We start from the raw sequence: 72,089 nt of genomic DNA on the forward strand, positions 1-72,089 counted from the left end.
TTTTCACAAAACTCCAAGACTTAAAGAAATTATTCAAGTGTCCAAAACAGCGTTTTTGTTTGACCCTCTAGACCCATGTATTAGCATAACTAATTACTTTAGTGGCCAAATAAGATTTAATGGCCTTCCAAATAAATTAAATATATCATCAGATAGATTAATTAACCACATATCAATTTAACCCAATTCATAAGTTGAGTTTCTAGCCTATAGGTTATCAAGCTACACCTCATACTCTACAAGATACGAAGGAGTATACTGATTTATTCATGCAGCTTTTCTGTCATCGCTATCTTTTAAATAGAGTCACTCATCCAATTTTTTCTCCTTGGACTCTTAGGGTATGTTGAATTTTAAAATCCTAATTGATTATTGGACTCAATACTGAGAAATCTTTTTCAATATTTTACTAACTTGGCCAATGACTTTATCATATCATCTTCCTTGAGGTCTCTCCCCTTATACTGAGGGCAGACAATCCTATTTTGACGACTGACCTATATTCGTGAACTTCTTGCTGAACACATCCTTTCTCTTCCTGCAATTAACTGCGTTGCCCCTACAGTGCAACTATTTGCGATGCGGGAAATCGACATTGGCGTCGCACTGTTGGGTCGCAACACCTCGATTCCTGATTGGGGGACAATCCACCCGCCGTACTAGAGGACGAGATCGCGGCCGCATCACACATGCTCTCAGCGTCTGAGAGGACCATAGGGCCTTGATCAGTCAGTTCAACCGCACTGGTCTTTGGCTGGGAATTCACCAACGGAAACTCTACCTCCCGCAGTCAATCTCTTGTGACGCGGACCATGGGGGTGGGGAGGGGGTCGACCAAACTATCTGGACAACTAGTGCTGATCAGTTCGCCACCTTGCTGCTGACCTGGGAAGATCACACTCTACTCGATCCGGAAGCCTTCGGGTGCACCCTTACCAGAACGAATTGCCGTTGTCGAACGGGAACTGCTCCCACCTCTGTGTGCACGCCCGACCAAAGACACGTTGTCTATTGCGTGTCGCTGCTATCTCGAGTCTGGTGCGACGACCTAGTGTTCGTCGTTGATCGTCTTCTACTCAAACGACCATGCTTGCCACCGACACTTGTGCCTCGATCAGCTGACTGCCTCGGTTGATCAGCGTCAGTTGCACGTGGAGTGGTGGTGCCCGCCAAGTTGCTATCGCTCTCGGCACCACCCCGCTGACGCGCCGTATTGACGCTTGCTCTCTCTCCAGCCCATCTTCCGAACACCCGCTCCAGCAGATGGACTGTAGAGCCTCGCCATTTCTCCTCTGGCTCCTCTCCATTGAACCCGCTTCGGCCGCCGCATTGAGGAACGGCCTGCACGACGAGCCGCCCGACGACGAGGTAAACCCTCTCTCTGCCGCTTGTAAGTTACCTTCTGCAGTATACTTTCATCTTGATTCCATCGCGTTCGGGCTAGGTAGGTGAGCGAGCAAAGAATTGAGAGAACACTACGACACAATTGAGCTTCTTACTGGTACAGACGAGTCTGTCCGTTACGTGCGAGCCCTACCGATTGATTCCGTTCGACCGTTGACGAGGTTTGAGAGGCCAACGTCACCGTCACCCGGCAGCCCCGTCCAAGCTTAGAGCTCGGTGCCTCCCTCGAGTCGGAGTCTGCACGTACGACACGTAGATGCATTGCATCGTAGTTACATCAACCCATTAGGGTTTAGTGTATCCGTCGGACGACAACCTCGTCGACGTCTGACCATCACTATCTAGGTATCAAGCCATCATACTCGGTACTGACCGGACGATGTCCTCAACAGCGTTTGGCATCAATCAGTCTTTTTTGTTACAGCTGCTTTCTACTCGGATTATCTGTTGACAATTATTGGTTTCTGTTGGCTTGGTTGAGCATAATGTTTTCTTTGTCTAATTCATCTCACCAATAAACCAGCTAATTGCTTTACTTGTTGAAGTATGTCAACAATGTTGCCAACCTATCAGAACACCTTAGGTTAAGTAACACAAAATACATGTCAAAATTATTTTCACCTTGCATGGCGAAATTATTTTTCTATAGTCTCTAACAATTGGAATCTTAACCTAGTGCCAACGACCAAGAAAAATACTTAAAGTTTGTGAGAATGCTCAAACCTAAACCAGATAATTTAAAATTCTATAAAATTTCTTCAATAATTGCATCTGACTATATTCTTTAAGACTTGTACAGTCTTTTTTTATTGTTCCCGTTGGTGTAAAAGAAACAAAATATATTTTTTTGTTGCAGTTTCCTTTTACAGAATTGTTGATGACATTTCTGTCGCTTGTCCCATTTAATTGAGATAATGCTCTTAAATCATATTTTTGTTTCACAATAAAATCTAGATGAGTATCCCAACCTTCAGTAGCTTACAAGTGTACGTCCATCCCCAGACAGTTCTCCGAACAAGCATGGCTTTAGAGATAAGGCACAAAAGCGGGATGGGTTGAAAGTTATATGGATGGACTGAGGCGGTTCTGACGATGATCGGTATGTTGCATAACCTTCCGGTGGGCAGTGCGTGTTGAAAACGTTTGATAGCTAAATAATTCTTTCTACAATCACTAAAAATGGGAACCTCAAACTATCGCCAAAGACTAAGCCATGGATCCTTCCACTAAAGATAAATACCGACAATCATCCAATTAGGAATCATTAAAAGTGTACAGGATTTTAAAATTTTTCCCACAGGGACTCATCAGAGAGTCCCGTGCAACTGAGAGGAGAACCTAGTAATTCAAATGCCAAGTTATAAGACAGTAATCTTCAAGGTTTACATACTTCCCAGCACATGAAATTTATTTTCACAGTATTTATAATTCAGAACATAAAATAAATGAAGCACATCAAAATAGTTCCCTCCCATGTTTCAAATAATCATACATTTAGTTCCATGTCCGGCTCAAGAGGATCAAACATGGAACTCAACTCCTGCACGTCAACGTCCTCTAACATTGCAGGCTTCCATCGCGGGTTCTGAAAATAGTTAAAATTGTCATAAGAATAAACAAATTTTTATTTTAGACCACGAGAGGAAAAGTATTGAACAAGTATACAAAGCATACATAAAAGAAAATCGTTGGGCATAGTAGCAAGGTTGTCAACAATATTAAGAAAAATACGCCCATAAGCATCAACCATTGCTCTAGAAAAAATGGAAAGAGTTCTTTCCAATCTTAAGATGTCCAAAGATGTTGTGGCGCCAATTCAACTTCATCTTCATGTTACACAGTCAATGAAGTGAAGACTCAACTTTGGAAGAAGAATGTTATGTCATTCGAAACGTACTAATATAAATATCACTCAATATTGCAGCAGACAATTGGCCATAATTTTACAAATCTTTCTCACCGAACGGTGTCTGAGAAATCGTTCTAAGAATAAAGGTACACCAAATTTCCAACTATGAGTTCATCCTACATTCTATCGGAAGCATACAACAAATGAAAAAGGAAATTAAGCCACAAACTTAAGATACAGTAATATGAAAATATATAATTTCTAAAGGTATCGGACCTGATCTTTATCCACAAGAATAGCCCTGACACCTTCAACAAAGTCGCTTCGCATTGATGACCTGAGGGCTATCCGGTACTCAGTCTTCATTACTCCATTCAACTGAATCAGATCAATGGGAATGCTAAATTTTACTGCCTCAAATTGCAAGTACGCGAACAGGACGGAAAGTCGAAATTCCATCTGACTTACAGTGGATAGGTGGTTCTCATTATTCCCATAGGCAGACGAAATTTGAGAGAAATGTTTCTCAGTTAAGCATAGAGAGAAAGGAGCACCTTTCCCCAGTCCCCTTAAGGCGTCACTAGCCCACTCTGACACTGCAACATGGGTTGGATTTAAAATTGTAAATAGCAAGAAATGTGTTTTTTCCCAGAAGTACAAACCGACAATGAATATGAATTGAACTTTTAAACTATTTTCTTTATTTTGCAAAAACTAACTCGATTATGTGAAATGAGAAAACCCCATCCAAAAACTAACTCGTTATGGCGTCACTCACATACACTAAGACTGTACCATGAGTTGGATCATGAGGTTATAAGAAACACGAAAAATACTTCATGGATAAACTGGCAATGGATATTATTGAGTTTTACACTCTTCCTTGAATCTGATAAACTAACTCAATTGTGTGAAATGAGAAGACCCCATACCGATAGTGTTAGAACTATTCTGCAGTTCTTTCAAGTCTTCAATAATATATTTCACTGGTTTATGCATCTTGAATGATGAAGAAATTTCTGGCAAAAGCAATCTTAATTGGGACTCTGTTTCGGGTTGCTTGCTGTATGCTGACAATGTCGCCCCCACATCATTGTGGGGATCTTCCGAGCTAAAGACAATAAAAAGGAATCATGTTAGAGATTTGAAATTCCAATTGATTCCTAAGAACTGCAGTGTAAATAAGGAACTAAGCACAACTGTTATAGTGCACGGAAGAATCCAACTTGTTCACAGAAATTAAGGAAAAGTCTAAAAACTAGAGAGGATCTAGACTATTAATAAAGTGCAGAGCAATCCATTCGAATGGTTACAATCATCTCACGGAGACTCTGAAAACTGAGTTCAACTGTTTGATTTCGCATATTTGGATATATCAAGGGAAGAAATGGAGCGCAGAAAAAGTCATCGGATGGCACAGTGATCCTGAACTCGCAAGATAGGCAACAAAGATGTGCCATCGAGCTAAGCCTAGAAAAAGAAATTTTTTCTTGATGGGATAAGAGAAGTACAAGTCAACTCTAAGAAGAGCTTCTTTCAGAGAACCCAAATCTCCCGATGGCACATAATTTGTCCCAAGGCCAACAAATAAAGCATCGGAAGGAGAAGATATCCTTTTCCCAGTTAACCCCAGATAAAGACCTGTAATGATTTTCAAAAGAAATTTCACAAAAAACAGGATAGACGATATGAATTTTGAATACATATCTATGAAAAGCAATACATGCAGCAGTGAATCCAATTCCAGAGAATATGAACAATACAACAATATAGTGAATGTTCATTCTGATATCATAAAAACAACTGTACCAGCGTGAGAGACCTAAGTAACAGGTCGTTTTTAGCGTAAAGTTATTCGAAATGAAGGCAGCTTTAATGTGATCTATCTAACTCTGTTTCAGCACCGCAAATTAGTTTTTCAGTGACAGAAGATTGTAGCGTCTTTTGTCTCAGAAAACACTGAGCAATAGTAACCTAATATATGAATAAAATGTAAAGAAAGAGTTCAAAAAGGCAAAAAGCCTAGGGAAAAAAGTGAGGTAAAAAAATACAGGTAAAGTAATAAAACAATAATGAATGGATCCCCTACGACCGTGGAAATCCTCTCTTTTATTTTTCCTTCTTTATTTTTTGATAATCTTCTAGACCCGAGATTCTAGAGTTTTTGGGCCCACTTGTAACCCTATAAATATGGTGGAGGCTATGCGAGCAGGAATATAAATTTATCCTTTCCTCAAAATCTTGGCATGAGTAACTTTGGCATAAGTGCTGCCAGGGAGGTTGCAGCTGACAAGGAGATCTGTCACTAGCTAATAGTCTCCGACGAGGCATTTTAGGCATCAGTCATGGACAGGAGATTTAGGAGCAGGCTGGAATGGGGGAGGCTACTCGCGGTGTTGTGGGCATTATGGTGGCATCGAAACGAGGTAGTGTTCAAGGGGAGGACGGCTTTGGCGGAGAACGTCACCCGCGACATTGAGCGTTAGTATCTTTTTGGGTCTGAGGGAGATGAAAGGCAAACCCATTTTGGTCATGAATGTATATTGACTGTACATAATTTTCGTTTTTAATGGTAGCAGGTAGGCCACTGGTCTCGGGTGGTCTGCCCTATTTTCTTCAAAAAAATAAAAATAAATGTGAAGAAAGAGCTCAAAAATGCTAATAGCCTTGGAAAAGAGGTGAGGTTAAAAGAAACATAGTGAAAATAGAACGGAACTTCAGAATCTAATTGGTAATTGTCAATAATGAAGAGAAAAGAGAGGGGAGAGAGTGACACAGCCAGGAAATTGGGGCAAAAAACATCATCAATTATTTTCTTCAACAGGCCCCTTTATACACCTTTAAACTAGAGAGAGAGAATCCCCTTAACGGTCATATTTTTGAAAAATATGACCGTTGAAGGAGATAGCTGTCCAACGGTCAGAATTTCTGACCGTTGGAGCCTGGGCCTGAGATATCTCAGACCCAGTAAATATTAGGCTCATAAAGAGCCTAATATTGGCCTTACTCGGACCTCCCACTAATGGGCCCTTAGTGGATAATTAGTGGGCCCTTAATGGGCCCTTCATTTTAGGTTAGTCTTTTATTCATAATCCTAGAGTTAATCTATTACATTTTACACAAAGGCCTCGGGCCCATTGGTTAGCTTAAATCCTAACACATATCTTCCATGATCTAACAGAAATTATTCAAGATGAAATAAGAACCCTGGCACACCACAAGGCATCGTCAGTGAGTTGGGTTTTTAGGGAATCCAGCCCCAGAGGAAAAAGTTCTAGAAGAAAGAAATTTCGAAGGATAAACCTAGAATAAACCCTACACATAAGGAGTCAATATACGAGGGGATAGAGGAAAGAATACCTACGTGAGAAAGATCCCACGATAACTGATCTTGAGGTCCCTCTCTTTACTACTCTTCAACTAGAAAAATAAGATCTAGATGAAAATTTCCACTAGAACTGTAAGGCATGTCCAATTCCATACAAAAAATGCAATATGGAGCAGGAAGGTCACCGAGATACCATGATATAATGTTCCTTTGGTACTGTTGAAGCTCCACCAAACTGAATATTACAGAGATAATTTTTCTTTAGGACTACAGAGCAAATTAAGAGGCATACGATGATACGAACCTTGAGTCAACAGAGAGCGTTATCGTCACCTTTGTGTTTCTATTTCTTTTACTTGGATTTCTTTCCTTTAATTTCTTACTTGTATTTCCACTTATGTACACCGCCCATTTTTTCTGGGCCCACTATGTAACCCCATAAGACTATGGGGCTGATGGTAATAGATTGATTGATTCGTTTTTCAACAAATCCTAGCAGACGGAGACCGACCGAAAGAGATTCAACTGACCAGGGAAGGTGTTAAAGACCTATCATGGACTTACCAAAGCAAAAGACGGAGGAGGGACGCCGAGTCACGTGCCGGACTGGACCGTGGCCGCCCAAAAGCATGGAGGCGGGAGACACAAAGGAGATATAAAAAGGGAATCTCGATAGAAGGCAAGGGGGCTTTTTCAGAGTTAGTTACAAGGTAGATTCTCTCAACAGAGGAGGGAGTCGATCCAGCTCTCATCGTCACGGCAAGGGGTAGGTTTCCGATCCGGACTCTCCTGCGCAGAGTTATCACCTTCTTTCAGTTTTTTTTTCATTGTATTACAGTGCACTATCTCTCTCTCTCTCATTCGATCTCGACTCTTGCCGTTACACAGCATTCACCCTATGAATCTGGTTGATTTCTATACTGCGACCCTTCGGGTGGAGTTCGCTTATTAATTTGATCTTGAGACCTTGTTACGCTCGAGGAATAGTAACAGAAGGGAGTAGAGAAGGTTAGATGTTCCTGGCTTGGAGAGTTGATTGGAGGAGAGGTCCAACAGAGGAGCCAGGGATCGACCAGGGATGAGCCACCTGGAGATGTGGTGAAGAAGAGATGATCACAAGGGATGGGGATTGCAGAGAAAGAGAGAGAGACAAGAATACATCAAGGGGAGGAGAGTGTTATCTATCATTTAATATTTGTACTATTTTCTGTGAACATCATAACATGGAAGATATGGTGAGAAGGGTTAAAGGGAAGTAAGAGGTCAGCTTTGATCTAGGTTTGTATTGGAAGGAGGTGGGAGACGAGGTAGGGTAGAAGTTCTCGGGGTAGAGAGGAGAACAGGAATGGTCGGGGAAGGCCGAGCTGAGGGGTTAGGGATCAGCCGGGGAGAAGCCGCCTGAAGATGCGGTGAGGTAGAGACGATCTTGAGAATGGGGATCGTAGAGGGGAGAAGGGAGGCCAGACCAGGACTTGGAGAGGGGGAGACAAGGCACTACTTCATTCTTCTTCTTCTTCTTTCTTGGCTGCCCTCCTAAAGGGAGGGCATCCCTATTTAAAGGGAAATACATAACAGCAAAAGACTAGAACTCCCCTGTGGGCTAACATGACAAAATTACCACTAGGATCCTATCATTTGACATCAAGGGGAGGAGAGTGTTATCTATCATTTAATATTTGTACTATTTTCTGTGAACATCATAACATGGAAGATATGGTGAGAAGGGTTAAAGGGAAGTAAGAGGTCAAGAGTTATGGTAGGAGATCCTGGAGATGGGGAAAACGTTGCAATGGGAGTGCTGCCGTGAAGTATACCTAAGTATCAATAACCCGTGATGTGTTCGTCCAAAAAATCAAGTGCACCCTCCCCTGGATGGACTACATTTATTTAACTAAGAATAAACAGTAAAAAAAGATTAGAATACCCTTGAGGTATGGGTATCATATTAGAGAGACAACGGACTTCAACTCCCCAAGTCAGTCTTTCCTTTTTTAAGAAGTCGGGGATCATATTATAAGTCTACCATTAATTCTAGTCAAATAAGTGCTATCATTTTACTCATTGTGAAATGTTTGCTCCAAATTTATTCATTCCAACGAGCACGGAATCTGCACACATCAGATATAAAATCAAATCCATGAAACATGACTTCTGCACACTCCAAAAACTGTTAATCAAATACCTCCAAAACATAGAGAATTATGCAAGAAAATAAGCGCGCAATGGTGTTTTTCTAATGAAAAAATGCATGTCTTCAAAAAATAGAAAAAAAATGCCGTATAAAAGGAAAAAGATAAATATTTCTTTTGAAGAAATCTACTTAATGCTTCTTCTACATAATGCCGGATAAAGGCTTCTGTTCCCGGAGATAGACCATATGCGGTGAACTCATAAGCAATAACACTGTCATGCCTCAAAACAAAGCGTGAGTTGAAACGAAACCAAGATAAAACACATGCTGAAACCAATTAACGAGGGACCATTTTCTAATCAATATAGTGTCAAAAGATTATTTTTTGGCCAAAATAGCATACCTACGGCCCCATTTCCCGGGCTCTGTGCACCTAAATAACCAAAGCCAACATCAGGGAATAAACCAATTCCATTTTCAGGCATTGCAAGAACAGTTTTCTGTCATTAAAGAGAGAAATGCAAGTCAGGAAAAAACCCTTGGGTATAACCAATTTGGATTTTGATGAACGGAGATACCTCGGTGATAATTCGATAACGCCCATGACCAGACATGCCAATTCCAAAACCCATGGTTACCCCGTCCATCAAGCAAATATAAGGTTTCTTATATGCGGCTATTTTACATATAAGAGAATATTCTGCGGAAAAAACCTGCAAGAGCGAAAGATTGAAGCTATGTGAAAACACAGTAAAACAGAAGCATGATTTAATGGCTACGCCACATTTTCATTCAGATGAACTAGAATTTGATACTTCTGCATCGTTGAATGCATTCCTGTCAGATTCAATCTCTAGGATAAAGATATCGGAACTTTTTGGTGCCCCTTAAGTCTGCATCGAAGTGGATGCAAGACGACAATATGAGATGCACGGAATGCAGTAACATAAAAGATTCAGAACTTTTAACGGGAAGAAGTTTTTTCCATTTTAAAGGAAAAGGGGGAAAACTTATAAAGTCAAAGAACCATCAAAATTGAACTAGTCTAGTCTCTCCTGCCATCCTCATCTCAATATCCCTTCACATTTTTCGGTCTGATGGATTTGCATTTTGATTTTTTTAAAAAACATTTAAGGCGGCAACCCGAATAAAATGGTAACCACACGAGAAGCACATGGCTCAAGCCCTAAGGTTCTATTACATGTATGCCCAACCTCTTCCCTCTCCATCCCCGTCTCGAGGGAACCATGTCACCAGGAGGCCCTCAATCTCATGGGCTCGCCCGTCTGTTGAAGCCTTCGTCTGTTACGATCCACTAATCCCACTATGGGCATTACCGTCTTTTGCATTCCCCTGGTGTTTCCCTTTAAATATGCAGCCCTCCTTGTTGGAGGGCAGGACATTAGTTATTAGTCGGTATTTACCTTCCAGTGGCCTCTCCTCTCCTGATGCTGTCCACCACGTCGAGCCCTGTTCCTCCGGCAACGTTCACTCCGCCACTCTCTACCTCTCTTGTTCCGCGTGGCGTCGTCCATTCTGCCAGGACCAACCTCACTCGATACGATCCTGGTTGGGATCTTATCATCATCCCCTGAAGATCTTATCATTATCTATGAAGCCCCCACTTCTCTTCATCTGTGTCCGATTCTCTGCATGGACTCCCAGAAGGCCTCCTCTGATGTTGCATTCGCCGCCAGCTGTGCTCGGGAGGCCCAAATTGTGTGTGCGAAGGGGGACCCGAAAAACTGTGATTACAATCCTCGTCGCCTCCTGTGCACAATACACATGAAGTGGATGCATCTGGATACATCCTCTTGTGGAAGATGCGGGGCACCAATCTTTTTTGGAACAAGAGCCATCCAAAAAGCTTTACTTTAAGTGGGACCTTTAGGCACCAAATTGCTCGGCACGCCAGGGTTGGTCTTCCATGTTTCCCTGGCAGATCTGTGCGCAGGCTTTCGGCACTGAAAAGGGAGCACTCGTCCAATCCCAACAATATTTTTCACTAGGTTGAGTGGGGATCTGGTTCAGCGCTAGTTGCATGCCCAAGAAATCGGCTAGTCTTTGGTCTGACAGCACGCCGTTGACCCTCGGGTTCAACGTGCTGTCCCAGCACTCACCCATTGTAGCCTTGGGGCTTTGGGCGAGCACAAAAAGCCTAGGGAATGCTTCTCGCAAGGGCCGCGTGGCCACAAGTGTTCTGCCCAAATTGAAAAAGAGAACCGTCCGCTGTTGGGGCATAATAGAACTACAGACTTTGGGGAAGATTTGTCAGAGGCCTTGCCAGAATGGTGATGCCCCCCTGATTTGCATTTTGATGATGTCTGATGAAGCTCGATTCTACTGATTTTTTTTTGAATGAAAGGGGGAGAAGATCACCCGAGATGGGTGATCAACTCGAATTAAATAATTTATGTCAGCAAGGGACCTCGTCAAGCCGATATATTTTCTTTATGTTTGTTTTATTTTATCTTATTTGTATTTCTTTTTAAGTACTTTCTATGTATGTGTCTCAGGCCCAGTAAGTGGGGCCCACTGTGTACCCATAAGACTATGGGAACGAATTAAGGAAGAAGGCCTTTTTCCTCTCCAAAACCCTAGCTGACGAATCTCTGCTGAGGAAGCTCCACCGTGAGCGATCTGGGCATTGTTTCTCACATGGCATCAGAGCTCCAAGCGTAGGACGCCCAGAGGAGAAATCTCTCTTCTGCTTCTCTCCTAGTTCCTGCAACAGTCAGGGAGCTCTTCAGCGGGATCGTCTTCATCTGTGGTTGATCTTCCAACGCAGGAGAAGAGTCAAACTATGACAGAAGCCAAAAACGAAGCACTATGGTGGAAATATTCCACGGCTGAGTGGCAGAAAGCCATTCAAGGCTCCACTGGCAATACGTGCTTCCGATTTAGGAGGCTAACCACATAAATTCGACTTGGCTCAAGAAGATCCTATCAACACAGGCGACTGGGTCTCAAATATGGCTGAGGAAGCAAACCAGGAGGCTATCGTTCAGACTACTGAAGCTGGACGAGAGATCTTGAACCAGGTAATCTTTCCTATTGTGCCAGAGACAGTCAAATTCAACGGCTTCAATCTACTTGATTGGAGCGAATCTGTTGAGATGATCCTTGAGAGCAGGGGACTCGATGATCACCTTACGCATGAGGTCGACTCGAGTAACCCGAGATATAAAGCCTGGAAACGTGAAGATGCAAATGTATGTCAGTGGTTGCTGAGCAGTATGGCTGGAGATCGATTCCGAAAATATCTATATCTGAAGACGACGAAGAAAATTTGGGATCATTTTCAGAAGTGTAATGTTAGAAAGAGCCACACCTGGAGAATATTTGAGCTGGTTACTACGGCAACTACGCTGGTGCAGGGTGAGATGTCAGTTGCAGAATAAGCAGAAGAACTTCAAACTCTGTGGTTAGCAATTGACCATTTCAGACCAATCAAAAATCCTGAGAGTGGCAGTCAACCCTACAAGATCGTATGTTCAGATTTCTGATGGGACTGAACAAAGAATACGAGAGTTTACGGAGTCAGATTCTCAACTGTGAATATGTACCCAACTTGCAAGAAACAATTCAGATTGTACTTAATGAAGAAAGCAGCATCAAGTTAATTCCAGGTGGTGGGAAAGATGAAGCTGGAGCAGGATTCTTGGTAAAGACGAAGCAAGCAAAGGGAGCATCGTCTGGACGTGAAGGTGCAAGTGACAAATATGACAAGAAACCAGGGGAAGATAGTCAAAGTCAGAAGGGTCAAGGTGGCAAATATAAGTCCAACCTTCACTGCTCATATTGTAAGAGGAGAAATCATACAAGGGAACAGAGTTGGATTTTAAATCCACACCTCAGGCCTCTCCAAGCTCATGCTACAGATGCTAAAGAAACAGATTCAAGTGCTGGGGAAGGACAAGCAGATGGTGTCAGAACTGTTCAGATTGAAGAATATGATAAATTGAAGGAGGAATTCGACAAGCTGAAGACTATGATCAGCTCTACATCTATGGCCCGTGTGGGTGAGACAACTTCTTACTCTAATATTTATTCCTACTGGATTATTGATACAGGTGCCACAGATCATATGACTCCCTGCTATAGGAAGTTTCATAATTATGCTCCCTATGAAGAAGTAGACGGGTGTTTACTGCAGGAGGAGAGATGTTGCCGGTTACTGGGATAGGCGATGTCAAAATTACTAATCTGGGTATTATTAAGCAAGTCTTGCATGTCCCAGGACTTCGAGCACAGCTCATATCTCCTCAGAAACTTGTTAAAGATTTACATATTACTTTTATAATGACGGCTGATGGATGTTTTGTTTATAACAAGGTCAAGAACCGGAGGACTTCACCTTTTAAGGAGAAGAATGGGCTGGTGTACCTGAACGACCGTGTTGAGGAAGCCTATACATCCAACTATGATGCTTGGGAGCTGGAGTGTAGCAGTCAGTTGGAGCATATTAAGCTGATGCACTATCGTCTTGGACATCCGTCATTTGAACTTTTGAAACTCATGTTTCTGGTGGTCTTTAAGAAAATAAATTCTTCTCATGTCTTGTGCGATACGTGTCAATATGCTAAACATAAGCGTGTGCCCTTTCCTGGGAAAGGAGAACGAAGTACAGAACCTTTTTATCTCGTTTTGTGATGTTTGGGGGCCATCCTCAACTACAACTTTGACGGGAGCAAGGTGGTATCTTATATTTGTAGAAGATTGTACCAGGCTAACATGGGTTTATTTATTGAAATCCAAATCTGAGGTTGCTGAAGTAATTGGCAATTTCTTTCGTATGGTGAAGAATCAATTTGGTATCTCTATCAAGCGACTAAGGTTGGATAATGCCAAAAACTTTTTCAACAAGACCCTGTCATTTCTATTTGCTCAGGAGGGTGTAGTACATGAATCGTCCTGTGTGTATATTCCACAGCAGAATGGGGTAGCAGAAAGGAGGATAGGTCATGTAACTACATTATGAAGTGCCCAAGAGTTTCTGGGGGGAAGCTGTCCTGACAGCTGTGCATATAATTAATAGATTACCATCAAAATCTTTGGACTACGAAAGTCCCGTAAATCTGATGATAAAATTGTATCCACATGCTCGGTTGAAGACTGATCTGACTCCAAGGATATTTGGCTGTACAGCGTTTGTACATATTCATAATCCGAGAGATAAATTCAGTCCTCGAGCTGTGAAATGTGTGTTTCTGGGTTATTCTCATACTCAAAAGGGTTATAAATGTTATGATCCGTCTTCAAGGAGAATGCTGATATCGGCGGATGTTACATTTCATGAAAGTGTGAGTTTCTTCAAAACACAGGAGAAGCTGAATGAAGAAATTCGTGAGCCACCTCTGTCTGGTATTCAAGAGATGGTCATGAGTCGTGGTCCTCCTAGTGCCCTGGACAAGCCTCAAATCATATATGTCATTCGAAATGAAAGACTCCCAAGGACAGAATATGATCAGGAAGAATCATCAAGTGAAGTTGATGAGAATGGAAAGGGTGAAGTTGAAGAACCTTCAGAGAGGGAAGCAATCAACACTCTTGATAGATCAGCTGAGGTGGAAGAAGATGATAGTGGATGGCCTATTGCTCTGAGGAAAGGAAAAAGGCAGTGTACTCAGAAGAACCAATATCCACTTTCCAATGTGGTAAGCTATCAACATTTGGGATGTGTGTATAAATCTTTTATTACAGCTCTTAATTCCGTGTCTATTCCAAGAACATATGATGAATCACTTAAAGAGATGAACTGGAAGAAGGCTATGGATATTGAGATGGAAGCACTTATAAGAAATAACACCTGGGATACTGTTGATGCTCCACTTGGTAAACGTCCTGTGGGTTGTAGATTGGTATTCACTGAGAAATATGAAGCTGATGGGACTCTAGAGAGATATAAAGCAAGACTTGTCGCCAAAGGATACACACAAGCCTATGGAATAGACTACGGAGAGACCTTTGCAACAGTTGCCAAACTCAATACGGTACGTATTCTTATTGCATTGGCAGCTAATTTTAATTGGGGGTTATGGCAGTATGATGTAAAGAACGCATTCCTCCATGGTGATTTGAATGAGGAGATTTATATGGAGCTACCACCTGGATATTATAAGACAGAATCAGGAAAAAAGGTATGCAAGTTGAAGAAAGCCCTGTATGGTCTTAAACAGTCCCCAAGAGCTTGGTTTGGCAAATTCTCATGCAGCTTGATCAATATGGGATACAAACAGAGCAACGGTGATCACACACTGTTTGTGAAACGCTCCAAGTCACAAACAATCTCAATATTACTTGTTTATGTGGATGATATAAGTATCACAGGGGACAATGAAGTTGAGAATAGAGCCTTAAGCGCCAAACTATCAGAACTCTTTGAAATAAAAGCACTCGGAAGACTGAGATATTTTCTTGGAATTGAGGTGGCGTATTCTCCAAATGGGATATTTATATCACAACATAAGTATATTCTTGATCTTCTAAAAGAGAACAGAATGGGGGGGTGTAAGCCGTCCTATGTACCCATTGATCCAAATGTGAAATTGGGTTTATGTGAAGAAGAACCGTCTGTTGACAAAGGGCAATACCAAAGACTGATTGGAAAATTGATCTATCTCAATCATACCCGACCTGATATAGCATTCGCAGTTGGGCTATTGAATAGATTTATGGACAATCCCAAGAAATCTCACTTAGAAGCCGCTTATAAAATAGTGGCGTATTTGAAGGGGTCAGCAGGCCATGGAATTTTGTATCAACGTCATGGAGGAGCAGTTACTGAAATATACACAGATGCTGACTGCGGAGGATCACTGATAGACAGGAGGTCAACATCAGGCTATTGCTCATTTCTGGGAGGAAATTTGATAACCTGGAGGAGTAAGAAGCAACTGGAAATTTCATTATCCAGCGCTGAAGCAGAATATAGAGCATTGGTGAAAGGTATCAGTGAGACATTGTGGATTAGAAACATTCTTACTGAACTTGGGCTGGAGCAAAAGGAACCTACAGTTTTGTATTGTGACAGTAAAGCAGCAATTGATATTGCCCACAACCCTGTTCTACATGACAGAACAAAGCACATTGAGCTAAACAAGCATTGGATCAGGGAGAAGATCGACCAGGGTCGTGTTCTGATTAAACAAGTCAAATCTGCTAATCAAGTTGCAGATGTCTTCACCAAAGGACTGACGAGAGCACTGTTTGATTGCATACAGAGCAAGCTTGGGATCAGAAGCATCTGTTCACCAGCTTGAGTGGGGGTGTCAGCAAGGGACCTCGTCAAGCCGATATATTTTCTTTATGTTCCTTTTATTTTATCTTATTTGTATTTCTTTTTAAGTACTTTCTATGTATAAGTGTCTCAGGCCCAGTAAGTGAGGCCCACTGTGTACCCATAAGACTATGGGAACGAATTAAGGAAGAAGGCCTTTTTTCTCTCCAAAACCCTAGCCGACGAATCTCTGTCGAGGAAGCTCCACCGTGAGCGATCTGGACATTGTTTCTCACAATTTATATATAATGTGCAATACACGACTGACCAAACTGTTCCTCTCTCCAACCATCACTCCCTCTGAAACCAGTAAGCTCCCCATGTCATGTAGTATAATGTCCACTGATACAGCTCATCCCTTAAACACAAGCTAATTGCTGGGCAGCCATAATGACCATGGTACCGCAAGGAGCCTTCCCCATTCCCTACGTCCCTTGCAAATGCCTCCCTGAATTGAGCCCCAACAGGCCACAGTGGAAGCCACATCCACCCCCGTGAGCTTCTGCAGACTCCGGATCACCTGGGCAAACGAGTACTCGAAGAACAGATGAGAATAATCTTCTTCTTCCTGGGTACACAAGGGGCACATGGCCAATGTAGCCGAGAACACATGCTTCTGAATCACTCTGGTCATAACTCATGTTCTGATTAATAGCTATTCAAAAATCCTCACTTTTAAGGGGACCTTTTGCTTCCACAGAAGTTGGCATGTAAGGATGGTAGATTCCTCTTCCGTTTGGCCCTCTCAAATACTTTTGTATGCATCTCAAACTGAGAAGATTGTGCCTCTCCATCCCCAGCCATCTTGTGTCCCTATTGAAGGCCATAAGTGCGACAGAGCCTGCTGCATGCTCATGGTTTCATCCACTCTCTGGTTAGGAAGAAATCCCTCAAAAATTGGGTTTCCTGTGTCATCTGTACAATCACTAATCCATGCGTGGGGGTTCCTTGCCAGCTGGAACAGGGCGTGGGAACTCCCATAGTGTACCTCAATTGGACCAGTCATCCATCCAGTTGCGGAATAGTGAACTGCCCCTACCCTAGATGCAAAGAACATATGGATTTGGGGAAAGATCTGCCTCATGCCTTGCCAGAAGGGGATGTCCCTCTGATTGAGGCCATGCACCACTCTCAATTTATTGCTATACCATAGCAGTCTCTCAAGACCTTCACTGTCATGTCCTCTGACCACCTAATCTTTTTGTTTTTGAAATATAAAGGGATGAACACCCGACGAATCGGTGAACCTCCCTTCAGGTCCCCATGGTCCCTTCCTTTACAGGCCGACCATTCAAAATCTCCCTCCTCCGGTCGCTCGCAGGAGCCATGCTGCCTTAAAACCTTCCGCTTCTTGAATAGCTCCATCTGTAGAAGCCATTCTTCCCCTGAATATCACCTCGTTTCTGTGCAACCAGATGGCCCATAAGACCGTTAATGCTCGTCCACCTTTCCCGTTTCCTCTGACCACCTAATCCTGCCATCCCTTTTGTCAGCAAAGCTGCACTCATGTTTTGCAAGTGCAGCACTAACACTGATACTTTGGTTAGGAGATCTTCTGGAACTCAACTAATCAGTTTCTCTACATAGAAACATATAGCAAATCATTTGCAGGCGAATCAAAAATCAATTCAAGATATTCAAAGTCCCTGCTATCAGACATGCCTATCTTCACCCAACCAATGAGTAATTTTAGCCAACAGATATAATCCTCAAAGGGTCAAACATATTATATGAGATGTCCTAGTTCATGAACTCAGTCAACATTTATTTCTCTAGAAGTTGAGGGACCAAGAATGTCAAATTCTCCAGCTAGCCCCCTGGTAAGCCAATAGCACTTCTTGGTCATAGAACAATGTTTCATATTGCAAGTCATTTAGGGAACCAATAGAGAGGATGGGCGTAAGGGGATACCCCTGGTAGCATGGGCAGAGGTCTGCAGGCCCGTGAAACAAGGAGGGCTGGGGATACTCCACAAAAACTCCATGAATCTGGCATTACTGACCAAATGGGTGGAAAGGATCGTGACGTCAGCAGAGGGCCTTGTCCTCAATGTCCTTAGGGACAGATATGGCGCAGAGACTGAGTGGGGGAGAAGGTGGGTTAAAGTTCGGGGGGAGTCCCCCTTTTGGCGCAGTTTGCGTAACAGTAAACCCCACCTCCATGAGTTCTTTGACCCCAGGTTGGGGGGCTGGGCCGGTTTTCGATTCTGGACCGACAACTGGTCCAATCAAGGCGTCCTGAAGTTGAAATATCCAAGACTTTTTGCTCTAGCGGGGAATCCAAATGCCACGGTCGATGAATGCTGGTTCGGAGCTTGGGTCCCTATTATGCATTAGGCGTTATCAGAGCCACGGTTTGAGGAACTCATGAAGATGCAAGAGAACCTTTCGCATATCAGACTGTCGAATGTATATCGAGATGCTGGGTGTGGCGAGGGTCATCTTTCTCTGTGAAGGATGCATATTTGAGGATCCAAGGGGACGCGGGGGGAGACTCGACAACCATCAATTCATGCTCCACGCTGATGATGCAAAAAGTTCCTCTCAAGGTGCGGTTCTTCAACTGGTTATTGAGACGACGAAGATTCGCCACACAGGTCTTTCGGAGGAGGTGAAATCCGACGGTTTCCATTGAGTGCCCCTTGTGTGCCCAGGGCGATGAAGACTGTTCCCACCTATTCTTCGCGTGTCAGTTCACCCAAGAAGTATGGGCAGCGCAACAGATACCAGGAGTGAATATCTCCTCCGACGAGGCATTTTGGACCTCAGTCACTGGTGGTAGGTACTGGAGCAGTCTGAAATGGAGGAGGCTACTTGCGGTGCTATGGGCGTTTTGGTTGCACCTGAATGAGGTGGTATTCAAGGGGAGACGGGTGTCAGTGGAGAACATCATTCACAACATTGAGACACTTGTGTCTTTTTGGGTTGGAGGGAAGTGATTGGTGGACCATTTCAGTCATATATGTATCTTGAATGTACATATTTTCCATTGTTAATGGTAGCAGGTTGACCACCAATTAAGGGTGGTCTTCCTCATTTTCTTCAAAAAAAAAAAAATTGTAAGTCATTTGGGACGATGATATAACTAATTGACACAAAATAAAGAAACCTATGTTGATTGGGGATTTTTTAACAAGAAACTACGAGTAATATGCAGGACGTTTAAACACTCCAAGAATTATATGTATGAAAAAATGGCGACTTGAAAAGACAACAAGCCTCAATGGATGCGAGACATTGTCACAGACAACATAAGCATATTTTCCATAAGTTATTTGACCAACGTACATAAATTGAAACTGCACAATAAAGACCAGATTAACTTCGAAAACATAATACCGTAAAAGATAATTAAAATTAATATATTTTTCTGATGCATTTGTCCATAGGACTAAAACATTAGGTGTTAAAAAGTAGTTATAAACAGTTAAAAAAATGTCAAGGTGAATGGGCTGTGAAACATGCTGTGGCAATCAAATGGAATATTCATCCAGAATCTATTCAGCATGAAACATAAGGAAAAAGAGACCTTTATGATATCAGATAGTTCAGGATTGAGGGTAATCTGTCTCACATCTCCACCTGCACATTTATGCTAGCTTTCTGGTTACAGAATGAATGAATGGAAAGAAAGAAACACATTCAAAAATGGAGAAAATACACAAAATAATGCATTTTTTTTGAAAAGACACAAAATAATGCATAAAATAAATCAATACAGAGATCTGGCATCAAGAAATAATTTGAAGCGTCAAGAAAAGCCAAGAGGACAAATAAAAACCTTCTCAACATGAGGAGTGTTTTTGTCCTTTTGGATGTCAGCAACAACACCCTTAATATCCATTCCTGCATCGGATGTGATTCCACCCTCAAATTATGGGCCAAGGCCCAGATCATAAAACTCATGCGCAAAAAAGCAAGAACTCATTAAAACTAACAAGTAATTTGAACAGAAAGAGTATCCGAGTTTCAAGAATGGAGAGATCATCACCTGCAGAAAAAGCTCGAGGAGAGCAGCTCTCTATCAAAACACATTTAACGCTTGGATTTTCTTCCCATTCATCCAGATAGCTCTTGTACTTTAAGTCCATATCTGAGAGTGTAACACATAATAACAAAAGCCACTGAATATAAGGTCATGATTTGGTGAGCATAAAATAAACAATCTTGCGAAGCATGCATATAAAATCATAGACCTATAATGAAAAAGTACAAGATCGATTTAAGTATGATACTAATCTTGGTTTAGGCTATCATCAATCAGAGGGGTTAAAGGATTGACTGGGGACGAGATGCGTGGAGATGCAGCGAAGTAGAGACGACTACAAGGGCAAAGGATCATGGAGGACTGAATGGAATCAGACTCAGTAGAAGATGAGAGAGAAATACCCAGGGAATACAATTGCAATTTGACTGAGTACTTCTAGGTTGACCTTCTAAAGGGAGGATTACACTGTTTAAAGAGATGTATATAGATAAGAAAGGTAAAAAGACTCAAATGCCTCCTCCCTTATTGGCCTGAAATGACTTAAATACCCTCCTCACCTGGGTCGGATTTGCATCAAAATGTTAGGGATCGGGGATTCGGACAGATTGCTCAAATGTTCAATTGGATCAGGCATTCGAACAATTCCAGATCCGAACACCGATCTGTCAATTTCAGATCCGATCCGAACCCACTCCGCACATCGGGTTCGGATCGGATTGTTCAAACAAAACGGCGGTTCGAATTGGATTGTTTGAATTTGATCCGATTCGAACGGGTTGTCCAAATCGGATTGGTTCGAATGACCGAATCCAAGCTCGGTGTTCATTTCCCGCCCGAGCTGCCGAGTCGTTGTCTCGACGACAGTGGAGAAAAGAGGAACAAGGAGAAAGAGAGAGAGTTTCCAGAAGGAGAGAGAGAGAGAGAGAGAGGGAGACAGAGAGAGAGAGGAAGAGAGAGAAAGAGAGAGACTCCGGACTCACAACCGGCTCTTGCAATCCGATTTGAAGACTGGGTTAGTCTGCTTCTTTTATTTGTTCATTCTGCGCTTTTTCATTCTTCTACTTCGTATTCTTCTTCTTTAACTTCTTATGCTTCTTCTTCTTCTTCAGATGTTTCATCTTTTTCAACTTGTTCCCTTGAAGCAAAATTTGGCCCGCCAATAGCACTTCCCTTGGGAGCAAAATTTGTTCCTTTGGAGAAAACCAAAAGAATTGCCTGGTACTTCTTTTTTTGGAAGGGGAATCTGATACGATCTTTGATATAAATAAGCTTATCAATTCAACAAAAGTACTATCAATATCCAATTTGATTTCACATCTCGACAATGCAGTTAGAGAAAAATGCAGATTTGCTGGAGTCGATCTTGACGGACTCCCCTCCTCGCGAAGCTCCTTCTTGATCGTGGCGGTCCCTCCTTCTCGGTGGAACTCCTCCCTCCAGGACGTACGATGGAGATGCACGATCTCCGCGCACTCCTTCTCGACTCCTCACGAGATTTCTTGTTCAAGAAAGTAGTTATGACCATACCTGGGTTGTCACCTTTAATTATAGGTTTCCTCTGGATGTCACTTATGCTGATCAACTGTCTGTTGACCAGATCTGAAATTCCTTCTTCGATATTTCTTAGAATAGAGTCTATCAGAATATTACGTTGATTTTGTTCTCGTTTCTGGACTCATTCGGCTAATTCTGTAAAGAGAAACACAATTCTGATAGTTCATGTTTGAACTTTTTTGGATTTCCTGCGTCTTATAGCTTCTTCTAGCTTTTTATTCTTCTAGCTCTTCTTCCTCTTCTAGTTTCTTCTTCCTCTTCTTCTTGTAGCTACTTCGTCTGGCTCTTTCTTCTTCTTCCTCTTCTAGCTCCTTCCTCCTCTTCTTCTTCCTTCTTCTAGCTCCTTCCTCATCCTCTTCTTCGTCTCACCCACCGGCTACGCCAGCTGCCGCAACGCCTGCCATCCCGAGTAGCGCAGCTGTGCTGGCGCAGCCAACTGCAGTCACTGCCTCCAGAAACCGACTGCTGCCAGCGAGCGCCAGCGCCGCCAGCGAAGCACCACCAGCCGCGGGCAGTCCCCGGCGTGCCCCTGGCCATTTGTTCGAACTTGTTCGAACAGTTCGAACAAATGGCCGATCGAACATGAACCAACCCAATAGTTCGTTCAAATTTTTTATTTGAACACGAACAAAGGGTCTGTTCGATCAAAACATTCGAACAGATTGGTTTGAAACGGCATTGGTTCCTACAAAACTTTTGATCAAGATTTGAACGATCAGATCCGATCCGATCTGATCCCCGATCCCTAAGGCTCTACAAAAAGACACAAAAAGGGAGCCATTTATTGTTATCATTCTGTTGACCATTTAAGATAAAATTGTAAGTCGAACATTAAAATCAGACGAGAAAAAAATTCAAGTTATACTACTGATGAGGGCAGAATGTATTTATTTTACGCCCTCAAAGAAACATTGTGAAAGAAATATTGATCGATGAAGATAGCATGTTTGTCTATGAGGAAAGAAATGGAGTTTCCGGTGTCTATATTTAGTTTCGGCCCTCACAAGCTCAGGAGCTAGAAGAGTATAGAACATTATGATTTTGCGATTCTTTAATTGTCAGCCCTCGTTCAAATGGAAAAAAGAGAAAAGAAAAAAATGGCCCTCGTCCAAACATTTCGTCTCCAGATAATTGCAAACCATAAGAAACAGAGCCAAAAGTGTAACCAGTCAAATGGCCGTCTCAGGGTAAAGCACATTCCCTTTAATGGCCTCTCCAGAATACGAGAAAAACCATAAAGAGACCAAAATTAATGCAGGCGTCCAGCATAGCACTGCTAAAATCATGCACAAAAGACACCTCCTTTCTTAAACGTCTCAACACAATGATCAAATTTCTATCCAGAAGAACCCATGAACTACGGGAATTAAACAATGAGGAGTGAGCTGCTGTCAAAATGGACCTGAACTCAGACCATATTATCGGTTAAGGATGACGAATTCAATAACAGAAAACGAAAATTTAAAAAAAATCATCGAGATTGGGAGACCTAAATTCATGGCATTCAGAGCCTTCGGCCTGTCCAACGTTATGACGGCGACGCCGTTCGGGGAGATAGCGCCTTTGACGAACTCTTCCGCTGAACTCGCCATGACTGCAAACGATCGACGGGTCCGCGACAATTCAAACTTGCCCCCAATGAAGGAGAGAACGGGATAAGGATTCGCCGCGAGAAACGATCTGGAAATGCAGAGAGGAGGTGCGGGAAGAGGGCCGAGGCGGACGATCCGAGACAGCGCGCGCATGCTGAATTGGAAACAGTAAATTGAAAGGAGAACTCCCATATTTATGACAGTACCAGAGGGGTATTCTGTCATTTCCATGTCATATAGACCACGATAATTGATTTGACTATCACACTTTCTTTAAAAAGATAAATATAAATGAAACCTACTTGCTTGTTTAAGCTCTCGAATGATTAACATTTATTTTATTTTCCCTTACTAAATTTCTTGATTTCCAACCAGAGCATTTATGGAACTTTGTGAGACTTCATTTATATTTATGCCATTGTCATTAATATAATGGAAATAGGCTTTATGCCATTCAGATGAATTTTAGTGGCCTTTAATTCATTTTATTAGATTCAATAAAACCAGTTAATTAGATTAAACAACATGATATGCATTTTTGACAATTTTAAATGTAAAATTAAAAGTATCAGCAGATTAGGCAAATAATATTAAATTGTGGCTCAAGAAATGTTAAATGTTAAATGGATATCTGACTCGAACATTGTGGCTCAAGAAAAAGTGAAAGGCTTCATTCAACAAACTTTCCTTTTGTGCACTAAAAAAATATAACCTCAGGAGTAGTGTTTGCTTGTCCCAAGGCCAATGTTGGGGCGGATGCTGGACCAGATATCTGAAATGAACTATCTGAGATATGTCCTTACATATATCAAAATATCGACTCTCAATTACCGCAATACTCATATCCGTCCTAATACTAGCATCCGCCTTTGTCTCAAAGGTTGGCTGATGGTATCGATTATCGCTATTGGTCATCCTTTTTTCATATCTGATATTTCAATAGAAATATATTTTTAATAATTTATGATTGTACTACGAAACATATAAATGTGCATTTAAGCTTTAGGGGTAATTAATAATAGATCATAGCTAGCATGGTTTGTCACCTAATGAGCCTAGTGATGGATATTATGTGGCCGTCAATCCAATCACACCGCCATGCTTATTTAAGTTCATTGAATAAAATGTTGTGTTCATTATTATTCTAGTGTGATGATTATAATTAAGTCCATGAATACGTGCAATGACCTAGTGAATTATGATGAGATCATAACACAATGATCACTAGTCTTTAAACATGTATTCTAAATATTCTCATTCGATGGGTAGTCGAGATGGACATTGAAGTATTCTGATAGAATAACACTAACCGATCCTACTTATTTAATAAGCATAGCTGATCATGTGGCTATTAGTGTGGCGACACTATGGATTGATAGTGGGTGCTCTTTTGAGAAAGAGTTTATTGAATTGATCCGTATGAATTCCTAAATGGTATTATACCTAAATGTCAATCAGGTTGATTCATGTGATAGTTGTATAAGAGATTCATTAACTTGAGACACCACGGATAGCTCATGAATGGACTGATGGAAATATATGTGACCGGCAAGCCAATCACACATTTCACATCTCGTTTCATGTTCATTAATATAACGTATTAAATATAGAGCACGTTTGATGCGTATAATGAAGTCCTTGAATATATGATTGGAGTTAGTGAATTATGATGAGATCATTATACATAGATCACTAGTCTTTAAGCATGTGTTCTAAACATTCTTATTTGAATGATACACGAGAAGTACATCAAAGTATCTATATAGAATAACACTATTTAGCATCACCCATATGATGAGTATGGCCGGTCCCGAAGTGATTAGTGTGGAGGCACTAAGGATAGATAGTAGGTGCTCTTTAGTGGAAAGATTTCACTAAATTGATCCGTACGAATCCTTGAGTGATATCATAGCAAACTATCAATCAGGTTGATTCACATCAAGGTTGTGTAAGTGGTCCTTAGACTTTAGATAATAATCTCAATAGGTGAAGGTACATTGATAATAGGAGAAATCTCTTTGTAGAGCTTCTCTCTCTTGAGAATTTGGAAATTTCATCATAACTTTTGCTGCAGACCTCTGATTGAGCTGATTTTTGTTCCATTGGATTCAGAAGGCCGTAATCCATAGGAATCAACTACAAAATCATCTCAAATGGAACAATATAGCTTTGGATCGAGGGAATTAAAGCTTCAAGGTATGTTTTTCTATTCAAAATTTTAATTGGAAATATCTCACGATTTATTGAACGAAAATATGTCAAATTGGGGCTCTATTGGTTCGTCTCAGCAAGCTACGTATATTAGTATTATTTTTTCCACATCTTTTGATGTACAAAGCTTTTTATGTTTTAAAAGATCTATTACCGAGCATATTTTTGCGGCTCGTAATCCGATGCGGGCCACTGAAGGGGCGGTGCCTCCCTTTTGGCCACCTGATGTGTCACACACGTCAGTAGGCCAGCGTGGAATGAAGAGCGCGTGGCTGAGCCAACGACTCATTCTTCTGACGTGTATCCCATGTCAGAAGATATGGCTCGGCCCCACCCTTCACGGGTTTCGTCCAGGACATAAGATACGCCAACCCTGACGAATCCACCGACTCATATTTAACTAAAAATAAAAAAAGCATAAAAAGAAAAAAACAAAATAAAGACTCACTTGGGACACCTCCGACAACATTAAATGATGTCAGGAGTGCAGCAATCAACGGACCCATCTAGACCGTTGCGACGCCCATGTGTCACAATCGCAACTTATAAGCCAAAAAATAGGGGTAAATTTTGCAATTTTATAATCCCTTGTCGTTTTTAATTTTAGCTTATGCAATAAAATTTATAAAACCTTCACCTAAAATGTATAATGATAAGTAGAGGTATTGATGCAAGATGACTAGGGGAGACATGATGTAGGATGATGATAGAAGCTGCGTACTAGGACAACTAGGGGAGGGCTAGGATAAAATAGACCACAAATCACACGATCGAGTCTGAGAATTCAAATCCGATGATAATAATGGTGGTGCAGCCCCTTTCCTCGTCAAGGCCGGGAGTACTGTCTTTAACCACCGACGTGAAAACAAAGCAACACGTTCAATAAATCCGGACGGCGATCGCTAGAAGATTCAAAGGCCTATTCAACTAGTTGTTTGAAGATTCAAAATCCAAATCAAACCCGCGGCGGTGGATAAACACTCAATGAATACTGGATGAAGAACACGATGACCAAAGCGTGCAGAGAGTACCTCGGCACTAGAGTAGTGCGTCGTGGCAATGCAAGAGATTCTTGACGCGTTGTTGGCGCTGACGATTGACGTGCGCTTCGACAGGATGTCGCAGATCCAACTGCGTGGTCAGTTGGCGGGCGGTCAAGGCCACCCACACCGGCCACCCGCCCGCGCCGACTACCAACGCAGGCCGCGCATCACGCAGGCCGCCCGCGTAGGGCACATGCACAGGCCGCCCGCGCCCCCGGCTGCTTGTGCCCAGGGTAAAATTTATAAAACCTAAACGGTATGCGCGACGGCAAGTGGCTGCCAGAGTGACCGGAGGCGCGGCGGGTGCGCGCAGGCGGCAGGGGGCGCGACGGGCACAGGCGACCAGGGCACGACGGGCGCAAGCGGCCTGCGTGGGTGCCCTGCACGGCGGCCTGCGTGATGCGCGACCTGCGTTGGCAGCCGGCGCGGGCAGGTGGTCAGCGTGGGTGGCCTGCACGGTGGGAGGCCTGCGCAGGGAGTCTGCGCGGGCGGTGGCCTGCATGGGCGGCCAGTGCGAACGGTGGCCTGTACATGTGGTAGTTGGCGCGGGCGGTCTGCGCGGGCGGTGGCCTACGCGGATGTCCTGCGCAGGCTGGTGGGCTACGCGAGTGGTTAGTCCTGGAAGGGGCGGGCGGCCTACGCGGGAGGTTAGTCGTGGAAGGGGCGGGCGGCCTACGTGGGTGGTTAGTCCTGGAAGGGGCGGGCGGCCTGCGCGTTGGCAAATGCAATGATCAGAGAGTGACGATAAGGATCCTCGCAAGACGGCGGAGGCAACGGCATTGGCGGCGACTCGAAAGGCAAGAGGGGTAGGGCAAATCTCTCAAGAAGAAAACTTCAATTCATGAAATAAATTTACCAAGTGTATGGTGTAACATTGGCCTACATATAGATCTTGGAGGAAAGAGAAAATACGAGAAATAAGATAAAATAGACGACGTGTTATCGTGTCACGTCAAACAGCAGTTCTGGATCTGGTATTAATGACGTGTCACGATGCGTGACATGTTGTGTGTAATGGGAGACGCGCCTGATGCTGGCGCGTTGTCTTGGCCGTTATCAGGGCGGTTCTACAGTTGATGTTGGTGACGAGTTGCGTTGTGTACGGTTGTGTTGTGTCAAACCAGGTCTGGCGGGGTGAACTGTTTAGGATAAGCCAATTTTGACAGTGTCGTCCCCAACCAGGGCAGACAGGTTGACCCAACCTAAGTTGGTCGGTTCGCTCACGTCGGGCCCGGCCATTTCGGAAATTTTTAGAACTTTAGAGCTTGGGTCCACGAGTCCATCAATTGGACCATAGCTCAAAACACCCTAAATTAAGTATTTCATTCAAGTAATTAGCCCAATTTTATGCATTTAAAGAGTTTGAAATAGGGTTGTTATCATATATTTACATGTAATTAATGTTCCAAAATAATTTCTGATTTTCCCTAACTTTCTGTTAATTTTATGAATTTTTTGGAATTTATTTAAGCTTGGAATAATTCTGTTTAAATGAAATGGCAGGTTTAAAACTTATTTCGATGTTAATTAATGTGGGGACAAATAACTGAATTTTCTAGACTTTGCTGGGATTTTATTGTATTTTTGGGAATTTATTCGAGGAAGAAATGAATTTTTAAATGACAATAAAGTATATTTATAAGGAAAAGAAGAGTTTTTAGGCAATTTCTAAAGTTAAAGGGGTTTTCCTCAAATTTTTATTGTAATTATACCTTAAAACAGCCCTCAGTTGTGGTTGTAACCAATTAAAATTGTTACAAGGTTTTATTAATTAAATCAGGATTTTTTTCATGGCTTTTCAGAAAGATTGAGGAGAGAGAGCGTGAAAAGGAAAACCCTACATTGATACATACAAATTAATTACTAAATGGGGATAAAAGGGTAATTTTTATCATATAACCTAGGTATAAAAGCTGAATTTCAAGAGGGGGGAGCTCATTCTGGATGGTGCTCTATCACAGCTACAAGACAGGGAGGAACTCCAGCTTGGATCAACATGTTTGGTAGTTTTTCCTTCTTTGTATTTGAATTTTTGGTGTATTTTGGATGATGTTAGTTGAATTTCTTGATCACTCTTCTTAATGTTGGTCTGAACTTAATCGCTTGGCTTTAGCGACATGTACAAGCCCTTACTAGGATTGAGAGGAGAAATTGAGAGATTTACCTAGCTATTCCAAGTGCGTATTTAGAAAAAGAACTTATTAAAAAGGGTAAAATTTCTAGGAGATTAAATTTCCCATTTTAATATCTAATAGAGTAGTTATTTCTGAATTATCAAGCCTAAAAAACCAACCAAAAAAAATTAAAATTTTCATTTTAATCTCTCTAATTGAATTCTTTGATCCTTTCAATTGGATCAAATAATTCAATTTAGAGCCCCATATTCTTCTATTCCCCTCATCTCTCCTACTTCCCTTTCTAAATTCCTCATTTAATTAGGGTGATTTGATCTTCATTGAAGATCACTTAACTTTATTTATTGTCAAATTATTCAAGTAGATCATCAATTGAATTAACTTATTAGCTTCCCTCAGACGATACCCTTTACTTATTACTACACATCTTAAGTAGGGTTTTTATAAATTTTATTGTATAAGCCAAAATTGACAACGATAAGGGATAAAAATTGTGCAAAAGTCACCCCTATTTTTGGCTTATCAATCCCCCTTGACGGACTACCTCCCCCCATTGCCCTACGATGATTATATAATGGAGGCAAAAGCCTTTACCTAAGGGCGCCGCTTTAACTAGAGACCATTGCCTACTACACCACCGGCCACCTTGCCGTAGGGCGTATCAAGTGGATCGCCCTCTCTAGCCCAGGGTCCCATGTCAGTCAAACCTATTTTGATTCAACCTACTCCTACATCGGCACAATGGGTGAAGAAAGGTGTTGATAAGTGCCCTAAACCTCGGGCACCAGGTGGCCCATCTACTAGCCACTTATTGGGGAAAAGAAAGATGTTCATTCCCCTACACTAACCTCAAATGCCTTTGCTCTTTTAGAGGTGGCGGATGGAACTGACACTCATAGTGCCCTACATGTTGCCCCAACTTCCCCTTCACCTAGTCCCTCTCGGCTATATCTTCCTAGGCCTCCATACCACTCCCTACTCAATACGATCCTCCCGTCTTTTACCTGCATCTCTTGTTACTGTTAGCCACTCCATCCCTCCATTCTCCCCAATGAGTCCCGATGCCCACCACCACACATAACCCTCGCCGCCCATCTCTTAGCCCACCAATGCCTCCCAGCCAGCCCATCACTTGCCATCCCTCCTACCCACCTTCCCAGTCACCTCACTCCTCTGCCCCCACCCATCTTCCCACTCCCTCACTCATTGAGTCTGTCGTCCCCCATTCCGTTTTCCAAGCTATGTGGTTGGAGCATAAAGACTTTCATAGTTTTTTGCACATTCACTGTCATGGAATGATCTCCACATCACCTATCGATAACTTCAGTGATAGACTGTGGAACCTTAAGTTGTACACGCACTAGTTGAAGCAATCAAAATAGAGCTAGCTGTTATGGAGAGAGAGCTATAGGATGGTTGGACAGACGATGCGAGGGATCAATAGCTTAGGTTACGTGAGAAGCTTGAGGATGCGATGTGATGATAGGATATTTCGTACCTCCAGAAATCACCTATCCAATGGCCGCTAGTATGTGATAGAAACACACGTTTCTTTCACGCTTTAATTCGCCACATAGCTTGTCCTAATTATACGACCCTGTTAGATATGTATAGTCAGGACCTCACTCAAATAGCGACTACTGGCGTTGAATATTATAGCTCGCTCTTTTCCCCAGAGTCGACTTACGTGAATAAGGACCTACTCGCGTCCATCCCTCATTTGGTGACCACCCAAGAAAATGCATTACTTACAGCCCTTCCTACGTGAGAAGAGATAGGAGGTAGTTTTTTCTATGGGTAGGAACAAGGCTCCGGGACTTGATGGATTTTTAGCATGTTGGGATATCGTAGGCACGCACTTGGTACTTGCTATCAAGGAGATCTTTACACATAAAGTCCTACCTCGAAGTTAGAAATCCACTTTCTTGGCGGTAACCCCAAAAGTGGTCAACCCATCTTCATTTAGAGACTTTCGCCCTATTAGCCTTTGTAATGTATGCTATAAAGTTGCATCCAAGATAATTACAAATCGACTCGGGACCTTCCTTGATTGACTTATCTCCCGTGAAAAATGTAGTTTTGTCAAGGATCGACAGATGTAATACAACATCATGCTCGTTCACGAGTTAGCGCACTCACTACACTCATATTCGGGGCTCAAATGTCATCATCAAACTAGATGTGGAGAAAGTTTTTGATCGAGTCGAGTGGAATTTCCTTACCAACATGTTACATCACTTTGAATTTACCGATGCATTCATCGCTCTTGTGGATGCCTGTATTAGAGAGAATCATTTTTCTCTTTTGGTGGACAGAAACTCCACAAGTTTTTACATGGCCACAAGAGGTCTACGACAAGGTGATACCATCTCACCCACCCTTTTTATATGGATGTCGGAGGTCTTTAGCCAATCACTCACATGAACGATCGCCCGCGACATGATCTAACCATATTCTACAAAAAGGGGATGCGCATCCTCTCACATTCTCTATTTGTAGATGATGCCATCCTTTTCCTCAATGTATCTAAAAAATCCATTAAAGAACTTATCATTGTCCTCACTGCATAGTAGCGGGCTTCTAGCCAGCTCATCAATACCTTGAAGAGCAGCTTTATGGTCGGTCCATCCACCACTGTATAGTGCCCTCAGATTATCCAACACCATACTTGGTACTCACGAGGATGCCTCCCTTTCGACTATCTTGGATGCCCAATCTTTCCCGAACGTGTGAGGCATCATTATTTTGATGCCTTACTGGCCAAATTGAGAAAAGAAACTAGAGGGATGAAAGCTTCATTTTCTATCCCCTAGGGGGTGCATCCAACTTATTCGACACGTCCTCATGAGTATTCCGCTGCATACCCTTGCGGTCCATTCATTATCTCTTATAGTCCTCCGCTTTGTGGAACGATTGTGCGCACATTTCTCATGGTCCGGTCACCTCGAGGGAGAGAGTCACCACCATTAGGTTTCTTGGGAGAAAGCTTGTCAGTCAACGGACAAGGAGGGCCTGGGGATCAGATGTCTTCTAGATGTCAAGACATGCTTCAAAAGAGGTTCGTGTGGCGTATATGTACCAAACACTCCCATTGGGGAGATTCATCTCGTCGAAGTATGGCGAGTGGGAGAGTAGCGAGATGGATATCTTGGGCCATCTTAAGTGGTGGATTTGATAGAGACATTGGCTTGAGATAGCCATAGTCACACATTAGCATGTCTGCCGAGGCGCGATTAGCACCTGGTATGATACATGGCTCACTAATGCACCCCTAGCCCATCACCCCCACTTCGAGCCCCATCGTTTTAAATTGACCGTGGCGCAGCTACTCCTAGGCAACACACGCCACCTCTGGGAGCAACATGGCCTTCCCATCGACAAGTTACCCTAGGTCCTGAGTACTCCCATCGTGTCCTCTTAGGATTGTCCTATTTGGACGCTTACCCTTGATGTGTCATTTTCTTGCCGCTTTTCTTGGGAGCATTTCTGTGAGAAATCCCCCACCTAACACTGGAGTGGCCAAATTTGGCATATGGTGATCATTAATCGTTTCTCCTTCCTCTTAAGACTCTCATGTCGTGGCCTCCCAATTGATGATCAAGTGATTCTTATTAGTCAATCTCTTTGTTCTCGTTGCCATTGTTGCTCCACATCTCCCTAGGCTGAGACTATGGAGCACCTTTTTGTTCCATTGTGAGACAACTCTACATTATTGGCATCAAATCACACACCATTGGCGTCCACTCTTTGGTACCTTCTCTACTGACATTGTTAGAGTATTTTGGCAAGACGTATCTCTCGCCAACACGCTCCAAATGAAGCCTCCTCCTACATGTCACCATAGCTTACTATGAGAGATTTGGAAAGAATGAAATTCTTCTTATTTTGCAGGAACTACCATGTGTGCCTTGGATATCATGCGATGAGTCAAGCAATGGATACAACGTACACACCTCCTTTTATCACCTCGCGCCCATAGCTCAGCCCTAGCCTACGAATTTCTTCGATCTTGGAGTATTTTGGTGACCCTCACCTCCATCTGCATTCACCCATAGATTGTTCTTTGGCACCCACCGCCAATCGTCATCCTAAAGCTAAATGTGTATGGTGCAGTCAAAGGAAACCTAGGGCCATCAAGGGGAGGTGGTATCCTACGAGATCATACTAGGAGTATTATCATTGCTTTTTCCTCTTTTTATGACATACAAACTAATATAGTAGCTAAGCTATGGCGATATGTGATGGTTTACTCCTATGCGAGGAACAAAACCTTCACCATATCGTCGTAGCTTCGTGCAGACAAATGCTCCCAATGGCGACTGCAACGCGTATGGCAGGGCATCATGCGGTGCCGCCCCCACACAACTAGTGTCCGTCACTAGCTGCGCAAGGGAAATCAGATAGCAGATGGCCTTGCCAACCACGCGGTACACACAAATTCCTTCCTCCCTTTTCCTTTCTTGGCAAGTATTCCCTCCGACAGCTCATGGATGCAATCACATTGAATGCCTCGGCTTGCCAGCCCTTTGAACATGTCACACACTGTCAAAGGAAGGCCCACGGTAGTGGTAAATTGCATGGAGTGCTTGAGGTGGGAGAGCTCACCCTCTTGCCTAATATTTTGTTAAGTCGCGCACCTCCTCGATGACATCTGCGAATGGCGGGGTGGACTACGCACTCCACACTTTGCATCGCTACAAGGGCTCCCCAAACTTCTGCTAGAACAAGTGACTATCTCCCGGCCTTCTCTAGGTAACACCTATGTACCTTTTTCCTTTCCTGCAACATGGGCATGGGCGAGTAGAGTATGTGTGTAATTGGGACATGTACGCTCGCTCTACGCCTAAAAATGATAAAAACCGCATACTTTATGAATAAACATCCCTTGAGTGGTGTCTAGGGCACAGATGGATCGGTTTATAGGCACAACCGCAGGAGTGGACGTACCTGACAGTGTGATTTTGCCAAAAAAAGACCTTAGACACCAAAGTCGTCTTGTGGATGGACGGTTGTACTTTGACTATGGTGTACGAGTCTCTAATCATGAAATTTTAAACAGTCTTAGTTCAGGTACATCAAGAAGTTCAGGAAGATGATTGAGTGGTCAAGATGGGATCATCCATCCTCGTTACAAGAGGTTATAGCTCAAGGAAGACGATGCGATGAAGTCCTTGGCCAAGGTAGTGAAATATCGGAGAAGAGTTTTCTGATGATTTTTAAATGCATTAGTACTAAATCGTATGACCGATAGGTGTTTGACAGTTGACCATATACTAAGTTGTCTAAGGAGCGTCAAGTGGATGAGGGATTATACATACACGGTAACCAACAACGAACATGTTCCATGAGTGAGTCAATACATACTCTTTTGTATCTTCTAGAGCATGAGGTGTAGCTTGGCACCCCACATGTTGGATACTCAACCTATCGATTGGGTTAAGTTGATCTGACATTAATTAATCTATATATTATCATAATTAATTAATTTGGAAGGCCAATAAAGGTTATTGGGTCATTGGATTCATTAACTATACTAATACATGGGCCTAGAGGGTCACACACAAATGGTCTTTTGGACGATATACTTATGTTTTGGGGGTTTTTATGAAAAATACCTACTTAGAATAAGTACCTAAACAAAATTAACCCATACTAGAATTGTGTAGCCGGCCTTCCCTTCTTCTACCTTCTACCCACACACCCTCTCCATGCTTGATGCAATTGGGACGATGTAAGGATGGCGATGGAGGTAGAACGAGGTTCATCAATGAGAAGGAGGAGATCCGACGTGCTGAGGATCGTGTGCATACATCTAGAGACTGCACATTTGAGTAGCTCGACTCGACTTGCTCTAGGATCATCAGATGCGATCTGTGTAAATGTACTTTGTTTCATGGTTTTATCAATGCTGCTCGATTTCACAAAAGTCTTCCATTGCGTGTCATTTTGATTTGTTCATATAGATCTAGGACTCTAGAACCCAACATGGACAACTACATTTTGGCTATGACTTATGAGCCTATAATCATAGGATTCAAACAGGTCATAGCTCAGCTATCGTAAGAAGTTCACGCAGATGATTGTGTAGTCAAGACGGGATCATCTGTCCTCAATACAAGAGGAGATTGACTCAAGGAATAAGATGTAGAAAATCCCTGGCCAGAGTAGTGATGATACTTGAGAAGGAGTTCCAATGATCACCATTTCACATTAGTACCAATCGAATGACAGACTAGGATTTGACGATAAACCATACCCTAAGTCATTCGAGAGTCTCGCGCGATTGATGAAATATACATATGTGGTAACTGATGGGGATAAAGGTTCTATGAGAGAGTTCAAACACTGCTTGGTATCTTCTAGAGCACGAGGTGTAGCTTGGTATTCCACGGGCTGAAAACTTAACATATCAATTATGTTAAATTGATCCTTAGTTAATTAATCTATTGACGTAGGACAATTGGGGAAAAGGTGACTGAGGGGATGGATGGATAATGACGGGTAAGGGGTGATAGACGGGTTTGTAGGGAGGGATAAAACAAACACAGAAATACACGCGGTCGGATTTGGACTTTAAAACCGATTAAAAACTGGTGGTGTAGTTCCGACCCTTGACGAGGGTGGGAGTATTGTCTTCACCCACCGCGACGATGCCTAAGCACCGAAATCAATATCCGAATTCGCGTCACAAAGAAACACTCGAAAGAGAGAGAGGAGGTGGGAAATCTAAACCAAATCTAATTCTGATGGCAGTGGAAACTTCTCGAGAAAATACTGGACGGAGAACACTTTCGACACCAAAGAGTTCAGGCGTACCTCGGCACCGTAGTGCGTGAAGAGGTTGCAGGAAATTCTGATCGTGACGAGGCTGGGCTAATCCGGGCGTTGAGAGGCCCACTAGACGATGGAATCTGGACGTTCCGGGCGTTGAACGGCCCTAGTGGTGAGCGAGACGATTGATGGGCGCTTGGATGCGGGGTCGCGGATCCAACTGCGCGCTCAGTTGGTGGGGGTTCAAGGGGGGAGTCGCCCCCTTGCGGGGTGCGGGCCAGCGCCCCGACAGCAACACGGTATGCACAGTATGTAGTGGCGCCGATGGCGTCCCAGATGTTGGGCGGTCTAGGCGGCCCTAGGGCAGCCTGGACGGGCGGCCAAGGATTGCCTAGGAACGGCCTTGGGAGGGCGGTTGGGTGGCCCTTGGGGTGGCCTGGATGGGTGGCCAAGGGGCTACCCTAGGGCGTCCCTGAGGGGGGCAGCGTGGGCAGTCCTTGGGCGGCCTGGACGGGCGGTCAAGGACTGCCTTGGGGCAGCCCTGCGTGGGTAGCCTTGGTGCGGCTTGGGAGGCGGCCAAGGGGCGGCCTTGGGCGGCCCAAGGTGGGCGGCTTGGGCGGCCCTTGGGGAGCCTGGATGGGCGGCCAAGGGGCTACCCTAGGGCGGCCCTAAGGGGGCAGTGTGCGCAGTCCCTGGGCGGCCTGGATGGGCGGCCAAGGGCTGCCTTGGGCGGCCCTGCGTGGGCAGCCATAGGGCGACCTGGGAGGCGGCCAAGGGGCGGCCTTGGGCGGCCCAAGGTGGGCGGCTTGGGCGGCCCTTGGGCAGCCTGGATGGGCGGCCAAGGGGCTACCCTAGGGCGGCCCTAAGGGGGCAGCGTGGGCAGTCCCTAGGCGGCCTGGATGGGCGGCCAAGGGCTGCCTTGGGCGGCCCTGCGTGGGCAGCCCTGGGGCGACCTGGGAGGCGGCCAGGGGCGGCCCAAGGTGGGCGGCTTGGGTGGCCCTTGGGCAGCCTGGATGGGTGGCCAAGGGAGGGCGAGAGAGAGGAAGAGAGAGGGTGGGAGAGAGGTGGAAGAGAAGAAGATGGATGGGGAGAGGTGGTGGCCGACGACGCGACGGAGGCGACGGTGGCGGCAGCGACGACAGCTAGGGTTTGAAGGTAGAGGGAGGCTGGGCAGTCCTCCAAGAAGAGTTTAACTAAAAACTCAATTCTTGAAATTATGACTACCTAATGTTTCTTGAAAACAATGGCCTATATATAGGCCTTGGAGGAAAGAGAAAATGACGAGAAATTAGAGATGAGAAATTAAAGATGTGCGTCGTGTCACGCCAAAGGACAGTTGTAGATCTGCCTCTGGTGACGTGTCATGACGCGTGTGCGGGTGGAGACGTGCTTGACGACGGTTGCGGCGTGTTGACTTCGGTGGTGACTTCAGTTGACCGTGGCGTGTTGACTTCGATTGACTTCGCCGTTGGGTCCATAGCAGGCGTGTTGACTCTAGTTGACCGAGCAAAGCTTCCGATGGTGATGTGTTGGCGTCCGATGGTGACGCGTTGGCGTCCTAGCCATCATCTATATGTTGATATAGTTAATTAATAAGGTAGGCCGATAATTGTTATTGGGCTACAAAAGTTATTATTACATGGCCTAGAGGGTCACACGCATAAGGTCATAAGGGCATTGGTGGATATATTTTACTTTGTAGGGTTTTTGAGAAAAACTTAAGTAAAATGTAAACAGGGAAGGGGCACTCATTTTAAGCACCCTAGTCAGCTAGATTTGAGAGCCTCCCCTTTCTCCACTCTACTCTCTTCCTCCACTCAACCAAGGAGGGTTCTTCATGGTGAAAAGATCTTCAAGATTTCCATGGAAACTTGAAAAAAAAGAAGAGGTGGAGATCCAAGTGCCAAGTACTTGCATGGACACTTCTAGAGGTCGGACACGTGAATGACTTTAGAACGATCTCAAAATGGCAAAGTAAGGGGTGGAAAAAGTTCCCCACAAGGTACATTTGATGTATGTTTTCAAAGATCAATTATGAATCGATTAACAAGCTTCCACATCCATGAAATCATGTTTTCCATGGATGAACCAAGGCATATAACCCAACACCTAGTACTGCAAATAGGGGGGCCAAATATCTTTCCGTCATATGAATTTATTACATGGAGGATAGAATGCTCTATTTTTTGTCAACATGTATTTTCCCAAAACCATTTTTATTTTTTTTAACTTTTCATATTTCCATATGGAACAATGGGCGCTTGTTTTAAAACTGATATCATGACGTCTAGTGATAGTATACGATTTCAATATTGGATATCAAAATATATGTTTAATTTTTTGGTACAGATTTTAATATCTGACATCCAGCATCCGTGTGATATATGTACCCACATGGTGGGGGGTTGTAGTCAATATCCATCTACTATCCAATATATGCCAGTATCTGATATCTGGTATCTAAAACTGCCCCAATTGCATCCAGATATTAAACATTGGTTGTTTGATATAATATATCAGATAAAGATCAAACATCTAAACACTACTTAGGGCCCTCATCCCTGGTCACCCCCTCATAGGGGTGTCATATATGTATATGGAGAAAGTGAACATTATGTACAGTGTGAGGGGCCACTAGTATGCAGAGATATATGGTTTAGAAGAATAAGGTCAGGATAGCCCTCAAAGCAATATAGGCTCAGAGGAGTGGGATACTATCTTACTACCAGGTGCTAGGCGTAAGCATTAACCACTCATGATCCAAGAGAGACCACCTTCGAATGACCTAGTGCTGGTCAAACTGGTATATTCCGGTTCCAAAGAATAATTTATCAAAGGAGTTACCACTCGATAATGTCTGGATAACATTCAAATATTTGATCTCACTCTCAATTTTTCTTTAAACACTGTTTCTTTTCCCTTGAATAACTTTATTGATTTCTACGTAAAACCTGATGGAACACTGTATGATGGAAATGCCCTTGTAGAACAACATTGTTATATGAGGGAAACATGAGTCTTTGTTATTTTTTTTCTACAAGGGGAGATTCAGTTAAACCAGCCAAGTAGATTAACGACTGTGAGAAGAATTTTTGTCATAGTAAAATGTAAAACAAAATGCATCAGAAACATAAATGCAAATGATGTAAAAATCACTACTTGACCACTCACTGACTTGTTAATATATGTACCAGATCCGTAACTGATTTTACTAGTAGGGGTCTAATGTGGAGCACAAAAAATTGCTAATAATTTTATGTTATAAATAATTTTTAGAATCCCATATGGAGGGATAAATTGTTAGTTAAATTCTGGGGGGAAAATGGGCCACCAATATCACTTGCAAAACTGCCCTCAAAAGCAAAATGTCACGCTAAATACAAATACAAAAATATTTATGACTCTCCTGAAAAAATTTTGTCCATGAGAAACCATAATATATTCATTTTGAGAAGTGGGCATAAAGTGAGAGAATGCCGGGGATGCGTAATATGCCTCAAATGTAGCGAGATGGGACACATGAAAGTTGACTGGCCTAGAAGAGACATGGAAGAATCCAAGTCTCAAACTTCTGCAGTGGCGCAGACGAGACAGCCCAGAATATGGAGGAAATTGCTCGTTTGCTGACCAATGACAAGATCAGCCAACATGAGGTGCACATAAGCTGCCTAGTGGGGGAGGCCATGCAAGGAGCCCCTAAAATCAGCAAAGTACGGGAGGAAATTGCTTGTTTCCCAGACCTAGACAAATTAGAAGTATGGCCCCTTGAGTGTGGCAAGTTCTTCTTATGAGGAGCCCCCAGGGCAGCCCATATCGATATTGTAGGATGGGAGCAGGAGACCAGAGGGTGGATAAAATGGCACCACTGGACAAATCATCCTAGAGACCCCTAAACATTGCTATTATCGAAGACCGAGGCATCCCTATGGATCTCAAGATTGGGCAGGAGCTGGAGGCATTGGTTCGTCCTTTGGGCATCTTAAGATGCATCATATCTGACGGACTCGAGTTAGGAGACCCAAATGGTAATCCTAGAGGTGGAAGGGGCCCACGCAACATCCGATCACCTATTCTAAACTAACGGGGTCTGGAGGGCATCTACCAAGTTAAAATTACAGCAATGCTGCCACTACCGCTGGCGTTGATGGAGGGACCTTCGGACATGGCTGCCATAGTACAACCAATTGCTCAGCCTTTAGTAGAAGAATCAACTGCTGACAAGGAGGTGGAAGGCAAGTGGGGCCGCCCCAAGCCTGCGACCTCAACAGCGATGGAGCACAATAGAGCGGGTGGAATTGATGGGTCTACGGTCACACAAATAGGACTCACCACACCGCGCATGAGTCCTAGAGGCTTGAGTCCCACGCTGCGGCAGTGACACTCCCAATAGAAACAAAGGAGGGAGACATCCCTGAGAGTCCAAACAAATTGACTCACCCGGGAGAGACGATGCAAGGACACGAGATAGATGGCCCCGCTCGCTCGGTAGGGCTACCCCCTTCAGACGAGGTTACGATAGAAAGAGAAGCTGAGATAGCAGGCTGTAGTAGCACGATGGGCAGGGGCACGAGGCTGAACAAAAAAGGGGAGCAAGGTTTAGCTAGCCTCGTTTACAAGCGCAAGAAATTTGGCATCCATCAAGATAGGAGAATCATCGCGTGGGCCAAGGCAAGCAAACGTGGGAGGCTGCTACTAGCGGCGGAGATGGTAACCAAGAACAACATCAAAGCAGAGCGTGGAGGGAAGGGAGACAATGCGCCACGGGATAGAGGCAAGGAGGTCATGGGTACATCTAGTGGCAGGAGCATAGACTCCATAGAGTTCTAAAAAATGGCCACTTGGACTTGACAGTTTGCAGCAGCAGCCAAACTAAAGCGCCTGAGCGAGAACTCTGAAATTGTCATAGCCTCGATATACATCCTAGCCAATGTTCAATGAAGAAGGGGCTTATGGAGAGAGATGGCTGAATTATCCAGTACTTTCAGCGGGTGCCCTATGTTACTAGGGGAGATTAGAGACAGGGAACCGGCTAAATGAGGCCGGAGGGCAAGACACTGATTCAGAAGACTTTTGGGCTTTCATTGCCGAGATATTGTTACAAGAAATGGGGCCCTTAGATTGTATATACACGTGGACAAGCACAATGGGGCGCAACAAAATGTCTCGCCTAGACAGATTCCTATGCTCTATGGAGCTGGCCGAACGTTTCCGGCTAGCGGAAGTGAGGTCACTTCCGCGTCCCATGTCCGATCATACACTGATATCATGGACTGACAATGAGGAGGTCAGGCAACCCACTTATCGCAAGGTGGACAAATTGTAGCTACTAGAGGCGGGCATCAAAAACGAGGTTAAAGACAAATGGCTATCACAACCCAGAATACAATCTGAAGCATAATCATTAGCTGCCAAGCTGCATGCGCTCCAATGACATTTGGTGGCGTTTCGTAAGTGAGTGCACGAGCAAAGAAAGATAAGAAGAAATGAGGCCATGAACAAAATCAAAACTCTGGACGACATCGAGGATTCACGATTCTTGGTAGAAGAAGATAAACTCGGGCAAAGGAAGTGGAGGGGGGTGGTAGCCGTAGAGGACAAGAAGCTTGAGATGGACTAGAGACAACGATCCAGACAACTGTTGCTAAAAGAAGGAGATGCGAATACAAGATTCTTCCACTTAGCCACAAATGGGAGACATCAGTCAAAAAAAATATGGAAAGTGAAAGTGGGAGGCCAAGAGCATGTCAGAGCGTAACCTGTGGGAAAGGCAGTTGCAGACCATTTCCGAGCATTTTACAAGAAGGGAAGGCATAATACGTGGATGTGTGTGGTAGGGGGGCTCTGTCACTAGACCCCTTGATGTAACACGGGAATGCTGGGATCGTTCGGCACGTGTTACAACACAATGAAGAGGCAATAACAACCTAATATGCAATATGATAATCAAATGATGCACGCAAATTCAATGAGTTAATACACGGTAGTGCTGAATAATTAGAAGATCAATTAAAGATGTTGAGTTTGACTAGTCAAACTCAGACTCCTCAACATCCCTTTTTAGACTGACTAGATGCCTAATCAGTGAGGGGTATAGTTAATACCTGGTGGCATCCAAGTCCTTTACAGATAAGGAGTATCCGTACCGCAAAGAAATATCCTAAATATCGACCAGTGGTGGCTATTCCTATTGTGACGTATCAAAGCTTCAGACAGAGGAACACAAATTGACATCAATAAAAGAAAATTGACTGCGACTGTAGGGAAGATGGTGAAACCTGTATGGTCTAAGACCGACACACGTAGGCGGGCACACACCGGGTGCGTACAAGTGTTGGGGCACAGACAGCAATGCACAGATGGTGGAAGACAGAAAGAGGGGCGCAATGCGCACGCGGATACACGAGCGCACGCGGGTCTACAGGCGAGTGCAAAGACGAGCACGTGCATAGGCGCAGCGAGCGCAGGCACATGCCATCGCACGTGGGGTGCGGGGCGGGTGGCGAGCACGAGGGCACGCTTGGGGCACGAGTAGAGACGCGTGCAGGGCAGAGACGCGCGTGCAGGAATGCAGGCATGCACGGGGAGACAGGCACTTGCAAAGATGACCGCACGAGCGAGCGCAGTGAGCGAAGGCTCGCGCCAGCGTCTGTGGGCGCAGGACGAGTGCGACGAGCACGGGCGTGCTTGAGCACATGGACAGAGCCGGGCTGAGGGCAACGGCAGCAATGGCGACGACATATGCGGCTGCGGAGGCGACGATGAGGGCAGGGCGTCGAGGACAATGTCGACGAAGGCGTCGATGGCGGGGACGTCAGCGAAAGCTTCAAGAACAACACCAAGAAGATGTTCTTGGTGGTTATTTCATGGCAACTTGATCAAGAAATTGTCTTTCTTGATGCAGACTTTAAGAACTTGAATAGAGTGGGCGCGCCGAAGACGGTTCCTTCCACAAAATGTTCTCGTGATGGATAGGGGTGACGTGTCGGGGCGAATCCATGATCTACTCTAAGAATATGATAAAGAAAAGTCCCAAAGGGAGAGGGGGTAGGAGCCAATTGAGAAAGAATTCAAACCTCAATCAACTCCAAAAGGCTTCCTTGGGCATGCCTCCCTTTATATAGTGTAGGAAGGGTGCTCAATTGGGCCGAATGGGAAGAAACCGTCTCGTGACGAGAGATTTCCCCTTAAATGTACATCAAAATAAAACAACAAAAATAACGATGGACGAGGCCCAAACATGAAGGCCCATCCACAATTCAAAACAAAATACATGAAAGTGAAATAAAAGCTCACGACCCGTCATTAGGTCGTATACTTAAAGTGTTGGTTGTGGACGTCAGCTTGGGCGGCTCAAAGTGGTTGTTGATGTCCCTTGGTGTCGTTGGCAAGATGGTCCCCCATCATCCTCCTGAGGTGGGAGGATGATTGATCACTTTCATACAAATCATCAAGTTGTGAAATTGTATTTTGAATCAATGCATATTCAATATTCATGAATTTGGCTATTATGAAAAGATTGAAGATGATGACCATAAGAAGTTTCATGATTTTTAAAATAACTAGGAACGTCAATAAAATTTTGTCGAGCGGATTGAAGATCAACATGAAAAGGTTCATGTAATGTACATAAAAATTTCTCTCATATCTCCTCTCATGAAATTCAGAAGTTCATTTAGGAAGACTTGAAATCATAATCTGCTATCTAACACAAAATTAAAAAAAGACATCTAAGAGTTTTCTTCAGAATTAGGAAGAAAAAAATTCATACCTGAGAATGATGATTTCCTCGTCCTTGGCATACTTAATTACCCTTAGAAGATATTAATAAATGGAAAAAAATCTCTTGAAAGAAAATAAATTCCTAATGGCCTCTGGTCCCCGGAAATGGCGCCAATTGATAATCTCAATTTTAGGTGTTTTAATTCTTCGGTGGTAATTGAGATTATTCAACAAAAAATTATATTTAACCGTACTTAGGAATATTTAGCTAGTGATGAGTACGGATCGACTCCACAGGGAATGATGATTAAGGATTTATTTTTCTCACTATAGTGATTATCAGTACGAGAATAGATAAATATGAGAATAGAATAGGCGAGATAATGATATTGAGGAAATATAAGTAGAATTATGTGAAGTGTTACGGGAATAAGGTGGATGGTTTGACGGATACTAGAGTGATTGACTGCACAAATGGTATAATGATAAAGATAGAGATAATATAATGGGGACGTAAGTAAGTGAAATGATAAATGAAAAGTTGATAAAAAACTATAATTATGCTAATGATGATTTCGGGAAAGAAACAACATAAGGCAGAGACAATTACCTTAGATACTTACATTCCGCCAAGATCACAACGATTTGCGAGTGCCGGTTAGCTCCCCCTCTTCTCTCATGCTTCTTCCCACACACCCAGGACACCAAGAACACACTTGATGGGATCTCAAAACTCACTACCTTTCAATCAGCCCACACAAGTAGGAAGCAAGTTCAAATTTCAAAATTATCCAGGCCTCTATTAATAGCTCAGAGGGTATGATGGAAAGAAGAAGGAAAGACGAAGCAATGATGAAAATTTCAGCTCAATCAAAGTTGTAGATCAAAAGTTATGACCGTTTGAAGTCGAAGAAATCCTAGCCCTTGAAATTCTCTCTCTTCTCATCATTGTCATTGTTTTTCGTGCCCACTGAGAAATCAAAGCGATCCATATTCTGTGCTTTTTGTACTCCATACTGGCGCACTTCGTATTCCGTGCCATGTGTACCTAGGAGAAAGAAAAGGACAAAAAAAGAGAAAAGAGAAAAAAACAAAACAAATGACAAAAGAAAGATTCGCGCTGACGTGGCGGCACATCAGTGCCCGCAACAATCATCGCTTTGCGAATCGCGAAGCGATGATTACCTCGTTAATGATTGGCTGCCGCCAATCATTAACTCTGCCAATGATTGGCTGGCACCAATCATCATAGAGGGCTATGATTTTTTTCCGTTCGACGAATTGAATGGTAACACGTGGCGGCGCTAAAAAAAACAAAAAATGCTTTAAAAATTCATAGTAAATCAAATAAAAGCCCAAAAAATACAAATAAATACATAATTTGAGATAGAAAATTTGTTTTACTGGGAAGGATCGAACCAGGGGAACGAAGCTACAAGGCTATCACCTTCTTTGGCCAGATCTTCCAACCTTTTACAATTACAGTTCACTACGCGCCCCACCCCATAAGTCCTGTGTTGCCTACGGTTTTGTACAACTCACTGTGCGGCCCAATTGCTGATTTTGTACAACTCAGTAGGGTGCGCTACGACAATATAGCCTACGCTTGCTGCTTGCTGGTTTTTCCATCATCCAATTCAAATAAATCGAATGAAACCGGAACATACTTTATTAATTCAAACCCCAATCCACTCTCATTCGCCGCTTCTAATGGGGTCTTGGCTGATTTCCTTTCCTTTAGCTGCTCATATGTTTCAGTTTGCTTAGTTTTGAAAGTCCAAAGAGTGTATATTTTTACAAATTTAATGTCAATAAATGCCAAAAAAATCATATTCTGTCTCAAAAGTTATATTCGTTTAGAACCTATAGCCAAAAAATTCCCAAAAAATACACAAGATTGTAGAAAATTCTGAAATTCATTCTAAAAATATATTTAATCATTTTAATCTTGATAACATGCAAATATAATTTATTTAATGCAGATAAACATATAAATATGATCATATAAGGTACTAAAAATGTATGTTATAATGGGCTTGATGAGAAAGTTCTTCTAGAGAGGACCGGAAAATGACTAGCGCCGAGGACTGGCACTGGTCGCATGGGATACCATCTGCAAATCCCTCAACCAAGGAGGTCTAGGTGTTATACAACCCCAAAGTATGAATACGGCGCTACTAACGAAGTGGGTGGCACGGATGACACAACCAAGTGAGGATCAAGTCATTCAAATCTTGAGAGACAACTATGGCAAAGGTCTTAATTGGGAAGAGAAATCAGCTCCAGTCAAGGGGGCGTCACCATTCTGGCAAGGCCTTAGACAAATCTTCCCCGAAGTTTGAGAATTCTACTCGGCACGAATTGGAGATAGCTTGCTACTTTTGTTTCTAGACAGACCACTGGTCGACATGAGGCCCTCTGCTACTTTGTTTCTGGAAAGTATTCCGATGGCTATCAGCGCTAGCAAAACACCTTGAGGACACAATGGGAGAATGTTGGGATGGCACATGGATCCTGAGGTTTATGGGTGTTCTGTCAGCCTGAAGATGAGCAGAGTTTTTGGACATGCAGCAAGCGTTGAATCAGCTTACACCTAGACTAGACGTGAGTGATGGCTGGGACTGGACCAACGCCCCCTTTATAATGCGTAAAACCTACGTGGGAATCCGTCATGCAAACACAAATTTAGAGATGGTGCACACATGCTGAGTGATATGGCGTCTAAAGGACCCTTTGAAAGTGAAGATCTTTGGGTGGCTTGTGTTTTGAAAAAGAGTGACTACCCAAGTCTTCCGAAAGAAGAGGTATCCTGATGTACCAACGGGATGCGTATTATGCACAGGAGGTGAAGAGGACTGTAACCATCTATTCTTAGAGTGCCCTCTTGCTCGCATGATTTGGGCTACTCAAACTCAGCTGGCGGTGAACCCGACATCAGAGGAGGGCTTCTGGGACTCGATACAGAGACTCGGCTCCCGACAAAGAGAAGCGGGGGGAAGAGTGTTGACAGTGCCCTGGGGAATATGGCGCCGCGAAAATGACGTGATCTTTTGTGGGGGAACAGCCACTACGGATGGGTTAGTCCATGAGGTGTAGGGACTTCTATCATCATGGTTCTCCTAAGTTGGGAAAAGTGGGGGGAGAGGATAAACCCCTTTGTAATAGAGCCTTGCAACTTAAGACATGTAATTGGAGGTTGGTTACTGACCTTTTTCGGGTGACCGCCTTTTTGTCATTCAAAAAATATATGTATTCATTTCGTACCTGTACTGTATGTTTTCTTTTGTTCAGTCATTTTTTAAAAGCCGCGGCACAAAGATAATCAATCAAATAAATTTTGGGGAAAACAGTATCACGCCAAATATCACTTAGATAGTTGCCTCCTCTCCCATAAGTAAAATGTTACAATGAAAAAAAATTCGATGCCTACTAGAAACTAAAATTTAATTTCCTACTTCCTATTGAAGATGATGAGTCTTCTGTCATTGAGAGTACTTGAAACGCGACATCAGGAAACATTAACTTTTGGTAATCAAATAAATTTCAGAGCGGAATACAATTTTTCTTCTGCCATTATCACATTGAAATTCCTCCTTCCCTCCCAAAAAAATATTAAAACTCCGTGAAACTCTATTCTCCTCTCAACAGGCGATAACACTGAAGGAAGAGTCACAGAAATAAGATAGGGAGAATACATAAATAGGAAATGAGGAGATAGGGATGGAGATGAAGGAATCTAGAACAACAGAGAGCTATGGAGATACAAGTAGACAGAGAAATTGAGAGGGAGAGAGAGAGAGGTAGAGGGATGAAGGAAAGAAAGAGGATAGAGAGAGATGTCCATGATGGCAGATAATAGAGAAAGAGAGATGGAGATAAGAGAATATATAGATGGAGAGAGAGATATGGTGATGGGGAGAGGAGGTTACTTGGGTTTCATGCATTTGGCAAGGATGATGGCAAGCTTGGAGTACATGTGGCGCTTGAGATAGGACTGAGCCACGCGAAGCCTGCCATTTAGGCCAAGTTGCTCTCTAGCGGCAGCGTCCCGAAGTAGGAAACGGAGGTTCTGGGCAAGGGCGTCCTCGCCGTCACGGCCCAAAGGGTGCAACAGCCCCGTCACCTTGTCCTCCACAATCTCCTTCGTCCCTCCAGCTTCCGTGCCCAGCACCTGCACCAACCAACCCCATCTTGTTAGGCCTCTTTCTCTCTCCTCTGTGTGTGTCTAAATCTAATCATCCATCTTTCTATGATACTAACCAAAACTTGATGGGTTGACCACCGAGTTCGGGTGGTCTTCCCTCTTTTCATTCAAAAAAAAAACCAAAACTTGAAAGTAGCCATTATGTATGGGTAAAACTAATAAGTTCCTCTCTTTCTCTTTATCTATCCATTTTTCTTTTGCACGGTATAAATCAAAATTGTATAAGTCAGTATGATTAGTTCTTATGTCTCTCACTACTTAAATCTATCCAACTAATTTTCTTTCTATGGTACCAAACAAAACTTGAGACAAGTCATAATCTCCTCGTAAAACTGATGGATTCCTCTCTTGCTATGCCTCTCTTACTCACTCCTGTCTAAATCTATCCACTTTTTTCTTGGTACAAACTGATTAGTTCCTTTCTTTCTGTCCCTTCCCCTCTCTCTCACTTTCTCTACAACTTGTATAGGTCAAAGTGATTCATTACTTTCTTTCACTACCAACGATTCTCTCTCATTCAGTCTCTCTCTCTCTCTCTTACTCTCTAAATCTATCCATCTATCTTTCTTTCTATGGTACAAACCAAAACCTGAGACATGCCATAATGTCCAGGTAAAACTGAGACATTCCTCTCTCTCTCTCTCTCACACGCACACACACACACAATCTCTCTCGCTAAATCTGCCCATCTTTCTTTGGATGGTACCAACCAAAACTTGTACAGATTGAACTGATTAGTTCCTTTTTTCTTTCATTCCTCTCTCTCTACCCAAATCTATCCGCGTATCTTTCTTTCTATGACATCAACCAAACCTTGATACAAGTCGTAATGTACAGGTAAAACTGACTAATTCCTCTTTTTCTCTTTCTAATTTCTCTCTTGATATGTATCTACCTCTAAAGGTCACAAAGCTGAGGAAGAAAAAACATACCGGTAAACCGAAAGCCATGGCTTCTACAGTCACTCGTCCAAAAGTTTCCCCGAGGCCCTGAGATTGAGTAGAAAGCATTGTTGAGGTGGAGTAAGCAATATTTAAACACTATTCATAACATACAATTTGATAACAAAGAAGATAGGATAAAAAATAACAAATAGAATGATATTTTTTACCAACCGCTAAAAAACAGCTTGCGTTATCCTGAAAAGGCACTCTCTAATCAGATTAACAGGAAGACTGCGACTCTACCCTTACCAACGAAATATCACTTTTCACGAGATTGTCATGTCATGGAAATTAGAAATTAAATAAAGATAGCAGTAATTGTTGAAACTGAAAAGGATCAAAGGGTCATGAACTGGGTCTTTATAACAAAGATATCGGTAGTGGAGACATCCGGAGGATTCGTGGCTCAAGTATGATTGATATTAATATGATAACAAAGGAGGGAACAGAAAATATCTTGAATTAAATATTGTAAATGTCTTTCAGGATCGTCAATTTAAAGAGACAATAAATAAAAAAAGATTTCCTGACCTGGGCATTCATCACGTAGATATCAGCCGCAGAATAAAGGGCTGGTACTCGCGTGGTTGCCGGAGTCCACAAGACTGACTGTGACAAGTTTCTATTCTGAGACAACAATTTGAGAATTCCTTTGACGTATGCAATCTTATTGCTCTTCGACCCGACAGATCCGATTAGTACTTTGAGAGAGGGCTCTCTCACACCATCCCTGACCTCGAGCAACCTCCTTCCAAGACTCTTGGACCTTGATCGCCGCCTTCTTTTCTTCTGTGGCATGGGGATATAAGTGATGTTTCTGCGCAGTCCCTCTGGCACTTGGGTCTGATTCAAATGGGTCTCAAGGATGACGTCACTGATGTTCTTCCCCTCGAACAAGCTACCAATTTTGATGTCCAATTGTGGGACTGTGCTTTGATTCTGCATCAGAAGAACTGACTCCAACAGAAGTAACTGACCCTTACCCGGGTTGATGCTACTTAAAGTCATCACTAGCACATCTCCATCGTTTAGCCCCATCTCTCTCCTTGCTGTTTGTCTCAGTAAACGCCTCTTCTCCTCCATCCTCTCCACAGTGAATGAAGGGGAGTTTAAAGAGCTGGGCATGCCAGCCACAAATGCCAGTTCATCAGTGATGGAGAGAGGGATCACCGTTGGTTCAGACTTCAGCCGAATGCCTTCTTCCTTGCACCAGGTCAACCACTGTGTTGACTGAGACTCAGAAAGAAAGAGCACTGTCTTCACTTGATCCAGCAGTTTCTTTGACCGGTTGAAGTACTCCCTCCTGTTCTCCATGATCCACCACACGATCTGGCTAGACCCAGGTCCGTAGAAGTCAAGATACTGATCTGCAAAAAAAAGAAAATGCAAATAAGTTCAAAACAACTAATCAGAATCTCAGTAGAATGTATCATTTCCTTTTTCACCACTCATAGGCATGGGTATGTGTTTTTGGGATACTCTTAAGCTCGCCCTATGCCTATGAACTTTGTCATGTAACACTTTCTCATTATTAATAAAATAGCCCCCTAGCTCTGGCAGTCGAGGGCATGGCTATGTTGGATAAAGGAAACTAACAAGAGACACAATTGCACAAGTTTTTTGACAAACCTATCCAGGAGGAGCAGACGGCAGACCCAGCAATAACAAGATCCCTTTTCATAGCCATCTTGAAGCTGCTTTCACCCTTGTCGTTAAAAACTCGGATACCTCTTCTGTTCAGCTCAGGCATCAGACCTCCTTGTCTGCTTAGAGCAATTACAGTCACCGAAGCGCCACAGCTCAAAAGCTCAGTGGCCAGCTCCATCATCGTCAATGGCGCCCCCGTCATCGACAGCTCGTGGAAGATCAAGAGGAAGGATCTAGACCAGACAAGGCTCGCAAATCTGCCCTTTCTATCGCAACTTCCTCTTCTTTTCTGCGCATTCCATTCCAATATACTATCCTCTATCTTGCCAAATGGCCCAACGACCGTTCCATACGAAGAATTCCCCCTGATTATCCGGTCATCGTCTTCATCTTCTGCGTTGCCTGATGTGTTCCTCAAGATTTGAGAATTCTTCTTCGCTTTCCTTGACAAATTGGGTCTGGGATTCCTCGATCGACGCCAACCGATCTTCTCCAGCAGCATCTTTCCCCCTCCCGATGACACCCCAACACCATCTACATCATCTACTCTCCGAGATGTTGTTTTATCCACGAATTCCTTCCCATGGGCATCATGCGCCCATTTGGACTGGACAGCGAAGCCAATATACGCCCACAGTGTGATGAGAATCAACAAGAACACTAATCGATTTCCTCGGATCCAATGAAATCTGCCATGAACAGCCCTTTCTCTGCGGGAAGCTCTACCAGAGTTAACTTTCCTGTACGAAGGAGAGCCTCTTGGAGTGGATCTCCCTGACATGGGCGACTTGAAGCTCCCCGTAGCTCGCAGAGAGTTCTGCCGAACAACGTTCAGATGCAAATCATCAATTGGAGGTTCCACCATGGTGTTTCTATGTGAATTTCTCTTCTAAATCAACAACTGCAGACCCGAAAAAAGCGTAAAGCGACAGCCCAACCTACGTGATAATTAACAAAGTCAAACGGAGAATCAACGCCAGCTCGCGGAATGGTCGTTCAGTGACTTCAGGAGCTCAATCAACTTACAGATCGAGATTTTCAAGCATTCTCGGCTTCACCAATGACAGGAAATCATTATCGGCTTCTCCGACAACTCCGAAAGTAGAAATTACACGAGCCCGACTCGCACCAACAAAGACGAAGAGATCATGTCCGGCTTGAATCAGATCTGATCATCTCTCTCTCCAAATCACTGATCTTTCTCCATGGAAACGATCTCCTCCCTCGTCTGCGTTGCTACTGCAGACGTCGAGATCCGCCGTAAAGGTTTTAACTTTCTAGAGAGAGAGATAGAAAGGAAGAGAGAGAGATTCAAACGCGGGTTTTCCACGTGGACGTAATTGATAGGTTCGATCATGTATATTATCTTTGATATCTCTGGGCCGTTGGATTGACCAGATCCATTCATCACTGCCACTGGATCTTGCATTGTGACCTTGTAAATTTCACTTTCTTACCATGATTATACGTATGCCAGGTGAAGATTGAACAGTAGTAAATATTAAATAATTCCTCTGTTCATTGTCTACATCTGTCCTTGGATTACTATCCGTACATTGTGACTAACATATTTCCTGAAAGCATAGCTTATAATACAGAATAAATTCTAGATAATGGTGTCTGATTAAGAAGGGGCAGAATTTACAGTAAATGAGGTTTACTAGGTTAAACTAGTAAACTGTTTGATGTTGTGAGGTTTACTAGGTTAAAGGTTGGTGCATCCTTCAAGATTCATGCAAAAGGTAGTAGATTCAGTGTGACAGTGTTGGGCACACTATGGCAAGTTAGGGCAAGCTAATGTGATATTGTTTATGATGTTATTTTTAAATGCCATTTTTTTATTAATCAGCTAAAAAACAGTACGTTTTTCCTAATATTTGTCTCATTGAGAATTTTTATTCACATGATGATGTCGTGGGATATTCTGAACGTATATCCATGGCTGATAGGTTCATTAGTCTCACGAGTACTAAAGAAATAAATCATAACTTTGAATATTGAGCAGAAGACCAACACGTGAATTCTATGTCAATGTCTTATCCTTATTTAATCAATTCTAAGCCAGAAGAAAATCAAAATTTAATGAAAATAAGAAATCTATTTCAAATTTTAAGAGTTTATTTTGCTTAATTTACTTTATTTTGAATTATATTTGCTAATGTTTAAAACTATATAATAATAATCATCATTTGTTGGAGTGAAAACAAATAACTCTTTCCAGTATGTGTCAATAAGTCCAACCACAGTAATTAATCCTTGAGATGTTCAATTTAAGTAAATTCATTACACATCCCTTGAAAATAATTTGTCTGACTCAAAGATCATATTAATATATAGTTACTAGGGCTTAGAAACAAGACAAGCTAGTGTCATCTTTACAAGAAAATTTTGTTGAGATTAATGCAATGAAACCCTTCCCGATATTTATGGCATCAAATAGTATGGTATTATATCAACTTAGCAGTTTCTCATTTTCACTTGTCCTTGTGATTTTATATTTAATATTATTGAACAATTAATTTTATCAATATAAATATTACTACTATGCTTAGGAGTTTGTTTTGAATATTATATTTCATTTACGAGTGAATTTTAAATTATTGCATAAATGGTCCAGAACTTGCTGTAGGATGATGAAGTCGTGGATATCAACATAATGATTTAGAACAATAGTGAACATAACTCATCCAACTGGGAAATGTGATCTTATATGGACAAACTTCTAGTTGTTTCACAACAGGTAATTTATAAACACACATAGTTTTGTTAAAGAAATGTGCCGTATCCAATTCTTGCCTGGCTATAAGGAATGAAGTGTACTCATAGATGGTTTTCTTCCATGCATTGTGTTGAATTGGACATTTTGGACTTAATTTGAAAATTAGTGACAGATGATTCGCTCCAATTAGATTAAAGTTAAATCACTATTTCAATTATTTCAATGAATCATTTTTTAACTAGTAGCTCATTGCATACATAATATATTTATTCAATGATAATGTATGTATATACTAGTTCATTATCATATTTTCATCACTTTTATTTATTTATATCTCCAACTAAATTGAACTTTAAGTTATTGTTTCAATGATTTTAATGAATTAGTTTTTAGCTGATAGTTCATATCATACATAATAGAGTAATTCAGTGCTCATGTATGATATATACCTGCTCGTTATCATATTTTCATCACATTTTATAATTTTCATCACTTTTAACTTTTAGTTCATCATCATATTTGATTCTTATTTTGCTTATGATTTTAGCACATCTATAAGTGATACATCGCAAGTATTGAATTTTTTATTCCATTATTCAGCATACTCATATATTTATTTAATAAATAACTCAATCTCACTTGAGAATGGGTCAGGGTTTGCCTCTAAATATGACACCACATTTAATAATTATTTTAAGAAGCTCAATCATTTTATTTGATTAGTTTCAATAAATTTTTTTTCAAACTTTAATATTGTTTTAATAATGTAAATTATACGAGTCATACATATGTATTATCTGTCAGGTTTTAGGCAATAGAGTGAGGGTTGGAAAATTATTTCCAAGATGCAAAAGGTGCAATCAATATGAAGTTGATGTCTTATACATACTAAACATTATGTACCTTGTGGAGAACTTGTTCCACCCTTGAATTGATGCCTTGGAGAGTGTTCTAAAGCAATTCATGTGTCTGGCCTCTACAAGTATGAATGATATCAAGGGCCTGTTGGATCTCCAATTTTCTTGATGTTCTCACCATCAATACTCTCTTTTTGGTTGAAGGAGAAAATGAGAAGGAAGGGGGGGAGTACCCAATCTGGCTGGCTTGGGTCCCTATAATGGGTGCCTCTACCCTATTTATACTTCAATTAAAAAAATTTCATAAAATCTCTTAAATAAAGTATATCCACCGATGCCCTTTCATCTTACGCTTGTGCCCCTATAACTTTAATACTATTATCCAACCTTGTTAATTAAATGTATCAACATATAGATTAATTAACTAGGGATTGATTGAACCCCATCGATAGGTGAAGTTTTTGCCCCTGGAGTGCCAAACCTTGTGCTCTAAAAAATACAAAGTATCAAATGAACTCTCTCATGATACGTCTATTGTGATGTGTTTATCTTGTGTGTCTAATCCTTCTTCCACGTGAGACTCCCAAAAGACTTAGGATGTGGTTAATTGTCAAACTCTAATTCATCATTCTGCTATTAATGTGATGGAGGTCAATAGAGAATGCCTTCTCCAATATCCTCACTACCATGTGTGATTTAATGTATAATCTTTCCTGAGTCAATATCCTCTTATATTGAGGGGGGACAACCGTGGCTTGACCACTCAATCAACTCTATACACTTCTTACCACAATATGTCCTTGGTGGCTTAGTTCTACAGAATACTTATACAACAATGACTGTAGGCATAGTAACAATCAAGAATTCATACAGATCAATTCAGTGAACTCTTTCTCTAAAGAGCACCCACCATCTGTCCTTGGTGTATCCACACTACTGGCCATATGATCAGCCATAATTATTGTATAAGTGTGAACATATAGTGCTATGGTATTCAGATAATTTGATGTCCATCTCAACTATCCATCAAATAACAATATCTAGAATACACATTTAAAGACTAGTGATCATTGTGTTCTGATATCATCATAATTCACTACACCATTTCACACATTCGTGGACTTTATTATAAACATCACATGTGAATAGTAATGAACGCACATTTCTTCAATTAAATAAAAAACACTTTGGTTTGACTGGCTTGACGATGACATAAAATACATTAGTATCAACAATTTACAAATCAAAAAAATTATCCATTTTTATTAAAACTGATAGTAATGGATTTTTTGAAGAAGTTCCATGAAATAGCTAATGTTTTGGATGCATATTCAAAGTTGGTCTCTATTTCTTGATCCTCTAGAGAGGCCAAAATCTATCAAAACAGTCATCTCAAAGTCACCTAATGGTCAACCCTAGGCATACGACAAAAATACATTAATATATCATCAAGTGAACATATAGCTCAGTAATACCTAATGAGAGTGAGTCATCACTAGCGTTATCAAGTAAAGAAAGCTGAAGACATCTTTAATACAATGCCTTATATGCCTAATTCAAGACTTAAAGTGTAATCTAAATTTTCTCCCCCAAAATAGTATATAACTGCATTAGTTAATGAGTATTAGCCTGTAATGATATATGAAAATATTTTACATAAACATGGGTGCACTTTTTACTATTGAGTTTGTCCATGATCAATAATCCTAGATGCAATTTGCACTAAAAATAAGTATGAATCTAATCAAATCTTTAAAAATGAAACATTAACATAATGATGATCAAATCAACTTGTGTTGAGAGAAATATGGTACCATTGGGTTCCTCGATCAAGTCATCTAAACGCAAGAAGGTGCCCAACATCTAGCCATGGACACAGTCCTCAACACACGGATATCATTGTCTTCTCCTCAACTAAAACACCAACACTAGGAGGGTAGATCACTAAAATATAAGGGAGAAGAAGAGAACACCTAAGGAGAAACTTGCATGTATTTCTCACTTAACACTCTGGGTTTATCATACTTAATATGTATTTTTCATAAAAAATCTTAACTCTAACATCCAACATCCAACATCCATACAATCTCACGTTACATTCCTCCTTTTAGGAAACATTTGAGGGATGAATGGATGAAAAAAACTTCGTCCAAACTCATATGAATTCTCCTTTAAAAGCCCAAAACCAATGTTTCTCCATTTATGCCCACTCGACCAATGGATCAACATCAACTCCATAAAGTGTGCCAAACTATTTAGAATCATCACATTTTTTGGTTTATTTCTGCACTCATGAAACTAGGAAATATTCTTGAATTCATAGAAGTTGAACATGGCTTGTGAAAAATCTGATAATATGCAATTTACATAAGTTTGCGCATACTAAATCATGCATTTAAGGTTAAATTTAATGATTTATATTGTATATTATCATGTTTTCATTGAAGTTTTACTTAAATAAGAATTTCTATTCATAAAAAATTACAATTAACTGATTTGAATAATATTTGAGCTTTAAATTAATTTTTAATGGGAAATAGAATTTTAAAGTATAAATTTTATCAAAAAATTCATATTAAAATAATGTTTAAATGAAAACATTTTGATATTTAAATTTATGGAATTTTACTGGAATGGAAAAAATATTTTTAGGATATTTCTTGTTTAGAAGGAGCAAGAAGGGCTGAAATTCTTTGAGGCTGACATGGCGGGCCTATTGGGCAGTCACACACATGTGGGTGTATGTTAGGTGCTTGGCTCATTGGTGCACAAGCATGGTGGATCAGGGTTGTCAGCATGTGCAGGCCATGCATGCTGTGCGATAGAGGTGTGGGCACTATGTATGCACACAGCCACACATGCTGTGTGGTAGAGGTGGAAGCGTTGTGAGCAGGAACTGTGTGGGTGCCAAGCATCGCGTGTGCTGTGCGCGCGAGGCGCAGGGCGGGAGACATTTTGCCTAAAAACTAAGGCATTATTGTAGAGAGTGCCTAGATGACTACAGGTCTTGGGGCGCCTTCGTAGGCAGTGCTGCGGCGTGCGGCGCCAAAGCACGGGGCGCTGAGCAGGGCGGCGCCAATGCAAACAGAGTTTGGAGGTGCCAGTGTCGGTGCTGATGGTGCGTGAGCCTCAAGGCTGGGATTGAGCATGGGGGATACAGCGGATGGGCCGAGGGCCACAACTCATAGGCGCGTGGCACCTGTCCTGGGGGCACGCTTGTAGCGGCGGTGGCGACAGGTGCACACGCGTGGTTGTGGGCCTCAAGGCGCATGAGCGATACTACCTCATCGCACATTGCGCCTCGTCTCATTAGTTCGGTATCATCCCTAGTCTTCAACATGTAGTGACTACGACCTACAATGTAATCTTGTTCCTTATAATCCAATGATCCAATTCATGTATGGTACCTAGCCCTACCTTCTCTCCTTGACCTCCAAGAAATCTACAGCTGTCGCAAGAGACTTCCCCTACACAAGCAACGGATGCTCAACTTTTCTGCCCAAGCGTTGCGGTTGTCACGCATTTGATATGGGCATTGTTCTTATCTTTGGATTTGACCACGTGAGATTTTGTGCAGGGTACAAACATGGCACACATGTACAGGTAAATTGCATATGCAGGCGAGGCATGTGTGAAGGAGGTAGAGAGTGTGCTTAAAGCACATTTTTGAATTGAAGAAAGCATTTCCTCTTTGATAGACAATTTTATTGTGAACTTATCCCATGTGGGACTAAGTGTACTTTCTTTGACCGGTGGCCAATCTATTAAAAGGTCTCAAAGCCTTGTAAGAATTATAGTTTATTGAGTACTTTTGCTTTTCTAGTATTGTGAAGAAAAAGTGTTTTCAAAGCATCAGCCCTTTGTATTCTTCATTATTACTTCTTCCAATCAACTAGCCTAGTGAAAGAGACTGCGTGGAGGCTTCAAGGGGCGTGTCTTCATTAATTAGATTGTGAATTCCTTTTCTTCTTACTTATTTATGTTTTGAGTAAGACATCGAGCCTGGAAAATATGTACGAGCTCATGAAGATTCATCATGAAGAGAGCATCGGTACTACAGAGGCGAGAACACATTCTAAATATGAATAATTTCTACTTCGTGATTTTAATACTTATTATTTTAGGTTAAGATTGATCACACCCCGACATTCATCTTATTCCTTTAGGCCTTTGAGTTTGAATCTTCCAAAGGAGATACCTAGAGAAAGATCATCCACTCACCTTATCAAATTTTCACCATTCTTACAAAACACTGAGTAACATCTAATTCTTATCCTCTTTGTTGTTCGACCCCTTTCCCACCATATATTAGGTTCTTTTGCATAAGTTGATTGGTCCAAGAGACATGTTATTTACATACATAAAATCGACCTATCAACATCCATGATAAATAAAGTATAATATCAATAGAAGTTCAGGAATATTTAAATAATTTAGTTAAGAAAATGATATATTCATTATTCAGGTTTCCAAAAAGGATATTAAATGCGTGAGATTAGTGTCACTATATCATGCTACATCTTAGAAATCATATTAATTGTCTGGTATGGATTCAAAGAGGCTAACATGTTGATAAAGCTGACAAATCACTCTGTGCCACGTGGTAATGCATCTATCCCTCAAACAAAACATAAGGATTTCATAAATAACCCTAATTAGGTGTTTAAATACTCTATTTATTGAGATTCCAAAATGTAAGTAATCGTTCAGTTTGATTGCTATAGGTTCTTAATATGGCCCTAGCATGTATCATGGCTCTTAAGAGGGTGGTTGGCCCAAACAAAGAGCCCGGTACACAATAAGATGGGATGCCTAAGCCAGGGATAACAATACTATTATTTAAAAAATCTCACATTCAAATACCTTATACATTGAAAAATACATCACATTGAGCTCTTAAAATATAAAATTGGTAAACTTAAATTATTCATTATATATTCTATTAAATTCAGCAAAAACTAAGTAAAACACTATTCATTTATTAAATAAATGGATTACTATGCATTAATTTATACTGTAATACTAATTTTTTTACATGAATGAAATTCATTACCTACAATATCCACATAAAAATATCATATATTGATATTATGACAATAAATGCGTCCTTTTTAATACAAATTTTATTTATTATGTATCATATGTTGATATTATCACATGTTATATATACAAATTTTCTTTATTATGTATCATGTAATGTGCATGCATTTAAAGATTCAATGCAATAGATAGATATTGCAATCACCCCATGACTGAATCACATTGAATAGGAGTGAGAATACTAGGTGACTTAATGACAACTATATATAAATTTAAGATTTATTCATCAAGTGGATTGGGTTATTTGATGAACTCAACTTCAGGTTGTGATAACATCAAATCAGATCAATAAAATTATGTTTATGCTTATTTTTACCACATATTATATATTTGCACTAGCATTATTCACTATTTATGGATAAAATGAGAAATTTATGATTTATTTTCCTAAGCTATATTTTTATATATTTTATTGGTTTTTGAGACAAACCCCACTAGATTGCTTAGAGTCAAGTGGATTTCCCACATCTCCTTGGAGTCTTAGTCGAAAAACAGGTTTTTGAGATATAAATGGGAGAAAATGAGAAACATAAGTCATCTAATAGATAATAAGAAGAGGCTCAATTCATAAACATCCCACTATAGAAGCCCATTCAAACCTCCTTAAGGACCATGTCAACTAAAGACAAGAATTGTGGAATTAACCCATAATTTGAATTTGAAAGACCTACTTTCAAATCTTGGAATGAGGGAACGTGGGTGCAGGCCGAAAATCAATAAATCCTAGCCCGCCAAACCCTTTGAATTAATCCAATGGCTGGGATAGTTAGGGCACTTCTATTTATTCTCTTCTCCCCTCTCTTTGTATCTTATCCTGGATTTTTTCTCCCAGCATGTTGATGGAGGTCTAGTCCAATAAATTTATTTTATCTACAAGAGTGTGTGTGTGTGTGTGAGAGAGAGAGAGTTTAAGGTGATCGAGATTCTTCGAGAAAAAACACCACTTGGCTCTTTGGGGAACTGATAAAAAGGTTCGTGTGATCTCTTGAGTGTTTTATTTGAATAATCTAACCATTTTCCAAATGATACCCCAAAATTCTATTTCACGCTTTCCAATGCATGAAACAAAACTAACAAATTCCATTAGTAGCAAACGTTACATTATTTTTCATCCATTACTTGTTTCTGCCGCAATATCTCTGCAGGAAGTGCAGCGTAAGGTTCTATTTGTCGTTAAAATTTTTTATTTCCCCTAAAAACTAAAAAATCATAAAAATTTAGAACTTATTCGAAACAACATAAATATTCATTTCATTTATTTCAAATAGTTTTGATTAGTTTTCCATCACTTAGTTGATTTGTTCATTAGAAAATAGTTAAATGTCCAGAAGCATATTAAATCACATAAAAAGTCATTTTAAAATATATTTGAATTGTACTTTACTCTTTCATTACCTGCTCCTTGTGGAATCGGCCCTTACTTACTGCTAAAGGGATTTTTAGTAGTAAAAATATATACATTTGAGAATTATTAGATGCATTATTTTATAAGTTTAAATTTATTTTACTATAAAATTTCCTCTATGCATTATTTCTTGAAAATTTTCAACATTACCATTTTATAATATTAAAATTCTATCTAGTACTTGAAGGCCATTTATTTTATCCCATTTAAAAAATATTTTTAAATTAGTATGGTATTAAAATTTAAGTGGATTCAGTAAATAAAAAAATAAAAATGAAAAAAATAATATTTTTAAGTGGCCAGCTGAAGGAGGGGGCGACACTCAAGCCAGCCGCCACCCAGTGACGCTTGGCGCTCAAGTTGGACAACAATCAATGAGTAACAAGGAGCCCAACCACTCAAGGAGACCAACAGAAAAAATCAGCGCATAAACTTTTGTGAGTATGGTCGAATGCCTATGTCAAACCTGGTCCAATGTAGTTTTTATTTAATTGACATACTAAAATGAAAATTAGAGCTTTATATTTCATATAATTAGATGCAGTCATAAGATTTATCATTTGTGGAAGACTCCAACAAATGCACTAACTTACGAGACAAAGGTTTCCTTTCTATATTACATAGTTTGATGATACATAATTAGCAGAAGAGTAAGTTGGTTCTTAATTAATAAAATACCAGCTGAGTTGTTAGGTTAAAAACATGAGCATATGTTTCTAAGAAATAATCTAAGAGTGGGTGGCGAATCAGGTTCTATCCCTACACTACTTTTCATTTTTTGATTAACCTAAGAATGTCTATGCAGGAAATGAGGTAGAGGAAATAAGAGACACAATTATTTTTTCCAACAGTTTAGGCCCCCAAAGCCTTAACCTGAATGAGCACAAAGATCTACCAAGAAAAATACATTCTAGAATAATATCTTCTCCTCAACAATACATATTATACAACTCCTTAACTAGTATGCAACAGAACACCTAATTTCATTTATTTCAGAAGGAGTATTTTTATATCTTTAGATTTATAAACTTGTAAATATCATTATGAATTCCTTGCAGAAATACCTATCTGTTTGTTGTCGTTCATTCCTGAAGTCCTCTTCATCTCCATCTTTCTCTTTGGATGAATATCCTTGATTCGTGTTTGACCTTTGGAGCTGAAAACTAAAATATCTTCTTCATTGCTACACCAAATGATATGATTCTTAATGAAACTGTTTGATAACACAATCACACACAAAAGTTATCTCAGACTAAAATGTTCAAAGTCAAATCAAATAAATCTCTGGAGGCCAACCATTCCACATTCTCAATCAGCCACCTAATTTCTTCACGTGTAAGGCCCGAAGGCTGTAATGTCTTCAAAGTTAAACCAAAAGATGCAATTACAAGTCTTATGGATTCTTATAGATGTTGTGTAGCATTCAAAAGTCAAACAATCTCACTCAATACAATAATTATGCTAAAGATGTCAAAATTATTACAAGGTTGAGTATTTGTGAATTTTGGAGACCAGCTTTCTTTCCTTTAAATCTTGAATCGACCTGAATCAAAAACCAAGATTCCAAGTCTTAAGGACTCTGATTGATGTTAGAAATAAATATATTTGAAATAATGCAAAAAACTGCAAAATAATCACTGCATGGATTGGAAGACCTCTGTATCTTTTGGACTGCGATTCTAAAGTGCAAGAAGTGGAGCTTGATATTAGGGCTTACAGCTGTACGTATGGACTTACGGGCATAATGAAAGTTTTCAACACTCTAAAATTCATTTGTACTAATTATTATTAGAAAATTTCAAACAATAATCATTTTCATTTCAAATTTTGATATTCACTAATTTGCCATAAGTTCAACATAACTCCCAAGTGTTACTCGTAAAACTAGATGTTGTACCAAGGATTTCAGCATTGATAAATTAAAAGCTTTTGGGTATGTTTACTACGTATGAATCCAGATATCACCAATGGATAATATAATTTCATTTAGAAAAAATAAATTAAATCATTAATAGGTTCAGCCTCAAATATCTAAAGGTAGTAATAAGAAATTTGAAGAACTTATTAAAAGAATAAAATGAAGTAAAATTTGGCAAAAATATTTGAACAGTGTGTGAGAATATGTTTATATTGATTACATGAAAAAGAAAAGCCCTAAATACATGATTTGACTTCTTCACCATGTGATCTAGTTAACTGTTCATATAACTAAGGGTGCTATTTTAACTTCATTTATAATTAGTCAACTATTTAACTGAGGACTTCCAATCTTATAAATGGTTTCTTAACATCTTATCAAAATTAGCAATGAATGACATATCAATCACATGGGTCAAGAGAGAAGGGACAGAAGAATAAAACTGATAATGTAGAGTGAAGCATGGATAGAAAAAGAGGAGAACATGCAAATATGTATATTCTCGATAGTGGTAGTAGGTTAATGATGGGCAAGATGTAAAGTACATAAGGTAAATACAACTATCACAGGTCTCATAAAAAATTTCCAGGAAATCATATGGTTCGTCATTAGCTTTCCCTAAAAAGAATGGTAGCAACGGAAATTGGTGGACATCTATTCTAAACATCACATGATCTCCAATGGGGGCAGATACCCTGGTCAAGATAGGAGTTTCAGATGGGTTGAGTATTCTCTAATCCGCCTCCTTCCTTCATTGACTACTTCAGAATTTCCTACTATGTTGTCTGCAATGGGATTCTAGTGATTGTTGCTTCTAAGGGTGAGGGTGAAGTGTGATGCAATTCGGTTGAGTTGGGATTTGTTATTGGCTCAGTGAAGTCACTATTCTTTTATTCAAACCCTGACATAAGCTGCATACAGAATCACTAATTTAAAAGGCAAGCACCAGTTAGTCGTTAGCCACAAGAAAAAATTTTAAGTATCAAAATAATAATGTTTGTCTATTATAAGAAGAAAATCCAGTGCAAGAATATATTAGATTAATAATTAGTACTTTCTAAAAAAAACAAATCACGAATTTGAGATACTTACAAAAATAATCAATTGATATAGATGAAAAAAATTAGAATTCCTTACTGTTGCTTCCTGGGCCATGACGCGAACTGATAAGCCAAAAAAAGGGGTGAATTATCCAATTAAAATCCCTTATTGTTGTTAACTTTAGTATATACAATAAAATTTATAAAATCCTAACTTAAGATGTATAGCGATAAGTATATGTATCGTCTAAGAGAAGCTAGTAAGGCAATTTAATTACTTATCCAATCGAGTTATTTGGCCCTAATTAGGGTTAATTCAATCTTCAATGAAGACCAAATTACACTAATTATATGAAGAATTTAGAAAGAAGGGTAGAAGAGATGGGAAAAATAGAAGAATTAGGGGTCTCTAAATTGACTTCTCTGATCCAATAAAAAGGATCAAAGGAGTCAAGTAGAGGAGTTAAGAAGAAAATTTGATTTTAGTTTGTTTTGGGGGAATTGGGTATCCAAATTTACTAATTACTATGTCATAGACACAATCTAGTTTTCCTAGAAATTAAACTCTTTTTTTGGTATATTTTAGTTCTTAATTTGCAAGTGGAATGGTTAGAATAAATTCAATAATCACTCATCTTAATCCTTGTAAGGGCTTGTACATGCCGCTCAAACTGAGCGATTTAGAGTTTCAGACTCAGATCAAGAAGAACAGCAAAGAAATTCACTAACACATGATCCAAATTACACTAAAGTTTAAATACAATTACAATGAAGTCAAAAAATTCTAAACACAAATGATCCAGGCTGGTCCTTCTCTCTGTCTTGCAGCTGTGAAAGTGCCCATTCCAGAATGGTCTTGTTTGATTTTATACTTGGGTAAAATGTTATAAATATCCATTTTACCCCAATAAGGAATTAATGAATATCCATCGATTTAGGCTTGACTTGAATGATCCAACTGTATATAAATATGAGGTTGAGACGAGCAAACCCATGAATTTTGAGCTCAATTTGACTTCAGGATTGAAAGTTATTAAGAAATGAAAATTGAATAATCTGAGCCGTTGGATTAATTTTTATTTATGTAATTTAAATATTGAAACACCTGCATTGCGTCTCAATTGCTAATTGGCTGGCAAGATAATAACTGTTTTGATGTGTTCATTCTAGGTGCGCCATGTACCCCATCCTGAAAATAAGAGAATAAAACAAAATACATGATGATTTACAATTACTTGTACATTTATACTGTCGTACCCTAGTAAGATGTCACCACGTCACCTCCCATGCGTGCATCTTTGTATGCACTGCAGGGGCAGTGCACTTACCGCCCACCAACGATGCCTGTGTCGATCATGTTTAAGTCGTCCGATTCTTTTTTGACACCCGAGATTGTGCCACGTGGCCTTGCGAACTCAAGTTCTTGCTATTTTTGGTCAAACTCCTTGCTTTTATTCGTGAGCACAAGTTGACATCAACCAAAAGTAATTTTAAATATGCCCCTCTACTTTCTCTCTCCACCATATTCCCTTCAAAACCCATATAAAAATCCCAATTAATTTGATAAAAACCTTGCAAATATTTTTATGGATACTCGGGCAGAATGTTGCCCATAATTCTGCATGTATCCGTGGTTCGGTTCGTATTGGACCGGTGTGGGAGGTGGACCGGTGGTATAAGGTGGTCTACCCGGTCCCCTTGAATAATTTTGCGCGTACGGATAACATTAGTCGGTGTAGGAGCTACGTACGTGGCGAGAACTACCCCATTAAGGTGTCCTTGAGGGTCATAATGAGGGGAAGGCCTAGATTTCTTTGGACAGAAGTTCCTAACTGGTGGATAGGAGCGATCATCATAGTATCGCTGATTCTGATACCATTCGGGTGGCGGTGACCTTTGGTGATGACTCTCCCACTCCTGCTGTCGTGAGTACTGTTGTAGACACATTGGTGGTCCGTGTTGGCGCTGCGATTGTGGCGGTGGTACTTCCTTAGCTAGAGGTGGGGTTGGGCTGCTCTGCATTGGGGCCTTGCCCGGTCGTTGAAGGATGTCATTAGCCGAGGAGGTATCATGTGGTTCATTCGGCGGAGGCCTCGGTGTAGGCGCCACTACATCAGAATTTTGATCTTCAGATTGGGTAGGTAGGGTGGGCACAAATGTCCCACTAGCTGGGGTAGGGACTCGGGTAACGACATCCCTCTCAAGTCGCAGAGGTAATTCAACCTCTACAATTTCAGGATTTTCTTCCCGATACCGTTCTACTCTGGGATCTTCAGGTGGAAGATCCCCTACGTTGGGATCATATATAGTATCCTCTTCAAATTATTCATCTCCTACAGCAGACCATAGCTGGCACTCGTTCGCACCATTGTAGGGTCAACTAGCATGCTTTTAAAAATTAGGGGATATATATGAAATGATATGACATGCTATGCAAATGCAAATGAATTTTCAAAATATGGCATGTTTTATCAGAGAAACTTCTAGGGTGATATACTACCGACTGTGGTAAAGAAATTCACGACGATCGGCAATGTTCGCGAGTGAGGAGGATTCTTGATGTGCACAATGAATTGCGTGATGCAACAGTGAAATGGATGCAGACAACAGTGAGGTAGAAGGTGGCACACGGGGTGTTCGACCAGAGGTGGCGTGCGGTGGCTTGTGGCGCACCCAGTGGCGTGCGTGATCGCCAGTGGCACACACGACAGTGTACAGTGGTGGACGACAAGTGCGCGCAGCTGCGGGTCATGGGGTAATGCGTGCAGTGGAGGCCGTGCTCACGTGACAGCGTGTGGCACTTGCAGAAGCGGAGGTATGCTCAACGGCGTGCAGATCTCACGATAGCGTGCGACTGCGCACGAGAGGGCTGGTGGTGCTCGGGAGGGCGTGCATCAGCATGTGGCTGGGTGTGGCGGGAAGAGGGTTGCGCGTGCAGTGGCGGCGGCGGCAACGGCAATAGCGGTTGTGACGGCGGTGGTGGTGACGACACCGGTGTTGGCGGAGACGTCAGGGGTGGCGGATCTCAAGAATGAGGCTAGGAAGGGGTGATTCATGATGATTCTTATATGCTAACTACTCAAGAAACCAACTTCTTGATTGATCCCAAGAACGCAACGGCGAAGAGATGGTGTTGTGGTCGACAGTCCTTCCACGGAGTGTTCTCACCATAGGGAAACTGGCGCGGCGGCGCGGAACCCATGATCTCGATCTACAACTCCTAACCTAACTAGGTGGGAAAAGAGAACTCTAAAGAACAAGATACTTCCAATTTTCACGATACAACCTGAGCTGTCCTTGGGCATACCATCCCTTTATATAGGGAGGGAGGATGCCTAAGTGGGCCAACAAAGGGAAAAACCGTCGCGAGACAGGAATCCCCTTGACATACATCAAACAAAGATGAACAAAAAACACTAGATAAGGCCCAAACTTGGTGGCCCAATCCGAAAATCTCCAGAAAAATCAAAATACAAGAAAGTAAATGGCTATACTTACTAACATCAGCTACACCAAGTATTTGAAGCCGGGGTCACGAACGTCGGCTTGAGCGTTGCGATCTGGTTGACATTGTCCAGTGTCGAAGTCGATGCGATGGTCCCCCGTTAGAGAAACTAAGAAAAATCAGACCACCTAAGGACCACCCACGGGATAACATTCTTGGCAGTCCTATTGATCGAATTAGAACTCGATCCACCGTTAGAGACAATATAGATGTAGCCTATACATCTCAAATTGAGTAAAAGAAATTAGATGAGGCTCTAAATGATTCAGATTGGGTAAATTCTTTGTGTGAGGAGTTCACCCAATTCAAAAGGAATAAAGTGTGGGAGCTAGTACCAAGACCCAAGGGTAAGAATATCATAAGCACTAAGTGGGTGTTTAAGAACTAACTAAATGAAAAAGGAGAAATAAGTTGAAATTAGGCGAGGCTGGTTGCGCAATGGTATGTCCAAATCAAGGAGTAGATTAACTGGAGACATATGCTCCAATGGCAAGACTTGTTGCTATTAGGATACTATTGTTCTTTGCTTGTTCCAGTAATTTTAAATTATTCCAAGTGGATGTAATGATTGCCTTTGCTTATAATAAATATTAAAGAAGAAGTATATGTGAAGCAACCACTAGGTTTTGAAGATCTAGAGAAACCTGAATGGATTCTAAAGGTACAAAAAGCCCTCAATGATCTTAAGCAAGCACCTAGAGCCTGGTATGAGAAGCTGAGTACATACTTAGCTTTGCATGGCTACAAGAGAGGTAGTGTAGATACTACTCTCTTTGATAAGAGAGGGGGAAAGGACTTGATAATAGTCCAAATTTATGTTGATGATGTTAAATTTGGATCTATGAATCTCGAGTTATGCAAAGCATTTTCACAGCTCATGAAAAATGAATTTGAGATGAGGCTAATTGGGGAACTGAGCTATTTACTTTGACGTCAAATCATACAGAATCAAAATGGCATCTTTATATGCCAAGAGAATTACACCAAAGAAGTTTTGAAAAAGTTAAAAGTAGAAAATTGCCTAGCAAAAGGCACTCCCATGAGTCCAAGCACTAAGCTGGACATAGACATTATTGGTTAAAGTATGGTCCAAAAGATGTATAGAATAATGATTGGATCCTACTACTTAACAACTACCGATCAGACATACTTTTTAGCGTATGTCATTGTGCTAGGTTTCAAAGTGATCCGAAGGAATCCCATCTAAAAGAGGCGAAGAGAATACTACAATATCTCAAAAGTACAATATTGATTTAGGGATTTGGTACCCTAAGAATCAAGATTTGACATTGGTCGATTTCTGTGATTTTGACTTTGTAGGATGCAAAGTTGATAGAAAAGGCACAAGTGGCACTTGTGAATTTCTTTTGTGCACTTGGGGGTTGCCTCATATCGTGGACATCTAAAAACAAAAAATCAATTGCTGTATCCACAACTGAAGCTGAATATATAGCAGGTGGACTATGTTGTGCTCAAATTCTATGGGCACGCAGAACCTAGAAGACTACAAAATACCTATTATGTATGACAATACAAGTGCCATTAATTTTGCCAAATACCCCATCCTGCATTCACAAACAAAGCACATTGAAGTGAAGCGTCACTTCATTAAAGATCATATCAGTAGAGGGGGCATTGATCTTCCCTTCATAGCCATCGAACAACAAGTTGCAGACATCTTCATTAAACCTTTAAGTGAAGATCGTTTAGCACTCAGAGAGCTAGGCAAGGCCCATGTTAGAGATTTATGATGACTGCCTATCCACAATTTTTTGTCAATTTTTTTTTTATACCCATCAAGGACAAGGCATCAAATATGATGCTCCTACTCCTATTAAGGATAACATTAAACTTAGACTATGGAGGAATATACTCGTATTTACATAAAATTTTAGCTTTTAAATGTACTCATATAAAAAAATTTGATTGCTTCCGCTTATATAAATGTATTCATCTATGTCAATTATTCTTGAAGTCATTCATACTTTAACCAGAAATTTGTTTTCTATTTTTTGTGGATTCTCCTAGGTTTTTGTCTCAAAAAGTCCCATTATCCTATTTAATCTATATTTGTTGGTCTCCAAGAAGTGGTGAGTTGCCCATGCAGATGGAAACCAATAGGGTACGTGGAGCTATTTACTAAGGGGAGCTGGAATGTAGGGAGAGCTAGATCTTAGGGGTATCCATCCTAATCGTTCTGATCCTTTTCAAGCAATGGAAGAAAAATATGAGTATTGTGTCATGTTTTGAAATTCATTAAAAAGGGAGAGATTGAAGATCAAGCTTTAAAGGCACAATGCTTTAATGTGTATTTTGATGAATGTTCAAAGCAACGCATGCCTCAATAAGGCTGTGATCAAAGCACAGTAGGTCCTCGATCGACTAGTTGACTGATTGTAAGTGAAGATAAAATAGGAGCCGTAGTTACTAAGAGGCTACTTAGTTTGACCATACACCGAACAAGTCAAGTAACGTATTTAGGACTTGTATTTTCTATGACATAAAGATAAACATACTTTATAATACTTTTCAGGTATCTGAGTGAGTTTTTCTTCATTTGGTTTGTTGAATAACTTATTCAAAATCTTATTTACTATCTTCTAGTGTTTAAGGCTGCATTTACTAAATCATTTAATGAAAATTAATTACATGAAGATATTACTATCCAATGATGATATATTTATCAAACTGATGTGGTAAACATACCTAAAAGCATAATATAATTTTAGAACCCAAATCCTTGGCATAACGGTTAGTTTTTGTTCTTAACTTTTAAAAGGTATTTTGAACTTATGGCAAAATCGTAAATCAAAAAAGAAAAGAAAATGATTATTATTTTATATTGCTTAAACATAATCGATACATATGATGTTGGACTTTTCAAACACTCCCCTAAATAAAAATAAAAATTATTGTTATGCCTTTTCAGATTTCCAAGTCCTTATATACAGTTTTTGAGCCCTAATCTCAAACTCCCTTCTTCTTGACTTTTGAAAATCACAGTCCAAAAACTGGAGAGATCTCTCCATCCCTCGAGAAATTTCCAATCAGTTTTTGAGCATTTTTTGATGTGATAATTTGTTTCTAACATCAATCCAATTCCATAGAACTTGGAATCATGGTTTTTCGTGCGGGATATTTTAACATTCGAATGAAAAAATGCTGGCATTTGAACTTCGCACATCCTCGACTTTGTGATAACTTTATGATATTTAGCATAATTTTTATACTTATTTTGATCTTTTGTTCAACATATGAGTTGTTCCAAACATACATAAAAAACCAAAGTCTCCTCATCATTTGGTTGAGTTTTAAAATAGTTACAGGGGTAATAAGTGAATTAGGCATTTCAATAGATCTAATTGCATGTCTTGGAATTTATCATTGCCTAGGTTAATGATGGGGGACCATCTCACTAGCAGGAAAATGGTTTGTGAACAACCATGACGCGAAGCTTGAGCAGACGTTCGAGATCCGAGCTTTAAGTATATGACCTGGCCATGGGTCGTAAGGGTTGTTCTTATTTTCATGTATTTGTCTTTTGAACCGTCGCATGGGCCGCCATGTTTGGGCCCTATCCAATATTGTTTTTTCACTTTGCATGTATTTTTGGATGTTTATGGGAGATCCTACATTACGGGATAATTTCCCCTACATCGGCCCACTCAGGCATCCTCCTTAGCCTATAAAAAGGGACGCATGTCCAAGGAGCCAAGTGGAGTTCATTGAAAATTAAAAAGAAATTCCTTCATCTAGAATCCCACCTCCTCCCTTTGGGAGTTATCAATTTTACAGTTTTCTAGCATGGCCTTATCCGAAGCCACAACCCCTAGCAACCATCAGTTTCACTATCATCAAGCCGAGCCTCTGTCATAAGAATGGTTGTCGCCTCTGTCACGCTTCTTGATAGTGGTACATTTCTTGGTGATTATTGGAGCCATCTCCCTTGCCCAGGTGCAGGCCCATCGCCAGTCACCTATGCCAAGGGCGGGCGCCGCCGACTACCAACCACGACCATAGCCGCCCAGCCATCAGGTGTCGCCACCAACTGCCAGTCGCATGACCTGTGTGCACTCCACACGCTCTGGGCGCATTTCATACACTCTATGCACTCTTCGTGCGCAGGCGCACGCAGCGCACACTCACGTGCCCTCCGCACGCTTCATGCACGGGACCCAGATAGCGTTCTACGCGCGGCTTGTTACATCTGCCACAGACATGAGGGGTTTTGAGTCTTCCAGGTTCCTTTGTTCCCCCTTATTTTGCAGTATCATTATTCATTTAAGTGTCGTCTCTCTACTCGTTCCTCTACCTAGAAGTTTAAAAGACATTGATAGGACTAGCCACCTTTGTTGAGAGTTAGGGATTCATTTTTTTATATCAATTAGGATGGATATCATAAGGGATCATGGACACCCTTGAACACTTTGTTGGCCCCCTCGTCATAGGCCGTCTAACCAGATAACCAGGTAATTGGGAGCTTGATTGCTGCCTAGCGCTCTCTAGTCTCTTAATTGACCATGAATCTAATCAGATTGGTGCCTATGTCTCATTGAAGTTTAACGCTTTCGCATTCATTCGTACTCGTTGCATACATTTTTTGCCATCTTCCCTGTGGTGTAACACGAGCCGAACGATCCCAGCACTCATGTTACATCAGTTAAACACCTAAAAATCTAGACTTATCAATTGGCGTTGTCGCCCGGGAAGGCAGCAGCTTTCCTAAACCTTATCAACTTTTTCAACCATTCTATTAAGTTGAGGGTTACGGTGCCGTTAGACCCCATCAAATCTGCAAGATCAAAATAGTCAGGCTGTCGTTCGTTGGATGTGTTTGTGGCCTCGATTGTGGCCACATGACTCCCTTGAGTAATGTCATAGCCATGTTACTTTTACATCCTTCAAAAGAGGACCAAACTGAGAATGTTCATACATTTACATCATAAAAAATGCATTCATACATCTTTGAAATGCACGGTTCACTGCATAAACCAAATTTCTCTAATAAGCACATTTTAAAATATTGGTATCCAATTGTATAATGGTAGAGAGAGAAAGCTACTGTTGCTATCATAAACATTAAAAAATATCAATGACAGGTCAATTTAAGCCGTAGGGTCCATATCCTGAGAACAAGTTGGCTAAAATTAAATGCCCACCTATGCCTTTTCCTAGTGCCTTGAGGATATCTGAAGAAAAGCCAAGTCATATTTGAAGATGTGCCCTTATGCACCGTCACTTCCGTGTTCTGCAGTGCCCTCACAAGTTTTCTCGTTATACATTTCAGTCATAAAAATTGCATTCATACATCTTCAAAATATAGTTTTGACTGCATAAAAATATTGCATTCTCTTATAAGCACATTTTAAAATATTGGTATCCTTTTATATGATGGCAGAGAGAGAGAACCATTTTTGCCATCATATAAAAGGATACCAATATTTTAAAATGTGCTTATAAGAGAATGCAATTTTGTTTATGCAGTCAAAACTACATTTTGAAGATGTGCCCTTATGCACCGTCACTTCCGTGTTCTGCAGTGCCCTCACAAGTTTTCTCTTTATACATTTCAGTCATAAAAATTGCATTCATACATTTTCAAAATGTAGTTTTGACTGCATAAACAAAATTGCATTCTACTATAAGCACATTTTAAAATATTGGTATCCTTTTATATGATGGCAGAGAGAGAGAACCATTTTTGCTATCATAAACATTTAAAGATATCAATGACAGATCAATTGGAG

The 72,089-nt window shown here is 41.3% G+C and overlaps 2 protein-coding genes across 5 annotated transcripts; both read right to left on the minus strand.

Annotated features, from left to right (window-relative positions):
* Nucleotides 1–2,746: 2,746 nt before the first annotated feature.
* LOC144703853 (3-hydroxyisobutyryl-CoA hydrolase-like protein 4, mitochondrial) lies at nucleotides 2,747–23,284 on the minus strand. 2 transcript variants are annotated; one of them, XM_078576124.1, is made up of 10 exons: nucleotides 23,022–23,284; nucleotides 19,982–20,083; nucleotides 19,520–19,572; nucleotides 9,291–9,425; nucleotides 9,116–9,212; nucleotides 4,765–4,894; nucleotides 4,186–4,364; nucleotides 3,722–3,849; nucleotides 3,530–3,631; nucleotides 2,747–2,989 (listed from the first exon to the last, which is right to left on the minus strand). In XM_078576124.1, the coding sequence occupies exons 1-10, from the start codon at nucleotides 23,275–23,277 to the stop codon at nucleotides 2,891–2,893; spliced, it is 1,281 nt and encodes a 426-aa protein (XP_078432250.1). In that variant the 5' UTR covers nucleotides 23,278–23,284; the 3' UTR covers nucleotides 2,747–2,890. The 2 variants fall into 2 exon arrangements, with proteins under 2 accessions (XP_078432250.1, XP_078432249.1); XM_078576123.1 differs by lacking the exon at nucleotides 19,520–19,572 and adding an exon at nucleotides 19,772–19,836.
* A 23,227-nt stretch (nucleotides 23,285–46,511) lies between these two features.
* On the minus strand, nucleotides 46,512–51,059 carry LOC144703854 (uncharacterized). Of its 3 annotated transcripts, none has more exons than XM_078576127.1 (5): nucleotides 50,825–51,059; nucleotides 49,781–50,615; nucleotides 48,683–49,518; nucleotides 48,140–48,196; nucleotides 46,512–47,174 (listed from the first exon to the last, which is right to left on the minus strand). In XM_078576127.1, exons 2-5 carry the CDS (start codon nucleotides 50,577–50,579, stop codon nucleotides 46,929–46,931), a joined length of 1,938 nt encoding a protein of 645 aa, XP_078432253.1. In that variant the 5' UTR covers nucleotides 50,580–50,615; nucleotides 50,825–51,059; the 3' UTR covers nucleotides 46,512–46,928. The 3 variants fall into 3 exon arrangements, with proteins under 3 accessions (XP_078432253.1, XP_078432251.1, XP_078432252.1); XM_078576125.1 differs by having other exon boundaries at nucleotides 49,781–50,736; XM_078576126.1 differs by having other exon boundaries at nucleotides 50,741–51,059.
* Nucleotides 51,060–72,089: the final 21,030 nt, after the last annotated feature.

Source organism: Wolffia australiana, chromosome 5 (assembly GCF_029677425.1).
Source record: "Wolffia australiana isolate 7733 chromosome 5, ASM2967742v1".
NCBI classification, from domain to species: domain Eukaryota; kingdom Viridiplantae; phylum Streptophyta; class Magnoliopsida; order Alismatales; family Araceae; genus Wolffia; species Wolffia australiana.

Coding starts and splice junctions, on each gene's coding strand:
- LOC144703853 (XM_078576123.1), bottom strand. CDS start 23,277: ATGCGCGCGCTGTCTCGGATCGTCCGCCTCGGCCCTCTTCCCGCACCT. Junction 20,084..23,021: donor TCTGAATGCCATGAATTTAG/GTCTCCCAATCT, acceptor TTACACTCTCAG/ATATGGACTTAAAGTACAAG. Junction 3,850..4,185: donor GAATAGTTCTAACACTATCG/GTATGGGGTCTT, acceptor CCCATGTTGCAG/TGTCAGAGTGGGCTAGTGAC.
- LOC144703854 (XM_078576125.1), bottom strand. CDS start 50,663: ATGGTGGAACCTCCAATTGATGATTTGCATCTGAACGTTGTTCGGCAG. Junction 49,519..49,780: donor CGTCTGCTCCTCCTGGATAG/GTTTGTCAAAAA, acceptor TTTTTTTTGCAG/ATCAGTATCTTGACTTCTAC. Junction 47,175..48,139: donor CCATGGCTTTCGGTTTACCG/GTATGTTTTTTC, acceptor TGGTTGGTGCAG/GTGCTGGGCACGGAAGCTGG.